The sequence below is a fragment of the Callospermophilus lateralis genome, chromosome 14 (genome assembly GCF_048772815.1).
Source record: "Callospermophilus lateralis isolate mCalLat2 chromosome 14, mCalLat2.hap1, whole genome shotgun sequence".
Lineage (NCBI taxonomy): Eukaryota > Metazoa > Chordata > Mammalia > Rodentia > Sciuridae > Callospermophilus > Callospermophilus lateralis.
Genome location: NC_135318.1, coordinates 93,385,666 through 93,456,679, shown reverse-complemented (window position 1 = coordinate 93,456,679; position 71,014 = coordinate 93,385,666). Strand labels below are relative to the sequence as shown.

Below are 71,014 nucleotides of genomic sequence, written 5' to 3'. Positions count from 1 at the left end.
ATGTCAGCAGTTTGTTCCATTGTGCACTCCTGACATGTTATGCTGCCTTTGCCAAAGCCCCTAAGTAGTGGGGGAGTCACAAGGTCTAGGGATGGATCCCCCAGAACCATGAGCCCAAATAAACCTTTTCTCTTTACAAGTTAATTGCATTGAGTATTTCTTTATAGTAAAATGAAGTTGAATAATGCAGACATCTCCAAACCTTGTAGAGGCAGAAAGCAAAACTTATTTGAGTGAGTTGTTGGGTAGAATAGTAATAGGGGCCACTTTTCCCACCACCCAAGACCTAAAAAACATCCATAAATGGGGGAGTTGGCATCACATATGGAGTGTTTGCTGGCTCAAGGTGTCCCATCTGCTGCAGGGCATGACCACCCTCCCAGCGAGCGCAGCACCTCAGCTTTCACTAGGACAGCCATTGTTCTCAAGCCACCCACTTCTCCGATAAAAACTGGAGGATTCCATGAGTTTCAATCCTCACTGCCAAACACCTGTGGCTAAACTGGGTGTCACCTCCATATTGTGCATCCCTGGAGAAGGCACAGTGTCAGGATGTGAATGGTGGTGCCCGCACCTGTTCTGTGGCAGGAGAGTTAAATCCATGCCTGGTGAGGACAAGGCATTGACCCCTTAGAGACAGGAATCACACAGTGTCATCACCCTGCCACTCCTCCTCTATAAACTAGCCACTCCTCCTCTATAAACGGGATGGTGGCAATCCCAGGGCTCAGTGGCTTTCAGCAGTGGTGGGGACTGAACAAGCCTGGTGAAGGGAGACCATGTTACCTTCTATCCCCAGCTAAACTACCACCTTGCACATGAACCTATTTTGAGCAAGTGCCAGGGAGGCGGGGAATGGACGTCTGGCACCCACAGGAAGGGTCATCTTGCTACCTGGCTTGTTGAGCACCTTCTATGTGTCAGGTGTCCCCTGGTGGTCATCCAAAGCAGGTCCACTCATGAACCAGGAATGGGATGTTTCCAGAAAATTCTCCCGGTCCTCCTGAGCATGCAAGTGCAGGTTGAGAGAGAGGCAGGGAGCTGGAGGAGAGGCTGAGGGAAGTTTGAGCAGGGAGCTCACACAGTCTCCCTGGGCCCTTGAACAGGCCCAGGCCCAGTCTCCCACTTATTATTCTCTCTTAAAAATGGGGCACTGCTGTATATATCCAGTTATCAGCCATCAGGTAATATTCCTTTCACAACAGTCCACTCAGGCTCCAGAGTCCTTGAGATCCCACAGGCAGGAGTGCAGCTTCTACCTGGGTTGACGAGCAACACAGGAAGTGCTGAACTAAGAGCATTTGCCACAGAGGAAGATGGGAGGTCTCCCTTGCAGTGCTCTACGGGGGGCTCAGCAGAAGCTCCACACCTCATCCTCGTAGCTGCCACAGGTACTCCCAGTGCCAGAGTTGGCTCCATGATAACAACAGCTCGCCAGTCAGTCTCACGAGCTGCCTGGCTGGAGCAGCACTCCAACCCCCAGACCCAAAGAGCCACTAGATGTATTGCCAAGCGCAGCTACTTCCCTATTCACTTTAGAAGGGATATCCTGACCTGCCCAGACCACTGGACACCTGGACACTCACCATGCAGCTTGACCCTGAACTTAGCTGTCTCTATGACCTTCCGGCTTGTACCTGTCCTACAAAGACACCCACAGTTCCTAGTATTTCCTGTTACCAGCCCATTGCCATGAACGGACCAGCATGCTATTTTGCAGGATTTCAAGATTGTCAAGGTTCCTCTGAACAAATGGACAGAACCCTGAAGCAAGATAGTGAAAATATAAGGCTGTCCCTGCAATAGAAATGCAAATTGCTTTTGACTTCTCCTCTGACGGGATTGGGAAAGAGAGCCTTTACCAGGTCAATCAAACACTATGGTGAATGCCAAAAATGCGCGTGCAGAGCTGCAAACTTCAGACTTCAAACTACAGTCTGACCACTCCAACATTACTGTAGCAGGGGTCTAACTTGAAGACACATATATTTTACTATATAAGTATATTTTGCCATTTGTCTATGCTTAGTAATAAATTTGCATTTTTTTATTTGATATAACAAAGGCTTTGATGTAATTTCTCTTAGATTTTGCATTTTTTCGTTATTATTATGCTTAACCTCAAACATTATTGATTCTTATATCATTGTATTAGTATTATGAATAATCACATGAAATGTTGTGAATATAATTATAGGGAGTTTTTTTTTCATTTAGTAGGAACCTTTCCATCAGTGTGGAAAACTAAGAAAATTTCTTCCCGCTGTATAATCTGGCGTTTGTAGCTTAAAGTATATTTTTCTGTGAATAAAATGTACTAAACAAATGCTTATATAATTATATCAAAATGGATTCTGCTGTCATGTATGACTAAAAAGAACCAATAAATTAAAAATATATCCAAAAATGCAAATAAAAAGATGAAAAAAACTATGGTGTTTAGAAATGAAATATTTGGGAGGTGATTAGGATTAAATAAATTCACCTCAGTGAAGTCCCCGTGATTGGATACAGGTGACTTTATAAAGGGAGGGGGAGGGGAGATCTCGGAGGACACCCATCCTTACAAGTGTGGTTCCCACCCCCTGATTCTCTGCCCTGGCTCAGGACTCTGCTGGCCATCCTCAGCTGCTGCCCTTGCCCCTGAAGTGGACCTGGGAAACAAACCTCTCCTCTTTACACTCCTCCACTCTGGTACTGTGTTATTAGCGACAGTGACTGGATTAATAGAAGGCGAATGCTCTGTTTTAATCAGATCACAGATTCATCTTTTATGGGCACATTCAAGTATAAAGTGACCACTTTATTGCTTAGGGCCTGGGAGTTGCAGAGGAACGTAACGTCATTTATATATTTTAAAGGAATTTACATAAGCAGCAAAGGTTCAGTATGGTACATGCTTGGTAAGTGCTTGGAACAGCAAACTCAACAGCAGCAATTAATGTATCCTTCAAAAGACACTCTGTAATCAATGAACTCATGACATTTGAGTATTTAGCCTATTATTTTTTTTTAAAGAGAGAGAGAGAGAGAGAGAGAGAGAGAGAGAATTTTTTTAATATTTATTTTTTAGTTTTCAGCAGACACAACATATTTGTTTGTATGTGGTGCTGAGGATCGAACCCGGGCCGCACGCATGCCAGGCGAGCGTGCTACCACTTGAGCCACATCCCCAGCCCCATATTTAGCCTATTATTAATCCAAATTTAATATTCACCTCAAAACTGGTTTACCATTATCAAATCCACTAAAATGTCCTACTGAAACAATTTTCCAAGGTGAAAAAAAAATACAAAGACTCAAGCTGGGGACATGTTGGCTTCTTAAGAGGGATTTTAAGAGTGTAGATCTTTGTCTCTTCCCAGCAGCTCTCTGAATATGACCCCAGTTTCCTCATGTTAAAATAAGGGCATTGCACAGTCTGGCTGGCTCCACTGGACTAAGGTTCCCATGTCCAGGATCTGCCTATTTTTAGCCCAAGGTATCTTAGGGATGAGGCCAGAATTCCAAATGAGGTCCAAATTTGCAACAACACTAGTGGCCCAGGTACACAGTCTCAGAAAAAGACTCCAAAATGACTTAAAATTAACACATCATACCAAACTTTTTGTTTTATAAGTGAGAAAACTTAATTAAGGAGAAATTTCATGTTTTCTCCTGATTAACCTACTTATCTTTCAAAATTCAGTTCTGAGGTGGAGGTACATAGCTCAGTGGCAGAATGCGTGCCTAGTAAGTGGGAGGTCCTGGGTTCCATGCCCAGCACTGCAGAGAGGAAGAAGAGGAAGAGGAAGAGGGAAGGAAGAGGAGGACAGGGGGGAAGAGAGAGAGGACCTGAGAGGAGAGACTGATTTAATTTAGCCATTCACCCAGAAGATACAGCTGACCACTCCCTACTGTCATCAACATCAAATATTCACTGTTGTCAGTTATCTGCCAGTCCCTGTTCTAAGCACTTAGGATTCATGGTACACAATGGAGACGAAAATCCTTGCTCTCAAGTGGCTTATATTCTAGGTGGGTGGGGGGAGGGCGGGAGGCACTGCACTGTAAATGTAATAAGTAAATCATGCTGTATGTGGAAGGGAGCCAGTACTAGAGGGAGACAGAACAGGATCATGGGGATCAGGAGCACCAAGAGTGGGGATGGCTGAGTTTGTGATTGACTTATTTAGTTAGTTAGTTAGTTAGTTAGTTTTGAGTTTGAGATTTTTACATAGTCTGATAGCCTCATAAAGAGGTGAAAGTTGATTTAAAAAAAAAAAACTTATAGGAGATGGGGAAACGAGCCAGGGAGTATCTGGAAGAGGAAGAACAGCAGTTCAGGTCACAATGAGCAGGCTCTTGAGAGATAAGGCTAGGGAAGCTGGTCACACAGAGCCCTCGGGGCCACCACAGATGCTTTTACACTCCAGGGTTTGAGTAGAGCAGTGATATGATCCAACTTCTTTCCTGCAGGCCCACTTGCTCTGGTTGCTATGTGGGGAATAGAACATGGTGGACAGGAAGAGAAGCTCCGAAAGATGGTGGGGGCTGTTGCAGCCCCTCAGGTAAGAGGCCACGACTGCTTGGACCCAGGGCGGTAGCAGAGGTCAGCTCTGTCCTGAAAACACTACAGGGTGAGCTAAGAGATGAGATGATGCTAATGGGTAAACATGAGTAAAGTGTTTCCTTGAGTTTTGTAACCAAACAAATCAAGCCAAGGACAGGGTTGTGGGAGCTCCTGATTTATACCTGTCAGGTGTATAAGCGACAAACTACCACTTGAAACTGGCAATTTGAAGGGGGCGGGGTGTGGTCAGAGTCTTGTGATTCTGAGCTCTCAACTTGTGGTATCTGACACTATTTCCAGATAGAATTGGAGGACATTCAACTGCTGGTGTTCACTGCAGAACTGGTTGGTGTGTGGGGCTTCTCCCACATCTGATGTCTGAAGTGTAGAGCGTCTGAATAAGAGGTAGTCGGTACTGAAAACCAGAGTGGGAAAGTGTTTTTCCCACACTGTGTAACACATTGCTGCAAACTTAGCAACTTAAAACAATACACCCTTATTCTCTCACACTTTCAATGGGCCAGGAGTCTTTAGCTAGGTCCTCTGTTAAAAGTTTCACAAGGCTGCAACTAAGGTGCCAGGCTGTGTTCTCATCTGGAGGCCCCAGTGAGGAAAATCTGCTTCCAAGCTCATTCAGGTTGCAGACAGTTGGTTTATTTGTGGTTGTAGGATAAGGGATCTAGCTGTTAGCTTGGAGCACCCCGCCATTCCCAGGGGTCACTCACAGTTCTTTGATGTCAACTCCTTCAACACTTCCACCCTCTTCATCAAGCTGTAAGGAAAGTCTTCAATGTAACATAAAGCAATCACAGGCTGACACCGTATCACCTTTGCTTTATTCTATTAGTTAGAAGCAAATCTCTGGACCTGCACACTCAAGTGCCTGAACACCAGGAAGTGGGACACACTCGGGATCACAGTGACCTGTATCATTAGAAGTGTGTGTGCCCCCCATCTCAACAATTCTGTCTCCTGTTAGCTCTGGCATCGCATGGCTAGTGTGACAAAAGAACTTCATTTTCTTTTTAATTTTTTTTTTTTTTTAGTTGTTGACAGACCTTTATTTTATTTATTTTTTATGCGGTGCTTAGAATCAAACCCAGTGCCTCACACATGCTGGGCAAGAGGGCTTCCACTGGGCCCCAGCCCCAGCCCTAAGAATTTCATTTTCAATTTAAAGAAATCTAATGATCAATTTAATTTAAAAACCCATAGTAAACTCAGTTTCAGGAAAAAAAAATTGTGTAAGTAAATGAGACTTCTTTTTCAACTGTAAATTTTATAAAACTAGACACAGATCAAATGTCTCCACTGAAAACTCAGTGTTTAAACAGTATGATTGATGTTAATTGTAAAGATATACACCAAGTTTCAAAGACAATACAAAAACCAGAAATCTCTTAAATAATTTCCAAACTGATGTTGAAATGATAAGATATATTATTAAAAACAATTTTATCTGCTTGTACTTATTTTTGAAAGAAACGAGTTACCAGAGGATTTTAAGTTACACACGTGGTTCAAATTCTATTGCTGAGCAAAAATAAAGAGGTGCTGAGCTTACACTTGGCAAGACACCAATGTCAGCTAATAGTGCAAGGAAACATCTGATTAATGATAGATAGGACACTGTGGAGGGCGCAGAGGGGTGCAGACGGGCTCTCCAAGCGCTGGGAAGGTCTCAGGAGAAGGCCGACCTGTTGCTGACACACCCAGCAGGACGCCCCGCGCCAGCAGCTGCTCCGCCGGCTCTTCGCCCCGTGCCCACTGTGAACGCGCGGCGCTGCTTGACCCTCGCGCAGCGCCGTAGGCCGCGCTGCACGCCGGGCGGCCGCGATGGCGGACGTGTCGGAGAGGACGCTGCAGGTGTCGGTGCTGGTGGCTTTCGCCTCCGGAGTGCTCGTCGGCTGTTAGGCGAACCTGCTACGGAGGCGCTACCTGGACTGGAGGAAGCGGAGGCTGCAGGACAAGCTGGCGACGACGCAGAAGAAGCTGGACCTGGCCTGAGTGGACGCCTCGCGATGCGCGCGCGCGCCCCCGGCTCCCTCGCCCTCCCGCCCGCGGGGCCGGCCCTTCCCCAGCGTCGGTGAGCAGACGGATCGTGGGGCCTGGGTCCGCGGTAGGGTGGGGCCGCCGGGAGGGAGTTGCTTCCCTCCCCAGAGACCAGAAGGAGGAACTTTGCTGAGTACTAGCGCTTGGGTGTAATAGTTGAGCTTCCTGCGGGGGTTTGGTGGCACTGACTTGCCACGTGCAGTGTCGCCGCACCCTGACATCGTTAAAAGTGAAAAATCCTGGAAAGAACGACAGGGAAAAAAGGAAAGGCCATGGGAACCACGAAGATACCTCTTGCACCTCCTCCCCCTCCGTCCATCCCCGTGGCTCCGGGGGACCTCTTTGCATTAACGTTTTGTAAACTCCAGGCAGAAAACTTATGTTGTGGGAAGTTGGTGAAGAGGAAAAAGCAGTGGTCTGGAAGTCAGAATCCTTGCATTTAGTCCAGACTTTCTCATCAGAGCTGTTTGTCATAGATTTTCAGGACCTCCGTTTCTTGTAACAGCAGATCTTAATAATTCCGGGTTTAAAGCTACAGCATAATTATTTGAAGTTAAAGAGTGTGTTACCAACCTTTTCTTTTTTTCTGTTTCCAACAGCTTGCTGAAGAAGGATGTAGAGTACCGGAAAGAAATAAGTTCTTCTTGCACTTTATGAATCTATTTTTAAAATAAAAAAACTTTAAAACATCTTTGAACCTTTTTTTCCTTTAAGGGACAGGGATCTTTTGCCTGCTGTTAAGTTTGCTGTGTGAAGAGATTCTGGATTCTTAAGCTTATGCATTAGCAGTTTTCAACAAGTAACTTCTTTCCTTATGGAATCTATGCCGGGTCGTTGGTACAGCCACAAGGCAGAGTTCACCAGGGAACCATTGTGGGTCCTTTTGTTGGACCAGGAAAGCAAGGGTCTGTGTACACATAACTGAGGTGAGGATGATGTATGTAAGACCTTTGCACTTCAGAGAGTGACAGTGTACCAAGTTCAGAGTAGACATTTCTATTGGCAGAAGTCTCCTGTATGTCTCATTACGGAATATACATGTGAACAAGAAATGTTATCGAAAAGAGCTTGGTGATAAATTCTGTAAATCAAGAGTGAGTGACTAGGTCCACGGTTACTTTTTATTTGCAAGTGATGCTTTCTAGCACACCACCCTTGCTCATTCTTATAAAGATGACTTTTGTGTCTCAGCTCCATAGCAACATAAGGAAATTTAGAAAAGGTGTTCCTACAGAAAGTCTATTAAAGTCACACTACTTCCAACTTAGTTCTTTTTCATTCTGTGAATGCAGTACATAAGGACCCAAAGGATGGTTCTTAGAGCTTCATCCTGTTGGCTCCAGTTAGCTGAAGCTTTCTAGTTACCATCTTTCATTGAGGCTCAGAGTTACAGGTCTTCGAGACACAGTAGGTTTCTTGAGGTACATGTTGCCCTTCAACTATTGGGATGTTCCTTGTTAAGTATCTGAGTTCTGACAAGTTCTGCTTCTGGACCTGTTCCTGTACCCTGTTCCTGGTGGACCTGGTCTTTCCAGGTTCTTTCCTCTTTGCTTGCATGCAGCGCCCTGGTGTACTCAGTCCCCATCTCCTGTCCCATATCTGGGCATCCCTGCCTATGGGCTTGTGCTGCTCATTCCCAAGTCGCTTTGTTTCCCATGGGTCTTCACCCATTCTGTGCCACTCCTAATCTCATTTTCTGTGCCTATTATCTCTTTATGCTCTATGCACATGTGTCCCCATCTCTATAGTGGGGAATCCCCCTTGATATTCTGTCACCTTTTTCTTACCTTTACTCAAATTAGTTTTTCTCCCCTGAAATGCTTTCTCACATACAGGCAGCACCCTTTGCTATGTTAACCAAAACTGGAAACAGGAGGTTGGGAGCCAGGAGTCACAACAGTAGATATCCTGGATATGACATACTGCTGACTTGAAATAAATACCCCACCCCCACTTGCCATGCCATTTAATCACAACATCTACTTGTCTTGGTTGTCTCACTCTTCTATCTTGTCTTCTTTCTGCCCCATATGGGCTTCTCAGACCACCTACTGCATTCCACATTGCTTTAGCTAAATCCTGGATCTTCTTTTCAACAGACTTGGACCTCATCTCATACTTGGCTTCTTTGATCTCAGCAGGTGAAACCCTCCTTGTTTAGGACAGCTGACATCAGTAAAAGTGCCAACTCAAGACCACTGATTATACTACCCTCCAGTTCACCTTGTCAGTTATCCTGGGCTTCCTGATCACATTAGACTCCATCCCCACTTACACATTTACCCCTCAACACTGTTGTTGCCACCAAACTTAGCAGAGGAAGATAACTTCACCTTTCTCATGTGGCCTACCATAAGTGGGTTCTAATGTGTATCCTTCTGGTGTCGCAGTAATGTTTCTTCCCAGTGTATATCTCATTCCTAGGAGATTGCTCTCCATCATATGAGAAGATAAAGGCCGTGAGGTGGGAATTCCCTTAGCTCTCAATGATCTGACTAGAGCAGTGGTTTTCAACAGGGCCGACCATTACGATCATCTAAAGAACCTTCACAATAGGAATCCCTGAAATTTTGCTGCATGTAGTTGGTTTGGGCGTTAGGATTTTAAAGCTCCCCAGGTAACTCTAATGCTCAGTAGAGGCTGAGACCCAGTGGTTCAGGCTCTGTTGCATGACCTTTCCTTTATTGTTGGGGACTGCAAATCAAGTCAAGATGGCGCCTGGCAGTTTGCCAGGAGGAGTGATTTGTGAGGCAACGCCACGGAGCCATTAAGATGATGGGAATTCCTTATTGGCTGATTGCTGTATCTGGATGATGCTAATTGAGTCAAGCTGTGTATAATCAGTTAGGTATATATACCACTGTTGTCCCGCAATAAAGCAGTTCCAGCTTCAACCTTCAAGTTGCTTGTCACCTCCCGGTTATTTTGCCCAGGCGGACTGCAGCACTTTACTTGGAAAGCAGATGTAGGGGCCCCTTCATAGGCTATCTCCTCTCTGGTCTCAGTTGTATCTGTATCTACCCTGGACCTTCAATCTTTCCCAGCTTTCCCTTAATCACAAGAACAGATCTTGACTTAAAATTCCTTTTAGTTGACCCACTTGAGAATGAACATACTACAACTAAGTACAGCATCTTACAAACACAAGGTTGACACAAGAATTCTGTACACAGCATAATTCCATTATATTGTCCAAAAGGAAGCAAAACAAGTTTGTAGTGTTTACTTTGGGTGGGGGGGGGATAAGGGTGAGTAAGAACTAGGAGAGGAAGAACTGTTAGGGTGCATGTAATGTTTCTTAATCTGGGTGCCATTACATGGGGCATACAGTGAAGATTCAGGAAGCTGCATGCTTTCATTCTGCACTTTTTTTTTTCCTGGGTACTGGGGATTGAACTCGGGTGCTTTACCACCAAGTATGTCTCCAGTTCTTTTAAATTTTTTATTTGAGATAGGGTCTTGCTAAGTTGCTGAAGCTGGCATCTAACCTGTGATCCTCCCAGTTCTGCCTCCCAAGTTGCAAGCAATACAGGCAGTACTTGGCTTTATGGACTTTTCTATCATTTTTGAAGAAAGAAGTATATAATAAAAATGTGACAGTTTGGCTTGACCTGTGGAATCAACTTATGTATAGTTCTGAAGAACACACACTTATATTAATGTGGTCCATCATTTGGGAGGTTAGCTGGGTCTATCATGCTTGCTCAAGTAAAATGTTGCCACAGTGGAATTTGGGGATTGAATTTACAGAATTCAGCCCCGCTTGGGGAATAATTATTACCAGCTTCCTAAGAGTGCATGTAAACTGGGGATCAAGGTGAAGATGCATTATTTGCTCGCAGACTTGCTTGGAACAGAATCACCATCCTCCCAGAATTCAGATGGACGACGTGCAAAATCAGAATGGAGAGAAACTACAGTTATATCCCAGAAGACAAAGACTTTGAAAGCAACAGTATGCGCCAAAATCATGCACCCCGTGAAGGCTACACTGGACAGTTCTTGTAGTTATGAAAGTGTTAAAACGCTCAAATCGCATCTTAAGATTTGCTCAGTGAGACTGGCATGAGTCAACAGCATAAAACAGCACCCCAACCCGAGGTAATAACGATACGCTGTGGCACGTGTAGTTTCGCACACCCGGGGCTTCGCGAGTAGGCCACCGCCACGGGCGTGCTACCGCCCTCACTTTCTTCCCGCCTGTCAGCGGGTGGGCGGGGCTAGAGGACGGGCGCGGCGTGGCGTCATCTTCCGGCGCCGCCTTAGTCTCCCTGGCAACCGGCGCGCGCCGGGCGCCGCGGCCTAGGAGATGCTGCCACGCCGGCCGCGGGATCCGCTGCAGGCGGTGCGGCGCCGCAGTCAGGAGCTGAAGCAGCAGGTACGGTGGGGCCGGGCGCACCCCGGGGTGGGCGGGGGGGCGCGGGGCGCCGCGGCGCTGCGGCGCTTTCCTCCCGGCGACCCCACGCCCTGGGAGCCGGCGTCTGAACCAAACGCTCCGCACCCGCGACCTCCCCGCGCCAAACCCCGCTCCAGCCCGCGCTGCGCCCGGCCCGGCCACCCACGGAACCTCCCGACAGTCCACGACAGACCGCGTTCCCCGCCCTGACGACCCCCAGCCGCCGGGTCTGCAGCCCAGGGCTGCGCAGGAGCTGCCCTACCCGCGCCCGCCCCGGGCTCTCTGGGTCCCTGTCCCTGGAACCACCGCTCCTGGGGCCCAAGCCCCAGGAAGAATCCTACTGTGTCAGGACTGCAGGACCTGGAGGGCGAGCAGGGACATTAACTAGAGGACACACAAGTGATGTCTGCATGAAAGTTAACTTCAAAGATAAACCAGTGGCAAAGGAGATGAACTCTCCCAAAGACTGTGAAAGTGGCCACACTCAGTCTTGGAGAAGGCGTGGCCGGCCTGGCACCTAGACTCTCTGCTCCAGGGTGTCAGGTTCGGCTTTCTGGAAAGCACTGTGACGAGGTGTAGCCGATGTGCATGCGCCCAGGCTGGGTAGTGGAGTTCCAGAAACCTGCCCTATGTAATAATGAAACGTTGGGACAGAGATTGATAGTAAAAGTACTGGTCTCATTGTTGCTTAATAGAAAAAATGATACACTTTAATGAGAAGTAATAGGGGAATGAATAACTTTCGATGGGATATAATAATACTATGACTAAACTTTTGTTAAATCTTAATGTGTTAGGGAAAATATTTGTGATCAAATGGCAAGTTAACAAAAACAAAACGGAATAAAAGGTATCTTAATGACGTTTTTCTATATATAGTACATGAAAAAGATATAAAAGAAAACATGCTGAAATGGTATCTCTGTGGTGGAATGCTGGGAGTAGTGTTTTTTCTCATTTTTAAGTACACCGAATGCCTATGCCTTTTTTTTTTTTTTTTTTCCAGTACTGAGATTGAACCCAGGTGTGCCCTATCACTGAGCCACATCCCAGCTCTTTTATTATTTATTTGTTTTTGTGGTACTCGGGATAAGTCTGGGGCCTTGTGCATGCTAGACATGTAAGTGCTCCACCGCTGAGCCACATCCCTAGCCCTTTTTATTTTTTATTGTGACACAGAGTCTGGCTAAATTGCTGAGGCTGGCCTTGAACTTGTGATTCTCCTGCTTTAGCCTCCATAGTAGCTGGGATTATAGGAGTGTGCCATTTCATCCCAGGTCTATTACCTTGCAAGAAAAAAAAAAGGTAAATAGCAATTAATAGGTTTATTTTTTTAGATTCTTTATCAGTTTGCTAAGTTTATTTTGTAAAAAGGGATCTATTGCCAAGATTTTTACTCTAAATAAAATTATTTTATAATATATCAGTTAAAAATAAGCCAGGCACGGTGAAGCAGGCCTGTAATCCCAGCAGCTCTGGAGGCTGAGGCAGGAGGATGGTGAATTCAAAGCCAGCCTCAGCAAAAATGAGGTGCTGTACAATTCAGTGAGACTGTCTCTAAATAAAATACAAAATAGGACTGGGGTCATGTGCCCCTGAGTTCAATCCCTGGTACCTAAAAAGAATTTTTAAAAATAAATTTTAAAATGTACCAAAGAATTTGGCACATAAATATTTAAGTGACTTTGTATTGGAATCACAGTGGTACAGCAAAAGCAAAATTGTCTCCTGGAAGAAATGAAAAATAAAACTTGATGGAGTATTGACTTACTTCCTGGTAACTTACTGTGGTTCTGTATTTAATTTTAAATTTAGTGGGACATTAAGAGAACCAGGAAATTTTTCAAAAGTAAACTATAAAAGCAGTTAGTAAAGCAAAAATAAAAGATGATTACAAAATTATTCAACTCGGAGACAAATTGATTCAGGAACCACTTGATACCTTGAATAACTGGAAAGGATATTTTAATAGTATTAGCTCGTTCTTTCTTGTATCCACAAAAGAGACCTGAAAAGAAAGTGGACGGGGCTGGGGATGTGGCTCAAGCGCTAATGTGCTCCCTGGCATTCCCGGAGGGGGTGGGGGTTGGGGGCTGGGTGGTTCAATCCTCAGCACCACATAAAAATAAAATAAAGATGTTGTGCCCACCGAAAACTAAAAAATAAATATTAAAAATTTCTCTCTCTTTAAAAAAAAAAAAAAAGAAGAAGAAGAAGAAGAAATTTCCAGAATGGTATCCATGGGACAAGGAATCAGCTTCCTATTTGGGTCACTGAGTGTATGACTTTTGTAAATAACTCAGGTGGATGCCAAATAATAAGGACAAAGAAGAAGCTAGTGGAATTTACTTCTTTTTTATCTACTTTATCTTTTCCACATAATCTGCAGAAAAGAAACCAAAGAAAGGTGTGCCTTTTTGGAGGGGTACATTGACAAAGATGCAAGTAGTCTTTAGTAACACGGGAAGTCAGGACAAAGTCATGGTACATTCGATGCAATGAATACTATTTGGTAATAAGGAATAAACTTATGATACAACAGTGTGGAAGCATAACATTACATGGTTCATGTAGACAAGAGTTCATACTGTACAGTTCATTTATATAAAAGTTCAAGAGCAGGCAAAATTTAGGGTGGGAAAAAAAATCAAGACAAGTTTGTCTCTGGAGGAATGGGATGGAATTTACTAGAAAGGACATTGGAGTTCTTTTATGAGGTTTCAGTTATAAACACACATGTTTGTCAAAATGCAGCAAATATACCTTTTAGGTTTGTGCATGTCTTTGTTTTACATCAAATATTCAGCTCTCTTAGTGGTAACTATAGCACATTATTTAGGGGGCAGTGTATTGGTGACTGCAGTTGACTTCAAAATGCATAAAAATAAAGTGGGTTGATGGATAGATAGACCAAATAAGTAGGGTAAAATGTGAACAGTAGAATCGAGGTAGTGGCATATAGGTAATATGATGTTTTAAACTGTCTCCGTTTGCCATAGGTTGATAGTCTGCTTTCTGAGAGCCGATTGAAAGAAGCTCTAGAACCTAATAAAAGTCGAGATATTTACCAAAGGTAAAGTATGCTCAATTATTGGGTTTTCTCGGGACTACATTTATATCTCAGTGAGTTGGATTTAAGGCACAGAAGTTGTTTGAGACTTTCTTGCCCTCTTTCCCTTTCTTTCTTGCTTTTTCTTTTTATTTATCTACTTTTCCCTCAAAAGACAAAATAATAATGATAGGTAAATTGAGGTAACAGTGAATAAGATTTTCTAAAATGTACTTTTAAATATTTCCTATCATTAATTGAGGTAACAGTGAATAAGATTTTCTAAAATGTACTTTAAAATATTTCCTATCATTATCTATATCTACCTGGTCTTAATTTGAAATGATAAGATCAAATAAAGAATAGTAAATATTAAAGAGAAGCACCTATCATTTATTTTATACTCTTTATGGGCCAGGCATTATAGTCTGTACTCCTCAAACTTTTTCTTAATTTTTTCAATAATACCATAAGGTACTTATTAACATAAATAAGAAAATCAAGGCTCACAGCAGTTAGTTAATGCATCTAGCATTACTTGGCTTTAAGACACTAAAGTTGGGAGCCTATGAAAATGTTTTAAGGTGGCTAAGAAATGCAGAATTCCTTGAAGCAAGGGAGGGCACTTGACGAGAATCTCAGAGGTGCAGGGTTTAGTCCATTACAACCAAATGGAAGGACTGCATGGTGATGTCATGAAGGTCTAGAAGGAACCAGCTACACCTAGTGGTTGTGGGCTTGTTGTTATTGTGCAGCAACTAAAATCTGCTCAGAGTGTACTGTGGTGGCTCACGCAGAATTACCCTAGGCCCTTGGCTTGTGTAGCCCAGAAATGATCAGAAATCTTGCTAGAAGCAATTTGTCTTTGCTTGGGATAATGACCTTTAATTTTCTTGAAAAGATATGGTGTTCTCTATATAAGTAAGTAGTTTCTGGTTTTAATCCCTGGGAAATTTTAATATTAAATAGACATAACAAACTAAACTGAACTAGACTGCTAACACTTTTGCATAAAGTTCAGAACATCATTAAGTTAATCTACATATTTTGGGGTATTTAAAGAGTTTATAGCATTCAGAAGAACATGAGAAGGGGCACCAGGAGATAAATAGTAAATACTTAAGTAATAAGACCATGGGGAAGAAAAGAAAAAGAGCATGAGATCCATTCTATCAACTTAAATTATTTATTAGAAGTATTTGGAAAAGTTTTACTTAAGCCAGGAATTCAAAGTGCCTAAAGGCAAAGTAAAATATAAATAATTTTTAAAATGTCAAATGGAATTTAATTTACCATTATTGGCAGGATTGATTGTTTAAGGAATTATTTCAAATTAAGTTAATTAATAATAGTGAAGAAAATAATGAAGGTAATTGTGCTTGCTTTGCTAGATTTAAAAACAAAATATACAGACTATATTTGAAGCCTTAGGGAAAGCTAAGTTTTGAATTTTCTTTTAAATAATATTAAGTGTTGGGGCTGGGAATGTGGCTCAAGCCGTAGCGTGCTCGCCTGGCATGCATGGGGCGCTGGGTTCGATCCTCAGCACCACATAAAAAGAAAATAAAGATGTTGTGTCCACTGAAAACTAAAAAATAAATATTAAAAAATTCTCTTTCTCTCTCTCTCTCTCTCTCTCAAAATAAAAAATATTGTTTATGGGGGGAAGGGATTGAACCCAGGCCTCTTTGCCACATGGTTACATCCCTCGTCCTATTTATTTTTTTCTTCTGAGACAAGGTCTTGTTAAGTTGCCCTGGCTGGCCTCAGACTTTCAGTCCTCCTCCTCAGCCTCTAGAGTTGCTGGGACTGTAGATGTGTGACACCCCGCCTGGCAATAATAAGTATTTTTAAGCCATAGTTAGCTTGTGTAGAAAATGATCCCTTCACAGTCCCTTAAAAATTCACCCTGATGTTTGCAAGTCTGAAAATGTCATTTTGCCCTTATGTTTGATTAATAGTTAGCTGGTTATAGAATTTAAAATAATTGCTACTAAAACTTTTGAAGGCATTGTTCAGTTTTCTTTGCATGCAGTGATGCTGGTAAGTCTAATTATCGTTCCTTAATAATTAGCCTATTGACTTTTCAGCCTTGGTGTTTTGAAATTTTAGCACAATATATTTTGGCATTGTTTTTATCTGTTTAGCACCAAGTGGATAGTTTCACTTTGAAAACTCATATATTTCTCATGAGCTCTGGGAAATTTTATTTTACTAAAGATAATTTCTTTACTTCCATTTATCTATTTTTCCTGAAACATCTTTGTCGGGTGTTGAATATCTTGGATAGATTCTCTAGGTTTCTAAACCTCTCATGAATACCTTTTGTTGCTTGTTTTTTTGCTTACGCCTGGGAGATTCTCTTGACTTTTTTTTTCTCCTAAATGGAATTGTAATTGAGGATTGGGTAACAAATACTGACATTATTTTGTGTAGCAGCCACAATTAAGTCCATCAGACATTCCAAATAAAACACTAACAAAAATTTTTATAACTTCTATGAATGTTTTATTTTACTGATTATGTTGTTTATTTACTAGTGTTTTTTCTTGTTTTCAAATTGTTCTTTTTTTTTTTTTATAGTATCATATTCCTGCTTTCAGATTTTCTCCTTCCACGCTTAGGTTTGTTTTTAAGTTTTCTTCTGTTCTTTGAATTGTCTTTGCTTCCTTGGTGCTCAGATTCCTATTTATTTATTAATTTTACATTTTATCCTTATGTTGCTGGTTTTCTTTATTTAGTCTGGTGGCCCTTTGCTATTCATTTTTATTTGAGAATGTGAGCCTGGGTTGGCTCACATTCGGGTTCTTCCACTGTGGCATATCTTGGTGTCTTTCCTGTTAGCACCATATGCTGAATGCTAATCAAGTTTTTAGCAGGTGGACAGGGCTCATCATGGGGTCAGGAACCAGCCTTTAGTCTGAGGAGCCCTCAGTGCAGAAATAGGTGTGCTGGAAAGTTCTTTAGTAATTATGATTCTCCCAAAATCATTTTTTATTATTATTATTATTATTATTATTATATTTTAAGAAGAATCTTCTGGTTCAGTGGGAGAACAGAAGGTGAGGTAAGAGAAGAGAGCTAATAGGCTCAGGATTTCTGTAAATAAACTTTAAAAAATTACTACACTTATTACAAAAGAGCCTTAACTAAATGTAAACTTAATGAGAAACTTTGCTCTTTCCCTGAGAAATACAAAGACTCCTGATGGCTTTAAGATTGATTTCCCTAAACGTGCACCCATGTGCATCCTAGACAGACCTTCATAATCCTGGAGTCTTCTGCCGGGTGTCCCTCATGCCTGTGTGACACTTGATAAGAGTGTCACTTGATAAAAGAGCATGCTTCTGTTTTTTCCACGAAGCAGAAATTTGTTGCCCTCTCTTGCTGGCCCATGATCCTTTCCCATTCTTTGCTGTTTGGGGTTATTACCTTCGAAAACACTTTAGTCATTTTTTGTTTGGTTTCAGGAGGCAGAGAAGATGAGTGTGTGCTTAGTTTTTATCCTGAACCAGGAATCATAAATATCTGGGCTGTTTGAGGATTTGATAATTTTATAGATATGAAGGAGATAATTATAATTATTTTCTTGGATTGTGTATTATACAAAAATCATTTTGCACTCTGGCTCTCAAGTGAGATTTCTGAGTTCTTTCATTCGAGCAACAGGACATCTGTCAAAATAAGCAGCTTTACTAAGTCTCATCTGACAAAACTCTGCTGCTGGATTCTCCGGGGTGGGTCAGTGGCTCCTGATGTCCTAAGACCAGCTGTTGGTGACATTCTGTCTATTTTGCCAGCCTCAGCTTGTTGATGATGTCCTCAGAAGTGCAAAGTCCTTAGGGGGCAGTATTTAAGAGCAGGGAGGGGAGGGGGGTTCTTAATGCCTTGCTATAGAGGCTGGGGGCAGGGGCATCCTGAGCATGTTCTTTTATGTTCTGTTGGCCAGCCCAGGTGTCCCCCCACCAACTGCGGTGGAGGCTGAGAACAGAGGTGCCAACAGAGCGCAGGTCACAGGATAGAGGAAGCCAGAGGAGGGTTTGGGGCAGGCACCTGGCAGGGTCAACCAGTTTCATGTTGCCATTTCTCTTTTTCTGCCTATTTCACAAAGGACTTTTGACTCCTACCCCTTTTCCCTTTTATGTTACTTTATGTCATTTCACTCACATCTGTAAGAGAAAAACAGCTCCAGTAACACAGAAGTCACTTTTTAGAGAGTGAGAGAAAAGCCAGGGCTCTGAATACTGAAAAAAGATTTGATTTTTGAAAACTCCTCTAGGTGCCACGGCACACACCTGTGATCTCAGTGGCTTAGGAGGCTGAGGCAGGAGGATCAGGGGTTCAGAGGCAGCCTGAGCAACTTAGTGAGTCTCCAAGCAACTCAGGGACACCCTCTCTAAATAATGCAGAAAAGGGCTGGGGTTGTGGCTCTGTGGTTCAGTGCTCCTGGATTCAATCCTTAGTATCAAGAAAAAGAAAGAAAACTCCTCTATCATCAGTTGTACCCCATTCTTGGTCATTTTTTATATCTCTTCTCTGGGTGTCTGAGACTTAAACTGAGATATATGAGCTGTCTCTGTAGCCCAAAGCATTGTACCTGTCCCGAGAGCCTGTTCAAAAGGGGTGCGTGTGGCAGTGGCAGGAAGAGGCAACCAGAGTCCGAGTGCCTACCTGTCCTCCCTGCTGCCCTCCCAGGGACCCACTGTGGTTCTTTTTAGAACCTTATTTTCTCTGCCTGGAGTCAGGCTTGTTGGGAGACTTACACAGCTGTGGTGGGGGTCAGTTGTGTCTCATGTCCAGTTCCTTGGCCTTGGGAACTGTAGAGCTGGGGAGGTGTCTTAGAACCCAGAGCCCCTCCTCATTTTAGACTCAAGAGACTGAGGCCCCAGGTTCCTGACATTTCTGAGCCTGGTTTTCCTGCCCAGGGCCTTGGAGCGCCCCCTTGGATCATCTAAAGCAATGGGTACAAAAGTTTTTACATGTGGATTTTTAAACATTATTCTTAACAATAGCCAATGGCCTTGCCTGCTTAGTGATTGAATGATTTTTTTAAATAGCTTTCTAATTGTGACAACAGAAAAGTCATTATATTTTCTTTCTTTTTTTAAAATTTAGATGTATCCAGTTAAAACAGGCAATAGATGAGAATAAAAATGTTCTTCAAAAGTTAAGAAAAGTAAGTATTATGTGAATCATATTAGAAAAAAACTTTTTATATAAATATTTTCACTAAGAGGAATGAATTGGAGTCAGTAAGTTCCTGGGTTTGCATTAGAAATAAAGCCCAACCCAGAGGCGCTGAGTTGGGCCATGGGCTCCCAAGTGTGCTTCAGAGCAGAAGAGAACCTCTAGCCCTGCCGAGCTCTTCAGCATTAGGACCCAGAAACCCAGACACTGCCTTTCAAATGTGTGCATTATATAACTTAGATGAGGTGCAGTTTAGAGCTGTTTTGATTTTAATCCCACTGAGGGTAGAGTCTAGCCCCGGGTGAGTGGAAGGAACTCTGGTCTCAGTGTCGGCTTTCACAGCAATGACTGCCAGATTGGAGGAGCAAGCTTTACCCTTGGCTATCCCTTCAGGACTTTTTTTTTTTGTATGGGCCTGAGTTTCATCTATGTGTCTAGGGCTAGAGGCTCATGGAGCAAGTGGAAGTCACTGAAAGTGTCCCCTGCCTGTGTCTGAATCCTTGTTACTGCATCTGAGTGTCTCTTCTGCATTTCTGCAGTGACACAGAACTTTTCAACTCAGGAGGCAGGCTCGCCCTGAGTTTGAAAACCTAGTTAACCCATTTCACAGATGGGAAAACAGGCCTTCAAAGGTGAAGAAACAATGTCTCTGTCAGTAAGCGGCAGAACCTGGGACCAGCCCTCGCCTTTCTGACTCTGGAGCCAATATCCTGTCAGACCCTGTCCCCACTTGACTGCAGAGTGTCTGCAGTGCTCAGCAAGAAACAAAACGAAAACAAAACCATGTGGTTTTGTGTTTTCATTTGGCTTGCATTCCAACTCAATAACTTCCTTTCTTTTAACTTTGATGTATTTCCCTAAGAAATACATCACACTAGTCTTTATTTTGTCCTACAGCACTTACTGTGGTTTTTATTGTTTTTTTTTAAATGAATGTAATTAGGAAACTAAAATTTATTTTTCAATGAAATATTCTCTCCTAGGCGGATGAGTCTGCACCTGTCGGGAACTATAATCAGAGAAAGGAGGAGGAGCAGAATTTTCTGGACAAGCTCACTCAACAGCTGCAGGCGCTTGCTGTGACCACAATTAGAGAACATAGAACTGAGTATGCCATCTTCTTGCCTTCATTCCTTTCTTTCAGATATTATGTTGCTATCATTTTTACATTTGATTCTGAAATAAATATATGCTATGACAGCATAGATATGAAGAAATGACAACAATGGTCTGAATAATGAACAGTTATTGTGCATGATAGGACACGTCAAATCCCAAGAGAGATGTAAAGATGTGCCCGTCCTGGTCTCTGCCCTCAGATTACTCAAAATATAGTTGGGAAAGCAAAACAGAGGTGCGAGAAGCTACGTAAACAATGTTAAATAGCTGGGATGATGCCCTGAGTGTCAGTGTTGATGGTAAGGAAAATGACTTGCAGTGTCTACTGACAGGGTTCCCTTTCTTATCAATGTTTTTTAAAAATTTGAAGTAGACACATAATTGTTTTTCTGCTGGAGAGAATGTTAATAATATCTCTTACAAATTACAAAAGACTTGTAGGTATAAACAAACCCAATTTGTAGGGAGCAACAAAATATCAATTATTTAGACCCTTCAAATGCTGTTCCCCAGCTTTTTACACTGTACTCTGGGGAAAATGCTAAGAATATTGACTTGAAGGTTCTAGAATTTTCACTGAATTCTAGCATTAAGAATGACAGAATAGCTGATATTTTACTTAACTTTTCCACCACAAACAACTATAAAATCTGTGCAAATAAATAATATGCATTCTTTTCAAGTGAACATATAACATTAGCCAAAATGAGCCATATAGGATCAGAGATCAATTTTCAATAAATTTCAAAGAAGTGAAGTTGTATATATTTTTTGATCTCTTAGAATTATATTAAAGCTCAATGACAGAAAAATAACTAGATATCACTAAAACTCTGCAAAGTAAGTTACATACTTTATCTGTATGACCCATTAATTCAAGAAAGTGTTGCACTGGAAATTGGAAAATATTTCAAATGATAAAAATGTATGACTCTGGGGCTGGGTTGTGGCTCAGCGGTAGAGTGCTTGCCTAGCATGTGTGAGACGCTGGGTTTGAGCCTCAGCACTACATAAAAATAAATAAATAAATAAATAAAGGTATTATGTCCAACTACAACTAAAAAAATATTTTAAAAAGTATGTATGACTCATGGGTTGCAGTCAAAGTAGTGCTTAGAAAGGAATTCATAGCATCAATGAATAATTTTAAAAGATACCAAAAATCAATTACTGAAGCTGTTAACTTAAGAAGCCAGAAAAAGAACAAGGTAAGCCCAAGGGAAAGGAAAAAATACAGTGGGAACAGAAAACAGTGACATCAACAGATAAATAGTAGGTGCAATCAGCAAAGCCAAACATTGACTTTTCTGTAAATATTAATCAAATTGATAAATTCTTAGCCACACTGATTAAGAGGAAAGAAATAAAATAGTGATGAAGATAAATGGCTCCAGGTATATTCAGATACTCCAGTATATTCAAGAGCTCTACCACTGAGCCACCGCCTCAGCCCTCATCCTAATTGGCTCTGATGGGAAGCTCACTGCAGGCAGACATTGTTCTAAACACTTTACGGATTGTCACTCACCTGATCCTCATGACAGCCTTAGGAGTCAGGTTCTGTTGTTATCTCAACTTTACTTATGAGAAAGGGAGAGCTCACAAGAAGGTCACCTACGGAAGAGAGAGAGCCAGAATCAAAACCCCCACTTGTGTTTCAAGCACTGTGTGAGAGCGCTGAAGCAGCGTGTCCCAAACGGGGGACCCAGGCCGTGGGTGGGGTGCTCTTGTCGCACAGGCCTCGCTCAGATCAGCCGGCTCCTTATCCACCCTCAGTCCTTCAGGTCACGCGTGCTCAGCACGGTTGTGGGAACCATTAGTTGTACTTTCCTTTCATTGCTTTTTTTTTGGCCAGCTCCAAAAATGGAACAGTTCTTCAGGGTACAGAGGTTCTGCTCCCACTGGGTTTGTACTCAAATGTTTTGTCAAGAGGTCTCCTCATACAAATGCTTTTTGTAGAACTGATGTGCTTACTGACAAAGAGGAAGATGAGGATTCTTCTGAGGAAGATGAAGAAGATGAAGATGATGACGAAATGGAAGAAAGTGGTGGAGAGGAAGAAGAATCAGAAGAGGAAGAGGAACAAGAAAATGAATCTCCTAAACAAACAAGTAGAAAATACATTGCTCTTGGAGATTTTACTGCTCAGCAAGTTGGGGACCTTACATTTAAGGTAGGTAGAGAAGACGGGGACCTAGTGTAAGGGGAATGTTTCTAAAGGCTCAATCTGTTTAAATAAGGAATTTACAAGCAGTAGTTATGTGAGAGTCTATTATTAACGTTACCTGTTCTAAAGATTTTTTTAAAGTGGCTTTAGTGTTGATAAATCTTAACAAGGGGTAAAATTTTATAATTAGTTTCTGAATGTCATATGTACCAAGGTATTCAGGTGGGTTAGGCAGTGTCCTAGCTGAGGTAGGGGGAGCACTATCACACTTCTTCCTGTTGGCTTAGACTTGAAGGGGCGCACGTCCATTCTAGGCCTGTGCATAGATAAGTGGCAGGTGGGATAGAAAAATGAAGTTGTGGGGTCTTGTTTGTTTGTTTATGCAGAGCAGGGATCAGACCTGGCCTAGCCGGGCAGGTGATCTACCCCTGAGCTATAGCCTCAACTGTGCAGGTGTGGTTTGTAAAGGATTTGAGACAGTTTTCTGCTAGTGAAATGAGTCAAAGAAATTTTTATTGAATATATAAATCTTGATCTTTTGTTTAACTTCAAAGTGTGATACTCATTAATAGTAAAATATGCAAGAATATTGTACAACTAATATATTTATTGTTTTTTGTTTGGTTTGGTACCAGGGATTGAACTTGGGAGTGCTTTACCACTGAGCTACGTCCCCACCCCTTTTTTATTTTTACTTTGAGACAGGGCCCCTTGCTAAGTTGCTTAGAACCTCGCCAAGTTGCTGAGGCTGGCCCCAAACTTGCAGTCCTCCTGACTCAGACTCCCAAGTCACTGAAATTACAGGCATGTGCTACTGCACTCAGCTAATACATTTTAATTTATAGGTTTTTTTTTAACTTTATTGGAAAAATGCCACCAATACTAAATAATAATGTATGTTCTAAGAAAGTCTTTGCTTTTACGTATCTTCAGTATCTTCAGTAGTGGAAATTACTGTTTTTCAAGGATGGATTATATTTCGTACATGGACAAGTATTGTTTTCAATGGACAAGTATTGTTGAAAACATGGATTAGGTAGGTAGGAACATTGGGTAAACTATTTTTGTTTCAAAATAGGGCTTAACTTTAATAGAATCATTTTTCTTCAGGGATTTATATGATACTCCTGGAAGAAATTTTCCAAAGAGAGACTTACAAATTCAAAAATATTTTCTGCAATAATCAAATTGCTAGAATAAGTACAGGTCCTCATAAATGCTTGTGGAAATGGTCCCCATTTGCATGTAGAACTTGAATGTGTGTTGAGCAACCCAAAGGAATGATTCATTTATAGTCACAAAGGTATTGGGTTATGGCAGTAGGGAGGCATTTTATAAAAGTTAGGATAAATATTGAATTAAGGAAATATTTCCTTTTTTCAGTATATATTTTAAAGCATTAGTAATGAAATGCTACTCATGACTATTGAGCTTTATTTTTAAATTTGTACTTTGTTTTGCTTTAAGAAAGGGGAAATTCTTCTTGTAATTGAGAAGAAGCCTGATGGTTGGTGGATAGCTAAGGACAGCAAAGGAAACGAAGGTCTGATTCCCAGAACCTACCTGGAGGTGAGTCTTTGTTGTTTATGCTTTCTCCTTCAGATAGATCTCATTTTCAGTTAAACATTAAGCTATATTCTTGGATCAGTTGACTAGAGAATGACTTGAAATTTAAATTTACTTTAGTTTCACAGATACAGGGTGTGAGGAGGACATTGTATATTGAGGTCCTGGGGGCCTGTGAAGAGCTCGGGTAAAAGTAAGCCCAGGAGCATTCTCATCAGGAGGTGGCTCTGTGAGCTGGTGGTGTTTATAACAACTAAGAGGCATTTATTATCATAAAACATGGCCACTGTTCACTTGGTGTTTACTTCCACAAATACATGACCACCTTACCAAGATATCAGCATACTGTCCATGCCTGTTTGGTCCTGAGTCGCAGCACGTGCTGCATGGTACAGACACCTGTCTGGATGAGCTCTGTCTGATGGAAATAAGAAACACCCACACATGGGATTCCAAGTCTTCCAGTGACCACACTGAGTTCCTGACAGTGGGGGCAGGGTTATTCTCTGATACCAGGGTGTCATTTTCCATATCAGCTCCTTAGCACCAGCCAGTGTCCAGCAACTCAGTTGGATTCTGGCCTTAACTCCTGGATTTAGCACAGGTGTCACACAGTAAGGGCACAGTCCCACTAGGCTGCCCTCTTCAAATGCCGGTCACATGTCCCAGCAGCCACTTGTACTTCTGACTGATTGGCTAAAAATTCAGAAGTCTCCTCTCCTTCTGCAGGGGTCTGATGATTCCCTAGGGTGACTCACAGAACTCGGGAGAACACTTTCCAGTCTGTCCTCTGTATCTGAGGATACAGAGCAAAAATATCTTAAAACAGTTGCATCTATATTGAACATGTACAATTCTTTTTCTTGTTGTTATTTCCTAAACTATACAATATAATAATCATTTATATGGCATTTACGTTGTGTTAGAAATGATAGGTATTTTGTATATGATTTAAGGTATGTGGGAAGGTGTGTACAGGTCATATGCAAATACTGTATCATTTTATATAAGTGACTAGAGCATCCTTAGGTTTAGTATCCATGGGGATTCCTGGGACCAGTCCCCTGAGGATACTGCGGGACAACTATACTTGGGTGTACCAGTTTATTATAAAGGATGCAACTCAGGAACACAAGTGAAGAAGACACACAGGGCAAGATGTTGAGGTGGGGCGTGCAGGACCTAAGCGTGCTGTTCCCCAAAGCCTTTGTGTGTTCACCCACCTGGAAGATACCCAAGCCCCAACCTCCCGGGGTTTCTATGGAAGTTTGGTTAATCTCATTAACTAAATCACTGACCATTGGTGATGAATTTACTCTCCAGCTCCTCCATCCTCCCCAAAGTTTGGAAGGAAGAGCTGAAGGTTCCAACTTCTAATCCCTTCCTGAAGCTGTCTGGGGGTCCTCTAGAAGCACCTCACTAGCCTGCACACTAGAATGGTTGAACTTCTTAGGAATAAGAAAACTTCTTAAGAATAAGAATTCAGGAAATTCCAAGAGTTTTAGGAATTCTTTGCCAGCAAAAGACACAAATATATATTTTCATTATATACATTAAGAAGTAAACAAATAGGGGAATTATTTTTAATATTTTATATTGTCTAATATATCAAAAATATCGTTTCAACAGATGATCTATATTTGGACATTGAGTTACTTGTTTTATATTAGGTTCAAAATCCAGTGTGTGTTTATGTGGACAGCACATCTCAACCTATGCTAATGTGAAGAGCTCAGTAGCCACAGGTGGCGAAGGGCTATGCACCAGGCAGGACAGGTCTAGGTCGTCCTTTGGAAGGCAGCAAGCATTCCAGCTCTTGGTGACATTTATTCAGGGTGTTTGCAACCTATAATCACCATCAATTATGCCACAAAGAACCTAGAATTAGCTTCTATGAATTACCAAAAAATCTCCCCAAAGCAGCTCACCTGAGGTAGCAGCATCTTCTCCCACGCGTGGAAGGGGTGTGGAGATGACTTTCTGGCGCTGGTTCAGGCTCCACCTGGAATTCCATAGCGCCAGGTGAGGCAGCTCTTCCTGGGTTACCTCTTTAGTTAAGTCAGTGGCCAAATTCTTTAATGATTCTGAACAGCAAAAGGGAAAAGAGGAAAGAATCAAGAAATATGAGCTGCTATCTAAGGAGGTAAAAAGTTTTCTGGAAGTTTGAAAACTTCAGCCACGTCTCAACGACCAGCATATTTAGTCCCCAGGCCACACCTAGCTGCAAGGGAGGCTGTCTGGCCAGATGTAGTCTCAGCAGGCCCGATGAGTCAGGGGTTCTGCTAGAGAGGAAGAGGTGGAGGGTGGCCACCTGCAGCCTGTTTGGATCAGTCTGCATGTACCTCTTTGTAGACTCTTGGTTGTTCCTCTTGGGTGAATTCCTACATGCTTGTCAGTGCTTCAAAGGGTTTACACCTTTATATTTTGATTTATTTTGCCAATTTTGTCTTTGCAAAATTATGGCCTCCGATGTTAAGAGTGCTTATTTCTCCAGGCATCTGCCGAGGCTGGCCAATACCATTCTTTCTCAACCTTTGCCAATGTGAACAACAAAACAGCCTCATAGTTTTTATTTGCACTTGTGATACTCCGAATGAGGCTGAGCATCCTTTCATATGATTTACGACCATTTGCATTTCTTCTTTGTGGATAACCAGTTCAGTTTCTTTGACCATTTTTCAAATGGATTTTTTTCTTGATTTATAAGAGCTTTTTATAAAATTAACCCTTAGAATTTGATGTTAATGGTTTCTTTATTGACCTTCAGCTGCGTGTATTTTTTATTAGTGAAATCTGCTAGCATTTCCATTTATGATTTTTTTTTTTATTTTGGTATCAATTGCAAAGGGCTTTACCCCACATTTATTTTCTCCTATCAAAGGTAATTATTTTAATTTTTTTCATTTGAATAAATTCTACCTGGGATTTATTTTGGTGAAATTGCTGTTTACTTTAGTCTTTGTCATTGTTTCACATAGTGAAGTTATCAGTCATGGGTTGAAATTTTTTTCCCTGTCACATACTAAATTCCCCTCTGTGCCTGAAAGTTTCTGAAAGTCGTAGCATTTTTATTGGTTGGTTTTTGTGTTAGTTGGAAAGCACTTCCTGTTTCAACACTTTTCCAGCCCTGTGATAAAGAAGAGGAGCAGGCGACAAGTGAAGAGGGCAGTGAGGAGGACGCCAGGGGGACGACGAGTGAAGCCGGAGCTGATCAGAGGTATAGAGCGCCGGAGAGCGAGCAGCTTCTGCCGACTTTTTATTTATTTTTACTATTAAAATAATGCAAGATTTTCTTGAAATGGAGTCAACTTATACCTAGAGAGCTTTTCATATTATTGTTGACTTAAAGGTCATGGCTACTTTAGTTTTGTATTATTTTTAGTGCATTTAGTTCTAGCTTCAACTCGCCTAGAGATTGTTTGGTCTTCAGAATCTACTGAGTGTTTGTACTTGTTCTCTGGTTCATGTGGTGACGGGCAGAGGCTGCGCCTGCACTTACCTGCTCTTTCATCTCCCCAGAACTGATACCCACTGCAGTGCTGTTCAAAAAGCTATCTCAGAGGTTGGTATCTGCTGTCTTATTAATAATACCTTATATTGATGTCTTATAATATTTTTAGCAAATATTAGCAAACACTAAGACATTTGGGATGTCTTAGTGTGTTATTATCTATAGTTCCGGTTGAGTTCAGATTCAAACCAGGATGGAGACTCTTCGAGACTGCCTAGATCTACCTAGGCTCAGTTGTGGAAGGCGCAGGGCAGAAGGCTTCTCTTTCTGCCTTAGCAAACTTGAGCTGCCACCAGCATTTCTCATTAGGGCTTCTGTACAAGAAGAGTAGATCATCTCATTCGTGGTGTGATTTCAGAGCTCGGAATCTTTCTCATTGATCCTATCCAGATTATTTATTATTTTGGCAAAGGCTGGCATTAGATTTTAGTTATTATTTGAAAAGTCTGAAAAACCCAGAAAGGTAAGACACTGTCTGTAATCCTATCATTTTAAAAAAATGACATGACAAAATGAAAATTCTCCACCCTGTGAGTAATCACCATGAACGGTTCAGTTAGCATCTTCCTGACCTTTTACTGCTCTTCTAACTCCCAAGGAGATGCTCGAGGTGCGGGTGGGTGGGGGTGCACTTACGCAAAGCACCTGACAGCTCCTCGGGCGTCAGTAGCGGTATCATCTGCTGAGTGGCAGTGCAGTATGGGGTGGGGCTGGAGCAGGAGCATTACAGACAGAATGTACTTGAAGCAGCTGATCTAGAAACACAAAGCTCTGCACCCAGCACTGTGTGGGCCCCAAGTCTTTGTGAGAGTGCAGATCCAGTGATGGCCATGTCCTCTCAGGAATCGGGTCACGTTGCAGCACTTTCCCGACATGTGCACGTGGTGTTTTCCCGTTGGGTTGTGCTTGCTGTGGTGCTGAAGGGACATAGTGGGGAGGTGAGGAATCATGGATGGATCACTTTTGTTTGTCCTCTCCTCGGCAGATGAACACCGTGGATGTGTTAACCAGCATGGGGGCTATTCCCGCAGGCTTCAGGCCTTCCATGCTCTCCCAGCTGCTGGAGGAAGGTACGGTGGCGCTCGGCCTCTGCAGCCATGCTTGGAGGCTAATGTTTCTTTGGTAGCTAAAACAAGTTGAGGAAGGTGCGGAGTTTCACTTCTCTTTGGAGCATAAGCAAGGACCCCAGTTCTATGAGAGGCCCATCTGTTTACCTGTGTTGTGGGCTCCAGCCCTTCCCTAGTCTCTTTAATCGCCACCCCTTTCCTTTTCTCTAGCCTGCCTGCCCTGCCTTCCCCTGCCACCACTGTGAGCAGCGTACCACAGTGCCACCAGCCCATCCCGTCCCAGCGAGGAAGCCTCCCTTCCTCTCCTCCTCTTCACAGCAAGGGCTCTCCTAGAGCGTCTCCAGTGGGCTTTCTGATTCCTGTTCATCCCTAAATTTCCCGGTACTTGGCAACTTTTGTCTAGAAGCTCATTTTGGAGGGGAGTCATGAGGGACAGGCTGGCTCCTATGTGCCTGAGCCATTAACTGTGGGTGGAAGGGCTACTTCAAGGTTACTTCTGCTGGGAAGGTTCTTCCTGGACCTCCCCAAACAGCTGCCCCTTTCCATCCTGTAATCTCAGGGTCCCTTCTACCTTGGCAGCAATGCCCGCTCTAGCAGCGCAGCTTCCCTCCCACCCCCGTGAGCACACGCACTAGTCTCATGTGCCTACTTCTCTGTTTCCTTTACTTAGCTGTAGGTCAACAAGGACTCTCGGCTCCATTTCCAGCTCCTAGAACAACCCATGGCACAGGGCAGGGACTCAAATTATTTCTTAAACAAATAAGTGATTTTATAATAAATGTTCTTCATGATAAACTATGGAAGAGGAGTATAAAAATGCTTATGTATCTCCCATATCCCGCGTGGGCAAGGGAATGGCTTCCCTCCGAAGGGATGGGCTGGCTGGGAAGTAACAGCTAAAAAAAGTACCACGAGATGACCTCAGAACACAGGAAAGCAGTTTCAGAGCAGGGGCATCGATGGGCAAAGCTGACCAGATGGGTCTAGCTCCTAACAAAGAATGGAGCCCGCGCTTGCTTTATTTATATCAGAACACATCAAAGACTTTTAGTAGAAAATTCTTCACCAAAGCAGGATAGAGGTGGGGGCAGGTAGGCTGCTCCGTTCCTGACAGGTCATACCCATCTCCGGTGCTGTGTAGGACCTTTTGGCAGAGTGGAGGGGGAGTTCACTTGCATTGGGTGGTCTTGATAGCAGAAGTGCCACTATAAGTTCCCAAATACGAGACCTACCCCTCGCTGGCTTCAGTGCTGAAAAGGTCCTCGTGCATTTTGTGGATGTATTCCTGCACTTTTGTGTTAAGAAGTAAAACTAGGTTCTGGGGCCGGGCTCAGTGTAGACCACTTGCCTAGCACATGTGAGGCACTGGGTCCGATCCTTAGCACCACGGAAGAGTAAATAAATAAAATAAAGGTATTGTATGCCTCTACAACTAAAATCATGTATGTGAAGAAAGAAGCAGGGCTGGGGCTGAATGGCAGAGCACTTGCCTAGCATGTGTGAGGTACCGGGTTCGATCCTCAGCACCACATATAAATAAATAAAAATAAAGTTACATCAACAACTAAAAAAAATTTAAAAAGAAGCAAAACTAATGGTTATGTATTTTTTCTAAAATATATAAAAATGTTACAGATTTCTGCATTTTATAGAAATATTTGAATAAATCATCTTCATCATGAAGCATGTTGTTGGTCTAAACTCTTTAAGATCTTCCTTAAAACTATCTTAAGTTAGTCTTTTATCAGTTTTTATCTTAAAATTTGAACATGATTTTATCTTGGTTCGTCTGTCTTGGAAAGCAAGTTGCTAGTAAGCCCCTTGGCATTTTGGAAATATCTGTTTCCTAAATTTGTAGCATAATGTCTTAAGACTTTTGGTTTTGAATTTCATTCTTCTTTTCATAAGAAAATAAAGGAAAGCTGTTTTTTCAGGGAATCAGTTTCGAGCAAGTTACTTTCTACAACCTGAGCTCACAGCGTCACAGCTGGCCTTCAGAGATCTGATGTGGGACGCGAAGACAGGCACCGTGAGTACAGCGACAGCAGAGAAGCTGCAGCCTGGCTGCCGTTGTCCTGGGGCCAGCACATGAGTAACATGTGGTTTTAAACCAGTGGTGTTCACATAGCCAAGGCAGCACCTAGACTTGGTCCCCTGACTCTGGTTTCTCTTAGCGGTTGCGCCCTCCTCCCATCGCCACAAAGGACGTAATACTGAGTCTCCCTGTTCATCATGCTTTACCTCAGTGTCTTCATCTGGGAACAGGGATGACAGTCCTTCTAACATCGAGTGGTTGTGAGAATTTACGAAGGCTTTGGCAGAGCCTGGCAGAGTATGAGAACGCAGTCAGTGTTGGCCAGCACTGTGCTTTGGATAGATGCCCCACGGCCCGTGGGTCAAGGCTTGCTGCCAGCCTGAGGGCTATTGGGAGGTGGTAGGACCTGGAGCTGGGGCCTAGTGGGAGGAAGTTACATGGCTGGGCCACACCCATGAAGGGATTGTGGGACCCCAGCCCCTGCCTCTCTCCCATCTGCTTCCTGGCTGCTGCGAGGTGACACATCACGCCACCATGTGCTCCCCGCTCTGATTCCCTGCCTCGCCACTGGCCCCAAAACAGTGGAGCCAAGCGACCATGGACTGAGACCAAGAGCTGAGCAGACTTTGCTCTCTGCAAGCGGCTCATCTCAGATCTCTTGCAGTGGGAAGCTGCCAGCTCCATCAGGAGGAATAAGAGTGACATGATCTTAGTTGAGTGGGAATGAAGAAGTCGGCAGAACTTCATGATCACACTTTTTGGGTACCACCAAGAATAAAAGATTTTTGCTATCCCAGTATTTGAAGTAGAATATGCTCTTGATCTTTAATTCTACTTTATATCTGCCTGTAACAGATATAAACTGCATTAGAGTATGTCATTCCCTTCCCGTTTACCTTGACTTTACCCTTCAGTGGTGGCCAGGGTGGTAGGAAGTGGGGGTGCAGAACTTGGTGCCCCTATTCCTCTCACCCTGAGCATCAACTGGCGCCTTAGTAGGAGGTGCTGTATTGCAAGTGGGCAGAGAGGGGCTGCTTGGTGCACCAGTGCTTGAGCAGATCACAGTTAATGTCATGAACTTGTGCCCAGGAACTAAAAACCCAGCTCTCATTACTGAAATAAAAATGTGACAGATTATTGAAATTATCTTATCTTTTGCAACAATATAAATTATTTAAATGAAAAGGCTTGTGATCGTAAAGCAGAATGTAAAATTTAGCTAATTGAAGCTGTTCTTTAAAAATAAAAATACAGAATGTGAGTTTATTTATTCACAATCTGACCTTTATCTGTGAAATAGATTTGAACAATCAGACCAAACATTACATTCTATGTCAAAGCATCTAAGAAGCCAAAGAGGAGGTAGCTGGGTGACATTAATGCCAGGTGTCTTGGTTGTCATGCCAGGGCAACTGTCTACAATTTCACACATCGTATGGGAATGGACCTGGAGACTGGAATACAGTGATTCGAGGGTCAGGTCATATATTTTACCTGCTAGTACTAGTAGTCTTTTCATTGAAGTTTTTAAGTGATTAAGAAAAAATGCAAATATTTCAAATATAACTTTATGCAAAATTTACCTGAAATAACTGGGTTTGATTTTGAACAGACTATTGAAACTCTGTGTATGTATATCCATGTGAAAGTTTTCCTTTTTGTATTCTATGTATATCTTCTTAAGCTATATTTTACAAATGATGCTTTGGAAATGGATTTGTACTACTATTAATAGGTTTTTGTATTTTTCTTTCAGATTAAGTCAAGGCCAAGTCGTGTTTCTTTAATCCTCACCCTGTGGAGTTGTAAGATGATTCCTCTCCCAGGAACGAGCATCCAGGTGCTCAGCAGACATGTTCGCCTCTGTCTGTTTGATGGCAGTAAGGTAAGCTCACCGGGTTGAACCATCTCACACAGGATGACAGAGAAGCCCTTCTGTGATACCACATATTAAATGTGGAGTGCACTGTGTGTGTGAGTACGTGGTACTGCAGTGGGTTAACCCTGGCTCTTCAGTTGCTATGTGTCTGATGTTGGTACACACACAGTTAACCCATCTGGGCCTTAGATTTCTTCACTTATGAGAGGGACTGGTACCTGTCTTCTAGTATTGTGTACAGTTCAGGTCTAAGGATAGAGCAATGCATTTTTGAAAATGCAATGTATATCTAGCTCCCCAGTCAAGATATGGAGCATCGCCATCTCCCGTGAGGTCTCCTGGAATCCTTTTCTACTCAGCTCTTCCGTGATTCCTAAAAGACCATTTTTTACCTAATACCAAATGATAGTCTGAATGACTTCTAAAAAAATAATATATCTTTCATGAGATGTAGCTTAAGTGGTGCTTAGGTAGAAATTCGTAGCTTTAATTGCATATACTAGAAAGAGGGAAGGTTTAAAATCAGTGATCTAAGCTGGGAACTTAAGAGACTAGAAATTGAAGAGTGAGTTAAACCTAAGATTGTAGAAAAGAGGAAATAACAAAGAGTAGAAATTAATGAAATAGAAAACAGATGGACAGAAGAGAAAATCAATGGAGATTAAGGTTGATTCTTTGAATGAAGAGATTAATAAAATTGAAAGATGCCCAGAAAGACTGACCAAGATACTTTAAAAAGAGTGAAAGAAAGCTGGGTGAGATGGCACATGCACACCTGTAATCCCAGCAGCTCTGGAGGCTGAGATAGGAGAATCGTAAGTTCAAAGCCAGCCTCAGCAACAGTGAGGTACTAGGCAACACTCTAAATTTAAAAAAAAACAAAAACAAAAAAAAAACAAAAAACAGGGCTGGGGATGTAGCTCAGTGGTTGAGTTCAATCCCTGGTACAAAAAAAAAAAAAAAAGGAAGAAAACAAATTATCAATATCTCCCATTGAAATAGAAACATCGTTACTGATCCTGCAGACACTAAGGACAATAAGGGATATTATAAGGAATTATATGCCAGTAAATCTGACAACATTGATGAAATAGATAATTTTATAAAAAACCATAATTTACTGAAACTGACATAAGAAGAAATAGAAAATTTGAATTTCTCTTTTAAAGAAAATACAACTTCAATTAAAAAACTTCCTACAATGAAAACTCCAAGTCCTTATGGCTTCACTCTAGTGACTTCCTGCAAACATTTAAGGAAGAAATAATACCCATCTTATGCAAACTCTTCCAAAGAATAGAAAAGGAGAAAACATTCCCTAAAGTATTTCCTAAATCTAGGAAAAACATGACACCAAATGATGACATTATAAGACCAGTATCCTTCATGAATATAGAAACTAAAATCCTAAACAACATTCTCAAGTTGGATCTAGCAATTTATAGAAAGGACAGTAGGTCACAACCAGCTGGAATTTCTCCCCATGTTCAGATGTACATACCTGTGCAGCCAGCATTGGACATGCGAAATTGTGATGTTATTTCATCATATTAGTAGACAAGAAAAAATCATGTGAACATCTCAATAAACATAGAAAAAACATTGACAAATTCCAGTGTCCATTCACGAGTTTTAAAAAATTATCTACAAACTAGGAACAGATGAGAACTTCTTCAAATTTATAAAGAACAAGAAAAACCTAAATTACTATCATTGACAGTGAAATGTAGAATTTTTTTTTTTTTAGTCTAAGATTAAGAACAAGTCAAGGATGCTAAGAAATAAAAATATAACTCAGTTTTTTAAATGAGCAAAAACTTGAACAGGCCCTTCAAAAAAGAAAACATGAGAAACCAAGAGGCATATAAAAATATACCTAACATGTAGGGGAATGTAAGTCAGAATTTACAGTGAGAGACCCACTTAGATGCTCCATACAAAAAGCCCACCTTAAATAGAAAAGGTAAGTTAAAGGGACGAGGGTTCACTATTCAAGATATTAATGTCAGGCTGGGAATGTGGCTCTGTTGTTGAGCACTTGTCTGGCATCTGCAAGGCCCTGGGTTCAACCCCCAGTGCATTAAAAAAAAAAAAAAAAAAGGTCAAAGTAGATACATACCCAGTCACCCCATGTTAGAGCTTTAAAACACATGACCTAAAAATTGATGGAACTGAAAAAAGAAATGGGAAAAGCCACCATTATAATTGGAAACTTCACTACTGTTCTCTCAGGAATATAGAACAAGCAGACAGAAGATGAGAAAGGATATTAGGAATTGATTAACCTATTGACAAACTAGGTAGAATCAGTATTGAGCAGCACTTCACCTCTAAACAGTAAGAAGCACATTCTAAGTGCATGTGGAATATCCACCAGTCTACACAGGCGGACCTGGGTCAGAAAGTAAACCCAAACGAGTCTAAAAGAGTTGAGAGCCATGTACCGTATGGCCTTTGAGCACATGAGATTAAGCTAGATATCAGTAACAGAAAGATCCATGGGCAAAGTCTTCAAATGCTTGGAAATTAACAGATTTCTAAATAATCAATGAGTCAAAGGGAAATTAGAAAATATTTTGTACTAAACACAAAGTGGAAGTGAAACAGTCTGGTAGATGTCAGCTAAAGCCTAGTTAGAGGGGTTCCCAGAGTGGGTGGGAGCCACAGGACAGCTCCTCACGGCCTCACCCCCTGAGCTGAGGAGCCCCAGGCCTCCATGGACATGCAGGCAGAGGCCCTCTGGGGAGGGGACTCCAGGGGGAGCAGGGTGGCCGTCAGTGTGGAATCCTGACAGTGAGTGTCTGGAAGGCAGACAGTGTGAGGAGCAGTGTGCGTCTGTCCTAAAAACAGCAGAGGGCACTGAAGGAGGTAACATGATAAGATTCATGTTCTAGAAAGATCTCTGGCTCCTCTCCGAAGAATGGATTAGAGGGCAGCCAGAGGGGACTCAAGTGGACCACTGGGGGCAGGGCCGTGGCACAGCATGGCAGGCAGAGGACAACAGGCATCATCTTCAAGAAGCAAAATCTGGATCCAGCTTGCTTAGGATTGCCCCTGACGCTGGCATTTGCACAACATGGGACCTTGACCTTGCTCTCAGGCTCCTCCTCTTGTACCTCCTGGGATCAATGCGAGGAAACTGGGTTAATATAAGTAAAGCACGGAGAACAACACATGGAGCATAATAAGTGCAACCAAAAGAGTGATGACGATTACAGCTTGGGTGGAGATCAGATGGGGGGAGATGCAGGAGGCGGGAACCAACGGGATTGGTGGTGGGCTGAGTGTGGAGGGTGGAGGGAGAGCCGGTGTGGAGCAGGCAGTAGGTCTCAGACATCCACTCCTGGATAGACCGTGGTCACACGCACACAGGTAGGGAGGACTGGGTGTGGCGCTGCCCTGGTGGTTTTCTTCCACCTGAACTTGGAGTAAGGATGACCAGAGGGCTACTGTGCACAAAAGCACCACTGCAAACGCGCCAGGAGGTGTCAGCAGTGACCAAGAAGAGAGAACCTGCTGTACTCTCCTGTTCTCGCATGAGAACAGGAAACAAAAACTAGAATTTCACTTTAATAACATGAAAATATGGGATTCATTTTATATCCAGATCCTAGAAGTTCATTAATGAAATTAATTTTTATCAGAGTTGGAAATTGAGAAGTTTTACATCACATTTAATAGTTAGAAAAATGCATTATTTGCTTTTTGAAGGCTTCTTTAACAAATCTAGCCTATTACAAATGAAAAGCTCTGTTGTCAAGCCTGGGCAGCGCCACTCCAGGATGCCCTCCCAGCACCCACAGTCCTCACAGGGCAGGAGTACCCACACCTGCAGCGTTGGGGGGAGCCTCAAGCCTCTGGGTCTGTTGCCTGCTTTTTTTTTTTGTTGTTTTATTTTCTAGGGCTGGGAGGGAGTCCGGCTTTGTTCTCTCTCCCTGTTGTCCTCTGTTCTCTTTCCTCCTTCTTGCGTGTGGCTTGGACGTTTCTTAGAACTCCGTTCTGAATTATACGTGGTGTCGAGTGGTCTCTCTGGGTGGCTTCCTGGGTGCTTGCTGTTGGTGTCATTTTACACACCCAGCTGAACACACAGGCAGTGTTCTGGTTGGAGAGAGAGGCAGAGACTGTCCCTCTCTCTAATTCTCTTTGTCCTCATTCACTCACAACTGGCTTGCACATTTCCTGTACATACACTGAAACCACATCACCCAGTCTTACAATTTTTGCTTCAACCATCCACTGAGAAAATTTGTAGTATCTAGTCAGATCTTTACTGTTCCCATTGATCTCCTTCCCGATGTTCCAAGATTCCTTCTTTAGATTGTTGTCCCTTCTGTACAGAGAGTGTCCTTTAACCATCCTTTCAGGGTGACAGATTCTCTTAAACTAGCTTTATCTGAGTATCTGTCTCCCCTCCTCCCTAAAGGACCTTTCCATTAGATGTGGGACTCTGGGTTGACAGTTCTTTTCGTCTACCACTTAAACAACGTGGTGCTACCTCTTCCTGGCCTCTGGTTTCTGCTGAGACACTCACTGCCATCTGAGTCATTCCTCTGGCTTAACCTGGCTGTTTTTCTCTCTTGCTACCTTCAGTGGGTTTTTTTGTTTTTTTTTTTTTTTTCCTGTTTACTTTAGAAGTGTGGTGTACCTGGCACAAACCCTTTTGGGTCTCCCCTGTTTGGAATTTGCTCAGCTTCTTAAATCTGTAGGTTTCTGTCTGGCTGAAATTGGGGATTTTTCAGCCATTATTTCCTACAGTACCTTTTAAACTCCTCTCCTCTGGGACTCCGATGACACAAGGGTTAGATCTTCTATTTTAATCCTGTAGGCTTCTGAGTTTCTACCTGAAGTGTCACTTCCTCTTCTAGTAAGCATATCTCAGATATTGAGTATTCACTTGATATGGTTTATTACTGTCACAAGAGCACAAATCTGAATCTATTTTATCAGTTCCTTCATTGTTTTATTAAGAAGTATTGGGACTCTTGTTTTCACTGTTTGAAAAGTTAGATGCATACTATATTGGATGTAGAAAGAAACCCAGATCTTACAGAACTGCATGAAATAAAAAATGGAACCCCTTCCTCTCCCTCTGCCCTGACCAATATAGCCACTGGTAATTATCTGGGACTCGGAAGGGTGATGTTTCAAAGAACTTCCTACAGCCTGATCTGAAATCGGAAAATCTTTCAGGTCCTGAGCAACATTCACACTGTGAGGGCCACGTGGCAACCCAAAAAGCCCAAAACCTGGACCTTTTCTCCCCAGGTAAGAAATCTGCTGAGTAGCAGAACGGGAAACACCCTTCTTTCCTCCTGGGCGGTCAGCAGTTAAGACCTGAGACGAGGCTGTGGAGGCGTCACATTTAGCACAGAACACATGGAGCCTCATGTGAACCCTTAGATTCTTTACTGTTCTAGGAGGACTTTGATTAAAATTATTTGTGTTTCTGACCCACCAAGGTTATAATTCCAATGAATCATCCTATTCATTGGATTTAAATTTTAGGAAATGCCCATTTGATGAAAAATGCAGACAAGAAGATAAAATTTAGGAAGTGAAGTGTTTTTTCAGAAATGGAGTCTTACGACTGCACTAATGACAGTTGTGTTTTCCTCTGATGAATGAAAGGTGACGCCTAAAGAACCAGTACACTCCAGACTGTCAGAACTGGAATGAGGTTAAGGTTTATACCACTGAGTCAGGCTCGTAGGGATGGATGCTAGTGAATCCAAGATGTCTCTCTGTTCTTTTTATAATACGAATTGTCTGTAGTTCACCTACTTCCACCCCCAGGTTTCATTACTTGAGTGTTTACTTCCCTCCCACAACTAACTCCCTTTATTACTGCACCCTAATTACCCTTCTCCTAATAAAGATCTTAACACAAATGGGGGTTCATCGAGAGGGCACTGGCTGTGAGTAAGGCCCGCTGCTCTCTGGGTGCTGCAGGCATCCTTGCTTGACTACAGCACAATGCCTGAAAGTGAGCGTGGCCTCCTGACCTCCTGACCTCCCTGCCTCCAGGGAGACACACCACATATCTTTGGGCCTGTCATTTTACAGTTCTGTGACGCACAGCTGTGTGTCATGCTTTCTCAGGATATAAAGGTGAGCTTTGGGAGGAATAACTAAGTGCTTGTCACCTTCCTGAATGAACGGAGGCATCCGTTACGTGCCCACATTGTTCCTAGGTGCATGAGGGTTTACTTGTATGTCAGTGGGGAAGAAACACAGCTGCAAATAATAAGAATGCTCTCTACTTAGGATGCTCTAGCCACGCACAGGCCCTTGGGTCCCCGCTTTATTCAATCCTTAGAGTTGCCCTGTGGGGCGGGCACTATGGATTACTCCGGCTCAGGCAGGCTGTGAGGATATGGGGCTCCAAGTGCTTTGGGAAACACAGAGGAGGGGGAAGTTAATTCTAGCCCTTGAGCCTCAGGAGGTTTTGTAAAAGAAAACTAGACCTTAAAGACTGGGTAGGGTTTTATAGGCAAGAAAGGGAGGATGTGCTGTGTACGGAGAGGGGTAGGAGGAGCCCAAGGGGAGGGGGCCTGTTCCAGGAAGGCATCAGGAAAGCCCAGCAGACGTGTGTGCCCAGCCACTCAATTCTGTTTAAAATGAACAGTGATTGGCATAAAAACCTTATAACATATGCCAAGTGGGCCTCGAACACCTCGGGGGCGGTTTGCCGCACACGTTGTATGTTAGCCCTGCTCGGAGAAAAGTAAGTGAAGAGAAAGATGTTTCCCTCAACAAGGGAGCTGAGTGTGTTTACCAAGTCAGTGGTGTGGATGGGTCAGTCCGTCTGCTCTTAACTTTCCTTAAGAGACCTTTGTGGTAATGCAGAGGCACAAGCCTTGTGCCTTGGACGGGGCAGACCGCCCCTTCCCACTGTGCACTGTGGTCAGTAACCCACGTTTCTTTATTGTTCCAGGTCACTGGCATCTTGCCATGCTTGCTCCATGGCGACTGTTTTATCAGGTCCAATTCTTCATCTCCAGACCTGGGAATATTATTTGAACTTGGAATTTCTTATATTCGCAATGTATGTCAGACGCAATATAAATGTCACTTTATAATATACCAGTTAAAAGGGAATTGGCAGGCCAGGTGCCGTGGTGCAGGCCTGTGATTTCACCGACTCAGGAGGCTGAGCAGGAAGATGGCAAGTTCAAAGCCAGCCTCAGCAACTTTGAGAGGACCTAAGCAACTTAGTGAGACCCTGTCTCTAAATAAAAAAGTAAAAGGGATGGGGATGTGGCTCAGTGGTGAAGCACCCCTGGGATCAGTTCCCAATACAAGGAAAAAAAAAAAATGAGTGCCGGAGTGTGGGTCTCCCTGGGTGGGATTTTCATCTCTGGCAGAGCGAGCTGGCAGTGCTCATGATTCTTAGGCAGTGCTGCTTTCTCAGTGGCATTTAAGATGAACAGGACCTGCTTACATGTTGTAGCACCAGTGAACGCCAGAGCTCCTAAAGAACGGAAATTCAGAACAGAAGGGGTTTTCAGAAAGTGATCAGAAGCACCGTGGCACTCCAACCCCAGGACCCAGTGCACCTGGCCCTACAGTCAGCAATTCTTATTGTGAGACCTGGCCAAGTGGCGGTTCTGTGCAGAGAACACCAGAAGCATGGTGTCATGTGAACTGCTGGAGCTGAGGTGTGGCTGTGCTAGCAGCCCCCCATCTCCCACCCCCTAGCAGCATCTGAATGCAGTATAGGAACCCGGCCCCTCGTAGCCCAGAGCCACCACAGGTACCCTGTGTACTGCATCATCCCGCGTTTCTTTAGGACAAGTACACCCAGGGGAGTCGCAGATGAGTCAGAGCGAGGAGAGGAGCAGCCTGGAGCCAGGCCCAGTGGCCTCTGGCAGTGAACAGTGGGGCAGACTTCCAGGTGTCAAGGCCTTTGCATGCTGAATCCCCACAGTCCACTGCAGGGGGACAGAGCTTGCTGATCCAGGAGCACCCATGTGCCTCTGGGTGATGCCACAGGAAGTGCTCAGCTCCTGAGGCACCTGTTGGCACATCATCAGTTTCAGGGATTTTCAAGGGAAATTTTGACAAAATGTGAGCATCACTTAAAGTGCCACCTCTGCTCTACCGTGGGACCCACCACGTTTCATTTTATTTTCTGGGGCAGAACTGCTTAGCCCTAAGGGGGGATACTGGCCTTGTTCCTTTCAGGGGCTTGCATGTGCTTATAATTTGACTCGTTCAGATGTTGTTTCTCAGACTTGTTTTATTTCCTAGTCAACGGGTGAGAGAGGAGAGTTAAGTTGCGGCTGGGTGTTTCTCAGGCTCTTCGATGCCAGTGGCGTTCCAATACCAGCAAAGTAAGTGCGCTGTGTATTCCTAGCAGTTGTGTGATTTTGTAGAAGTTCTTTTTTTAGGATCAAGGAACTCAGATTTGTTCTGTTGGCATGTCAACAGCTTTTGGGGCGAGGGCTTTTAATGTTGATTTTAGTGTTGTATAAAGTAAAATATGAAAGCAACACACGCACTCTCACCCAGAGAGGAAGAAGGACACATAGGACGTGTTCTAGAATATGCTTGCACTGTCTGTCTGCTGGGACTGTTCCCTGAAGTACTGGCACATTCCACCATGATGAAAACAGTGCGAAAGCTAAGTCCAGGGTCCCCAGGTCCTCTGCGAATCTGTGTAGGACATTGAAATTATAGCAATTTTTTTAATATTTATTTTTTAGTTGTAGTTGGACACAATACCTTTATTTATTTATTTTTATGTGGTACTGAGGACTGAACGCAGGGCCCCACACTTGCTAGGCAAGTGTTCTATCTCAGCCTCAGCCCTCCTATAAGCAAATTTTAACTTTAAAAGCATAATGCAAGCTAGAAGCAAATATCATCATGCATACCACAAAGTTGGAATGTTGTTAGCCCTAATGTAAAAAGAGCCCTTGAAAATTAATAAGTAAAAGATCATCTGAATATTTATTTATTTATTTATTGGTTCCAGTGATTGAACCCAGGGGTGCTTAACCACTGAGCTACATCTCCAGCCCTTTTTATTTTTTTATTTTGAGACAGAGTCTCGCTGAGTTGCTTAGGACCTCACTAAGTTGCTGAGGCTGGCTTTGAACTTGTGATCTATCTGCCTCAGCCTCCCAAGTCACTGGGATCATAGGCATGTGCCTCCTCACCCAGCTCATATGAATATTTAAATGGGGAAAATAAAGATCTAAGTCTAGGATATAAACAAGACATTCACAGAGGGCTACAGATGGACAAGCAGTAGGGAGGATGGGGATCAAGATCCTAAATTTGTCATTACAGAAACTCAGGGTGCTGGGTCCCACACTGCCTGTATAACAGGAGGTATGCGCCATAGTATCCAAATTCCCCCCACCTTTAATCTAGGGGAATAATTCCTACCCCACAAGCTCCTGGTGAGGATTAACTTGGATAACATGCCCTGCACAGCCTCCTTACCACTGGGCAGACGTGAAAGTTCTGAACCCTAGTTTCTAGCCTCATCCTAGCCGGAGCAGGAGGGCGCCCTGTTATCAGGAGTTAATACAGAAACCCAAGTTTCTTATGATTCTTTAAAAAATATGTTCAGGATTTTCATTTATACTTAGAAGAAAAAAAAATAAGGAAACATCCAAAATTCCACCTTGGCAAAGTGAGGTCCCAGTTATTTCCTAGGAGGTGGAGCTCGGTCGATAGGGAAGCATTCTGATGTGTATTATGAGGCACAGGGAGTCACAGGGTGGGTGACAGGGCAGGAGACTTACTGAACTAGGGGGAAGGACAGAGGAATTTTTCACTTTTTACGTGTCCTGTCTATGCCATTCCAACATTTTTCTTAAATATTTATTTGTTAGTTATAAGTAAACACAATATCTTTATTTTTTATTTTATGTGGTGCTGAGGATCGAACCCAGTGCCTCACGCATGCTAGGCAAGCGCTCTACCTCCAAGCCACAACCCCAGCCCCCATTACAACATTTTACAACGATCTGTATTACTGTTTTATTTTAAAAATCATATAAATTCATAATGGCTTAATTTCAAATATTGATTCAACACATTTAAAAACAGTAATTACTTGCTATTAACAAGTCATTCAAGTCAAAACATCTTTATTTTTATTTGTTTATTTTTATGTGGTGCTGAGGACCGAACCCAGTGCCTCACGTGTGCAAGGCAAGTGCTCTACCACTGAGCTACAGCCTCAGGCCCATCTTAATAACAAAAAGTAATCTTTCTCATTTTCGTATAAATACATTTCCTGGGTTGAGCTTGGGACAGAGTCTCTTGGCTGAGATGACACCCCATGGAAGGGTCGACACTGTCATTCTCATTCATCAATGAGACATAAATAGAATGAATACATTTGTGCTAAAAATGTTTCACTTCTGGTTCGGGTGTCTACGGAATGCCCGCCATGCGCAGCCATCATAGTATGTTATTCTTTCACAGAACTTACGAGCTCTTCTTGAATGGTGGCACTCCTTATGAAAAAGGTGTTGAAGTGGACCCTTCAGTGTCCAGAAGAGGTACGCAGTGGGGCGCTGCCTTCTGTCAGTCAGCTTTCCGTCACTGTGACAACGTACCTGAGATAATCAACTTCAGAAGAAAGAGGTTTATTTTGCTTCACGGGTTTCCGTCCATGATTGCTTGGCCGGTTCTTTGAGCCTGTGACGTCATGGTGGGAGCACATGGCAGAGGAGGCCTGTTCATCTCATGGTTGCCAGGACTCAGAGGAAGGGTTGGGGCCCAGTATCTTCAACTGACCAGTGTCCTAGCCTCCTCCCATAAGGCCCCATCTCTTATAGGTCCCACACCTTCTCCCTCGGTGCCACAGGCTGGTGACCAAGCCTTTAATTTGTGGGCCTTTGGGGAACACCTCAGATCCACACCGTGGCACCTCCTCTTCCTTAAAGATGAAACAAATGCCAGAGGCTTCAGAGAAGGCAGCCATATTCCAGTAAGCATGACAGTTTCTACTTGGATTCACATGTTTTAAGCTGTGCCATTTGGTGATGTGATCTTAGTCATTTTTATCTAAGTGATTATTATTTTGGCAGCACATGTAAGACTATAATGTTGAAAATCATGAGAAATGGGGCCCTGCGTTAGTTCTGTCGCTGAACGCTGAGCTGATGCTGTGGCAGGTACAGAGTGAGTGAAGCCGGCTGCCTCAGAGATGGCCCATTTCAGGGTCAGGGCGTGTAGGCATTGAAATCGTGACATGCATGCCACCTCACCCTCCAGCCACCCTCCAGGAAGATGGAGCACCCATCAGTATGTCTGTTGGCCAGGGGACACTAGGGAAGGGAGTGGAGGGCAGCACAGATGGGCCCTCCCTCGGGGAGCTACGGGCTGACGGCTGGAGCCCCCTCGCACGCCTCAGCCCTCCCGTCCTTGTGTGGTCCAGGACACCAACCCTGGCTGCTGCCCCGGTGCCAGGCTCTCTCCTCCTGGAAACAGGAAGGAGTTGGGGTTTGGGGTGCAGGTGCTTCTTCCTGGGGCCGCATGTGCCCTTCCCCCTTTCTCTGTGTGCTGCTGCGGCTATCTGCCCTAGTGGCCAGGGGGTGCTGTAGGGAGGCCCCAGGTTGCTGTCACCGCCCGATCTCTTCTGACAGCCGGAGGGGTGTGGGCGCCTCCTGCCTGCTGTAACCACCAGTTTGCTGACCTCTCACTTAATAGTCTTACCAAACGCCCGTTCCGAGCGCTGACAGCTGTGGGTCTGTTTCTGTTTTGACAGCGCAAGGCAGTGTTTTCCAGCAGATGATGACCATGCGGAGGCAGCCTCAACTCCTGGTGAAACTGAGGTCTCTCACCCAAAGGTCGCGGAGCATGCTCAGGTGCGTCCTGCTTCCCAGGCAGTGCCCGCGGGCACTCGGCCCCAGGTCGCATCTGCCTTGGGTCCCCCCTGCTTGGCTGTCTCTTGTCAGTTACTTTTTCCCCCATTAATTATTTTTTGCCAAAGAACAGAAGAGAAATAGAAAAATAATAAAGCTTAGCATCATTTACTCTTCTTTACCACTTAGCTCAAGTGACAGACTTGGTAATAAATCCTTCAGCAACTTTTGAACAAATGAGACTGACCAATGCCTGGGCCTATCTTCAGGGAAATCTTTTTTCACTTGTTCTTTTTGGTTTTATAGGACAGGAGAATGTATTTTGACATATCCTACATACATGGTGTACGACTTCCCATTCTTGTGGTTGTACATAGTGTGGAGTTCCACTGGTCGTGGGTTCATATATGAACACAGGAAAGTGACGTCCCACTCATTCTGCTGTCTTTCCTATTTCCAGCCCCTCTCCCTCCCCCTCATTCCTCTTTGTCTAATCCAATGAACTTTTCTTCTTCCCTCCCCTCCCCTTATTGTGTGTTAGCATCTGCTTATCAGAGAGAACATTTGGCCTTTTGTTTTTTGGGGACTGACTAGCATATTTCACTTAGCATGATAGTCTCCAGTTCCATCCATTTATTGGCAAATGCCATAGTTTCATTCTTCTTTAGGCTGAGTAATGCTCTGTTGTGTGTATAGATACCACATTTTCTTCATCCATTCATCTGTTGGTTCCATAGCTTGGCTACTGTGAATTGAGCTGCCATAAACACTGATGTGGCCAAGTCACTACAGTATGAATTTTTTTTTTTAATGTTAGTTTTATTTAGGTTTGACTTGCATGCAGTAAAATTTATGATTTGGGGGTTGCAGTTCCTGGAGTTTTGACAAATGTACCGATCACGTGACAATCACCACAATCCAAAGAGCACTCCCTTTGCTCTCAGAGGTTCTCTTTTGTCCCTCTGTGGTCAGCTCCCAGCCCCGGCCTCGGGGAAGCATTCCTCAGTTTTCTTCCCCAGCACTTTGGCCTTTCCCAGATGCCGTAGGTGGATTCATGCGGCCTGCGAGTCTGGCGTCTTTGACCATCATACATCTGAGGCTCGTCCACACTGTTGCCTGTGTTAAGTGATTTGTTCCTGTTCATTCTAAATGGTAACTGCTGCATTTGATGGACATGCCACCATGTGTTTATCATCCTCTAGTTGGTGGTCATTTGGGTTTTTCTAGGTTTGGGTAACTATAAATAAACCTGCTCTAAATATTTGCATATACGTTTCTGCATGCGTGGACGTGAGGCTACCTACATCTCAAGTAGGACTGCCTAGCAGAGGGTTTGCCGGGACATCTGGTGTTGGTCTGGCTGCTTCCCTGAACGCCTGTGCCATTGACCGTCTCACCCTCACTGTGCACGGGTTTCAGTGACTCTGTGTTCTTGGCAGCATATGGTATGGTTTTCTGTTTAGACCAGTTTAAAAAGTAAACAGCAGTTTCTCACCGTGGTTTCATTTGCCTTTTCCTGGGGAGATCCCAGAGCTTCCAGTTCTCACTCGATGCCCTATAGTCACGTAACCTTCTCTTGGGATTTCAGTGGCTGCCTCTTTAAAATGGGGATAATAGCAATATCAGTTCCCTCCAGCTGTAATGAGGTTTAATTGAAAGCAAGTATATAAAACACTTAGTGCATATTTATAGTCCCTGGCTATAGGGAAACACAATGGTGTTGGCTATAATTATCTATATCATAATTATTTTATATCCAAATAAATGTCAGTGCACACCAGGTAGATACATGGTGCCGTATCCTGAAATTTGTTCAATGAAGAGGTACAACACAGCTGGTAGGATTGAGGAATTTAAAACAGGTGTTAACTGATTGGAGGGATGAGAGGGCCTTCCCGCTCCTCCGGGAACCCAGGGCACCCATGCAGCCCTGTCAGTGCAGCGCTTCCGGCAGTTTCTGTGGCTCCAGATACTAGCTTTTAGGTCCTTTCACCATCTCAAGGTCAGGTTTGACCGTGGTGCCAGGGGTGGATGAGACTAGGAGCACTCTTCTGTGTGTTGGGTTACTAAGAAGGCCCTGGGTCCTTGTCCCCAACCTCAGGGACTGAGGCTCTCGCTTGAATGTAGTGTACACGGGCACCCAGACCTTTGGTGTCAGAGCACGCCTCTCAGGAGCCCTGCTGCTGCCGCCCCTGCCACTTACCCAGACTTGAGGGCTGTCCTGCCATTGCCTCTGCACATGGCGGGATCCTGCCATGTGCGCCCTGGTGATGCTGAGGGTGGGTTTGGGCACCCTGCTGGTGTGACCCAGGGACAGTCTGGCTCACCGACAGCAGGCCATGCAGTGAAGCCAGAGGCCCTAGACCTTTCCACAGCCGTGGACCATGGGCTGCGGTGTACGTAGGTCAAGGTCAGAGGCTGGATGTGAGCTTTAGGATGTGGCTGCCCTGCCTGAGCACCTGGAGGGGCAAAGGCAGGACTGACCCAACTGGGCATCCTCGCCACCCATACTGCTACCTGCAGAGAGAAGGGAACGAGTGTGGCACCTGCAGCCCCCTCCTCTCTTTCCAAGGTGCATCCACCTCCAGCCCCACCTGCCCTGCCTACTAGCTCCACCTTGGCTCAGCCAAGTCTCTGCTCACAGGAGACAGGAGGGGTCTTTCCAGGACGCCAGCGAGCACAGAACAGTGGAGCAGCAGCGCCAAGAGCAGGAAGCCCAGTGTCTGTCTCAGAGCCCATCGTCCCCTAGGGCCCTAGCTGCCCAGCCCACAGCCTTACATGAGTGTAGCCTGTGGGTGTCAGGAGACCTTGAAAATGCAGGTGAAGCCGGGCAGACCCGTGCTTCTTGGAGAGAGCTCCAGGGTCCTGCGCAGGGGCCCAGCAGACTGTTCAGCGAGCTAGCTGGGCTGGGACAGGCTGGGGGGAGCTGTCAGTGTGGCAGGGAGCACACAGGTGTCTCAGGTTCCCCAAGGCTTGGCTTTCTGACTCTGCAACTGTTCCAGATCTAACTTAGTGCTCTATATTGTTTAGCCTTGATCTCAGGGTTAAATAGGAATTACCCTTCTCGTTCTGGAGCTCTTATACAAAGGGTTCAATTTGCAGAGATCAGGTTCTCAGCCCCTTAGGGGAGGGGAAGCTCCGAGTTTGAACTCTTGAGTTCTGAGCACCAAGAAGCGCTGGCCTATAGAAGCAAGCTATGTGCACGTGTGTGTGGCGGTGCTGGAAATGGACTTCCCTTTGCCTTTTTGATGCATTCTTTTCCTCTCTTTTAATGCTGTTATATTACTGCTAAAAATAAATAGGATATGGCCTATCTGAGGCCCATTCACCCCAATCACAGCACCTCTGCCACCAGAGACTGCTGGTCCCCGTGCGAGGTCAAGAGGATATGTTCTTACTTCTTCAACTCAGCTAACCTTTGGTGACACAGAACTTTCTGGCCATCTTAGGTTTGGAAAAATCAGGAGGTTTCTCTAAAGGAATTAAAAAAAAAAAAAAAAGTTAAGCAGCATTGCCTCATGGAGTGGGAAGGTGCCAGAAGGAAAGGCGTGCCCGCTGTGGGAGTGCCGTGCCTGCCAGACAGATGAACAGAGAGGTGGGCAGCAAACGAGGGGGTGAGAAGGAAGGAAGGAAGGAGGGTTCCACCCTTCCCCTGTGCAGCACAGCGACCACTGTTACTCAGCAGCAGCTGGAACACGGGCCACAGGGGCCGGAGGCAGAGCAGCCCCTGGAGTCACAGCACGACTGCTGGGTGCACATGGGGCACTGAGGCTGCCAGTCTGCGACTCGTACGTAGGTCAGGAGTAGACGTGGGAACCTGAGTGGCTTCGAAGAGGGCAGCGGCTGCTCCTGCCTGGAGTGGGGGGAGGGAGAGCTGGCCTGCACCATGCCTCGATGCCTCTGGACAGTGGGCAAGGTGCTGCTCCAGTTCCCAGGAAGCTTAGGAACGGGGATCCCCTCGCTCAGGCCAGCTCAGGGTCACGATCACCATTTCCTTCCAGCCAGCTGGGAGCCTGAATGTGGCCCCGAGGATAATTGTTCAAAAACTCTGGAGTTAAGATAGAGGATTAATTTATAAAATTAAGATCTCTTTTATAACTTCTGAGTGTAAAAGTGAGTCTCTTATAGGAAAGCATATAGTTGGATCTCGTTTTGTATCCATTCTGACAACCTGTGGCTTTGAATTTTGGGGGGTTTAATCTATTACACTTAAGGTCATTGCTGGTCGGGGCTGGGGATGGCCTCAGTGGCAGAGCCCATTCCCAGTGTGCCCAGGCCCTGGGTTCCAGCCCCAGCAGCACCAGATAAATAAATAAAGTGGTCGCTGGCGGGCAGGCCTTGCCCTGGGCGGTTGTTCTCTGAGTGTCCTGGAGCTTCTGTCCTGATTTCCCGCTCCTGCTTCCCCTGGTGTTGAAGTGATTTTTATAGTGACACAGTTGGTTCCCTTTCAGTTTCCTTGGTGTCTGTTCTGGAGGTGGTGTCTTTGTGGTCACCATAGGAGTGGTGGGTCATATCCTAAAGTCACAACCGTCTATTCTAAACCGATACCAACTGAACTTCAGTACTGAGTCTTCTGTCCACCCCGAGTCCCTGCCCCATCTCGGGCCCTGTACCAGGCCTTCCACACAGGCCACCTTTAACCACCCAGTTCCTTGAAATGCAGGTAGCAGCTCATTCCACAAACGAGGAAACGAAAGCACAAGGAGAAAAGTTGATTAATCCACAATCAGGAAGTGGCCAAGTCAGGATGCCACAGGCCTGTCCCACCCCCGTGTCCCACCCTGCCCTGTCTGATCTGGCATTTCCTCTGCACTCCCAGCTAGGCGTGGCAGCACATACCCTGTTACAACCTGTAGCTCCCTAATCCCCTGCTCTCCTGAACATGTAATTGATGACTTTTTACTTGACCTTTGATGTGGGCGTGTAGGCCAGCATGGCGACTCAGAGCTGAGACTCCAAAGTGTCACCTAAAATACAAGTTGTGTGGAGTTTAATGTGGCCAGCTGGAGTGGAAGTTTCACCTTTAGGTTGTTAAAATGTTTCCAGTAATGAAGCAAAACTTGCAGCCTCTCCTTAGAGTAATTACAGTAAAAAGCCCTGTCGGCTGGCCAGCCTAGGGGCTGTTTAGTGACTGCCTCTTTGTCCTTCCGTAACAGCCTGCTGCCAGAAACACTGATCGGAGGGATGTGCTACGTCCACCTGCTGATATTTTATCGACAAATTCTTGGAGATGTGCTCCTCAGGGACAGGATGAGCCTGCAGAGTACTGGTAAGGGGCCTGCGTGGTTTCCTGTGTGTCCATGCTCTGTGCTCCTGAGTGTGTTTGACCCGTGCCACCCTCTGTCTTCTGCCTGTAAATGTGACATTGGGAACACCATATTAGAAGTGCACCTGGCCCTTCCTTTGTGGGACTCCTTCAGAACACTGAACTTCGTGAGCTCAAGTGCATGTAAATTCTTTCACATATTCTCATTTTAAATTCCGGAGGTTGGAGATCCTAAAACACAGATATAATCATATTTTCTCTGTCTCTGAATCATTTGTTTTTGTTCCATAAGTTCTCCCTGCATCTTTGGGGGATGAAACCAGAATCACCCCAAATAGCTGGTTCTTAATGCATGAAGTGGAAGTGCCAGTGGAATAAAACCAGCGTATCCAGTAAGGAGTGTTCCGGGTTCTGGGCGCTAGTTTTACTTACAGCTTCTTTAAGTTTGAAGTTTTTCCAAGTCCAATAATTTTAGGAAATCAAGTTTCTTACATGAATGAATTGACAATGAGAGAGAAATGTGTTACCAGAATTGCCTCTAAAAAGAAAAATAGTTTAAATTTATTGGATCGCCTTTGAACTCATTAATAAACGAGTAAGCAGATGTGTCCTGTCTCATGTGCCAGACGTGGTGCTGGCCCTGGTGAGTGACAGAGGCATGGCTGCCCCTCAACCCAGCAGTGCAGGGTTTCCGCCTCCACAGGAAGTGCTCTGGAGGAAGGAAGCGTGGAGAGGAGATTAACAGGGTCCCTTCTCGGGAGAGGGATGGCGTACTTGAAGGCCCAGGCAGGAAAGCTGCAGGAGCTGAAGGGACACCAGGGAAGGCAGGCCAGAGGGGACAGGAGAGTGAGTGAAAGAGCAGCCCAACTCCTGTTAGACAGAGTCCACACCCAGGAAATTACCACCTGGTACCTGGCAGCTCAAAGTCAGCAGCCATTTTTTTTAAAATATTTATTTATTTATTTTAGGTGTAGATGGACACAACACAATGCCTTTATTTTTGTGTAGTGCTAAGGATCAAACCCGGGTCCCGCCTGAACGAGGCGAGCACTTAACCCCTGAGCCACAATCCTAGCCCTAGCAGCCATTTTTTAGCAAGGCCATACGCTAAGGGAGGATCATTAAGCCTGTTGAGTTTATTTTAATGACTCTAGAAAAACTTCACAAGTGACACAACTTCTTTTTGTTTTTGTTTTTTGATACTACCACTGAGCCACATCCCCAGCCCTTCTTATTTTTTATTTACAGACAGGGTCTTGCTAAATTGCTTAGGGCCTTGCTAAGTTGCTGAGGGTGGCTTTGAACTTGTGGTCCTCCTGCCTTGGCCTCCCTGGTTGCTGGGATTACAGGCGTGGGCCACCACACCCAGTGTGACATGACTTATTGAAGAGAATGAGGTTTATTAGTCAGTCCCTCCTGTGGGTGAGAAGATCACTCAAGATGGCTGACTGCATTTGATCATCAGAATAAGCATAATAAGATCAAGAGGAGGGGTTTTTCTTTAGTGAGGACACAAAATTATAGAATAGATCTGCCCTTTCAGAAGACCCTCTGTGTATCAAGTGTTGCTGCAGCAGTGGTGTTAAGAGGTGGGACCTGGAGAAGTGACTGGGGATAGGTGCCTCCCATATGAAGGGCCTAGGTGCCCTTAGAGGAGCTTGGTGCAGGGAACGTGCCTTCCCGACCTTCCCCGCCTTCCTCACGTGGGCCCCAGCATTCCTCTTCTTCAGGGGAGCCACACAGTAAGAAGCCAGATACCAGCTGCTGGTGCCTTGGCAGTGGACCCCAAGGATTCCTCCTCCAGAATTGTCAGAGGTGACCTGCTGCTGCTGCAGGAGTCGCCGGGCTCAGGCACTGGACAACAGCACAGTGCATGGGGCCTGGGCCAGCTGCCTCCTGTGCCGCCCTCCTGTGGGCCATCAGTGCTGTCCTATGTGTCTGTAGCCGTGGGGCCAGGCCCTCCAGTTCTGGATCCTTCCATTTTCACCCACCAACACCCACTGGCACCTGTCCAAGGCTGGGGTCCTTCCCAAGGGCTGGAGCCACCCTGAGCAGCAGCTCCCTCTCCTTCCCCTGGCATTTCCTGGCTCCTGCCCACCCTCCGGGAGCAAGGCTACCTAACTGGAAGTTCCTCTTGCCAGGCCACCCTCATAGGAGGAAGGGGTGGAAATGTGAAAGAAACCCCAGGAGAAGAAATAAACTTCCCAGCCTCCCTGTTGAGAGCCTAGTGACCCGCACCCTAGCAGGAATCGCTTTAAACTCCCTGAAACAGGACAACGGGGTCGGGGTAGGGGGTGTCGGGGGCACTGTGTTGAGCCTCCTGGAGGTCAAGGTGTGTGGCGGGTGTTAACAAATCATTTGGCCCAATCATTTAATGTGAGTGTTTTTAGACGCAGGGCAAAGAGGTGCATTGACTCTGTGGTGTGTCTTTCAGATCTGATTAGTCACCCCATGCTGGCCACCTTCCCCCAGCTCCTGGAGCAGCCCGACGTGATGGACGCCCTCAGGGTGGGTAGATGGTGCCCATGCACCTGCTGGCTTTGCTTTAGTGAGCTCTGTCACCTAGCTCTGTCACCTGTTCAGTAGATGGCGTCTCCCAGGACTGTTCTGCTGTCAGAGTAAAAGCTCTTGCCAGGCTGCCCCCCTGACCCAGCAGCACGAGGTACCTGTGGTCCCTATGGCATTTTTGTGCCTACTTCTTTCTGGGCTTAACATGACCACCAGTGACGTCCTAAAAGCGGAAATCCGCCAGCTGAGTTCTCAGAGGCGAGTCAGAGCACGCGGCGCTCCTGAGGGCCAGTTCACACGGGCTGCTGTGTCTAGAACAGCAGGGACGTTAGGCCAGAGCACGCGACATCTCCAGTGTCCAGTGGCTTTGGCTTTAAGAGATGGCGGGTCCCCGTGGCTCAAGCTAATACGTCAGGATTAACAAACATTAGAGGACCCATGTTCATGCCAGGTGCATGCCCAGAGCAGGACGGTGCCCTGGGCCATGGCGACTTAAAGAAGGCAGCAGTGCTTCATTAAGGAGCTCTGGGCTGGGCCAGCAGGGATTTCAACTCACTGAGGGCGGGTGAAGACGCTGAGCAGACATTCCAAGCAGGAAGGAATCAGTGGAGAGTATTCTAGAGGAGAGCTGTTTTCTGGTTTGGCACGCTGGGTGCAGGCCAGGGAGCGACGGAGGGTGGGCGAGGTTGCCCACCCAGTGTGGAGGGCACGGGCACTGGGAGTGGTTCCCGCCAGGCTTGTGCTGCAGGCGGGCTCCTCCTCAGCCCATGTGCAGGAAGGAGGTGGCCAGGCTCTGGGGACTCAGTGGCTAGGAGGGTGGTCAGAGGGCCTGACAGCAAACGTGGAAGGCCCCGGAGATCCCCGGCAGACCTGCAGCTGACTGCGTGCTGGCGGGACTGGGGTGGGGGAATAAGAAGATTCTCTTTAGACCTTTTTCAGCAAAAAGGTCATGGCCATGGCCACTTGCATGGTCCCCTGGGGCTGTACTGGACGGTGCAGTATTGGTCTTGCTTCCCTCTGAAGTCACTAGCGCAGGGCAGCTGTTCACTGAGGGCTGGGCCTTTTCGCCACAGGAACGTCTCTGTTATGGGGACCTCAGGGCCAGGCTAGCCGACGGTTGCGTGTCCTTGAGAAGCAGATGGCTTAGAAACGTGCAGTGACCTGACTGGCCCCGGAGTTCATCAGGGCCGAGCAGGGCTGTCACCGAGGGCCAGCTGGGTGCAGCCAGTTAGGCCACAGGCTGGGCCACGGAGCACACAAGGAGAAAGCCATGCAGTCTGTTGCAACATAAAGGAAAAATACCTCGTTTGGGACACACTGGGTACATGTGGGTGGTGTATCCACAGAGAGAGCTGCATGCGTGTGTGCACGTTCGTGTGCGCAGATGTGGGTACATGTGGTTACGTGTTACTTACATGGGCGGGGGATCTGTGAGAACATCTGGAAGATGATGCTCCAGGAAACTACCAGTGATGGCCTCTGGGTCATGGGTCATTTTAATCTGTATTGTCTTAATTTTTCCATAGTGAATTTTTGTCTGATAAATAATAGAAATGGCAGAGTGTTTGCACCACACTCTCCAGCCTTCTGCCCTGGCCTGTTGTGTGACAGGACAAGCAAGGCTTCACCAGCCGCCCACACGGGCCTGGGCTGGCTTCTCACTCATGGACCCTGCCCAGCTTGGGTCAGCGAAGACCCTGTTCCATGGTCCCCCAATAGTGCGAGCTGGCAGAGGCCCACCCTGAGGGCATCATCCAGAACTAGAACAAGCAGCCTCCTCTGCTGCCCATTGTCCCTGCAGGAACAGGGAGAGGACGGAGGGAGGTTTGTCCGTGAGATCTCCACAGCCTTCGCCCTGAGGGTACCTGGGCCAGCACTAGTTCTGTGGGCCTACCCGACTTGAAGGGAGCCAGGGGCAGGGACTTCTGTCTGCTGCAGAAAGGAAGAAGGGGCCTGGTGCAGAGCAGGGCTGTGGGAAAGAGCTGACCACTGGCTGCTGCTCAGTGAAAGATGGTGCAGGATGTCACCAACAATAGTCAGAGTTTACTGCAGAGTCGGTCTAAAGCTGTTCAGTGATATTCACATTAAGCCATATTGTCTTCAGATTTACATGATGAAGTGTGTGTACCTCTTGGTGTATTTAAATAAGTGCAGTTTTGTTAGGGTTTTTTTTTTTTTTTTTTTTTTTTTGAGGTGGGGTCTCACTAAATTGCTTAGGGCCTCACTAAATTGCTGAGGCTGGCCTCAAACTTGCAATCCTCTTGCCTCAGCCTCCTGAATCCTGGGATTACAGCTGTGCACCACTATGCTCAGCATGTGATTAGCTTTTAATAATAAGAATGGTGCCTGGCCTGATTAGTAAAGTATTCTGGCTCTTTAAGGGGCCTCTTCAGGCCTTTGAGGACCTTCAGGCAATGGTGAATAGTCAGTAGTGTGGGGAACCATGTCTGATGAGGCAGTGAAAATTGAACACTCCGGAACCTTCTCACAGTGGCTTCATCTGTGATCACTCCTGGAGCAGCCTCTCTGTCATAGAGACTCTCTTTCCTGGTACCCGTGTCCATGAGCACCCCAGAGTCTCCCTCCTAAGAATGGGGTGCGGCCTGCAGGTGTACCACAAATCAGGCCCCGGCAGGGGAAGCCTCCTGCACCCAGGCTGGGAGGCAGCCCTGAGGCTGGCCGCACTCCATCCAGGCTCACCGGCTGCCAGGACCGGGGCTGGGAACTCCAGTCCATACCCCATGGGATCAGTTACCCCAGGGTTTCTTATTTCTCTAAAGGAGCTTTTGTGAAGCCTGTGGGCAGGCTGGAATATTGCAAAACTGCTTCACTCTATCTCCCCCATCCATGGGCATCGCATGGCAGCAGGATTGTCGGGGACTGTGGCATCTGGCAGTGTTTTCTCGCTGATGTCTTACCTTGGAAGCTCAGTGCCAGCTCACAGCCCTAGCCTGTGGCACTGCAGACCGCATGGCTTGTGGCTGCCGCTGTCTCTTAAGTTGGTTCTGACTTATAAGAACTGAGCTCCTGGGGCACCTTGCACACCTCTGCCGTGTGGGTCTGGTACCTGGTGATTGGCAGCAGGTGTGTCATTTGGTCACTCTGTGCTGTTCCCAGCCCTGCCCGCAGGTTCCCTCAGAGACAAGCTGCAGAAGTGCTGCGGGGACACAGGACTGACCTCTTTCTGTGCTTTTCTAGAGTTCGTGGGCTGAGAGAGAGAGCATGTTGAAAAGATCGGAGAAGGTAATGTGGCTTTCACACACACTGACTTCGTATTTGCAGCGCTGTTGTTTGCATTCAAGTAATGCCGCCTCCTTTTTTTTCCTATATTTGGTTAGTTGTCACTAGACTCCATTTATTTGTATGTGCTGCTGAACATACATTTGTATGTTCCACTGGATGGAACCCAGTGCCTCAGCATGCCAGGCAAGCGCTCTGCCACTGAGCCCCGCCCAGCCCCATAATGGCTCTTCTCCAGCCAAGTGGCCACAGTGGTGCTTGCTGTCTGTCAGGGAAACTATGTCACTGTGGTCACAGTGCACATTCCAAGAAGGGTGTGCGTGATCGGGTCTGAATGTGCAAAGGCATCTCAGGTCACTGAGTCTCACTGAAATGAAGGAGTTTCTGAACCAGCCCTTCTGGCTGGCTCTCCAATGTTCCTTACTTTTAAAAATTCCTGTAGCTCTCAATACCCATAGCAGAGAATGAGAAGGAGAAACCAGCCTAAACTGCGTCACGTATCGGAAATAGTACTTGCTCTGCCTTCTGTTGAGAGGTAATCAGCACATGGAACTTGCAGTGGACAGTGGACCGTGGTGGGGTTTGACGTCTGTAATCCAGGATTTGGCAGCCTTTTTCTTTGGGGGATTGGATGGAATCCAGGGACTTAACCACTGAGCACATCCCCAGCCCTTTTTATTTAGAGACAGGATTTCACTTAAGTCCTAAGGGCCTCACCAAGTTGCTGAGGCTGGCCTTAAACTCGCAATCCTCCTGCCTCAGCCTCCCAAGCAACTGAGGTTACAGGTGTGCACCACTGCGCCTGGCAACAAACTTTGTGTAAATGGCCAGATAGTAAATATTTCTGGCTTTGTAGGTGTCATAGCCTCTGTCGGGACTGCTCAACTCCAGGTGGGGGTGAAGCTCATTTATAGAGCACTCACTTAGCACGTGTGAGGCCTTGGACTCAAAGCAGCTGCTCCACTGTGCTGCAAAAGTGGCCGCAGACAGGGCACATGTGGCTGAGCTCCCTGTGTCCCTGTGAAGAGCGAGAAGGCTGCTCGGACCTGCAGTCCGCGGCAGCCAGTTCCTGAATGGAGGCGGTGGTCACCTGCAAGGAACGAGGGATAAAGACATGCTAATGCCCCTAAACCCAGGGGTCAGGGTCGAGACACTGTCCTGAGTCCCATAGGACTACCCCAGTGCTCACATGGGCACAGCTGGGGACACATCATGGGCTCTGCTGCGTGTGACAGCTCTGCCCTGGGCCTGCTGGGCCCTCTGAGACCCACCGCAGCCGGTGCTGGTATGCATCACTCTTGTCACTGGGAGCTTTTGACACCCTCAGGACCGAGGGCCCCCACCCCACCCAGGTGTGGCTGCAAATCTTGTCCTGGGGTCTCCTTTGTCTGGACCCCATGCAGGACACAGCCGTCCCTGCCACCAGGATGTGACCATGGCTCTGATAGGCTGTGGTGGAGCCGAGTTGACAGCTTTGCTGTGTTTGCTTGTCTGGCCTGGACCATGCCCTGTCTCCCATCCTACCGCAGCACCCTGGTCTCCGGAGCCCTGGAGGCTCCGGCAGGGCCGAGCTCCCCTTCTTGCCCACCTTGCTCCTGCCCCGGGCGGCTGCACCCCCTGCCGGGCCCCAGGGCACCCTCCACCCCGCCCCCAGGTGGCTGTCGTGCCTCAGGTGCAGCGAGTGGGCCGTCCTGGTCACTTGTGGTTTTGGCATTTTCCCAGAGAGACCCCGAGTGCCTGAAGGCCACCTTCCTCCTGGTCTACCACGACTGCGCGTGGCCACTCCTGTGCTCCACGCTGCTGCCCCCGCTGCGCTGGGCAGAAGAGGAGAGCGAGGGGGCTCGCTGGAGGGCCGTCGCTGACTTCCTCAAGCAGAACCAGGAGCATGGGGGCGCCCTGCGTGCTCTTCTGTCCCCAGATGGGGCCCACCAGCCTTTCGACCTCTCAGAGCAGGCCTATGACTTCCTGGGGGAGGTAAGGAAGCTGTCGGCCTGACCCAGCGGCCCAGCCCCTGCTCCAGAGCCAAAGGCAGCTGCCCATGGGACTCTGGTCTCACCCCCTTTTTGGATACAGATTGTGTTTTTTAAGAAATAGTTATATAATTTGGGTAGGTTTTAAAACAATAAATTTTATAAGAAATACTGTCGCATCTAAATTTGAAGACTTTAAAAAAAAACTAAGTTGGCAATGTCAATTTCTATAAAAGCAAGATTTTATCAGAAACTAAATTTATGACCATTTAAAAAAGTGAAGAGACAGTGCACTGGATAGGAGAAGGTATTTCCAAGCCACCTATCTGATAAGAGTTTAGGATCCAGAATACATAAAATGTATGATCATTGCTACTAAAATTTTTGTTGTTTGAGAAATTAAGTGTATTTAAGCACTTAATTCTGTCTGATATTTGAATGTTATTTATTCCTAATTAGGTACAAAAGCAGAATCGTTTTTTCCTTTTCAAGTCAGCATAGTAAGTGCACTGTCAAAAAACAAGAAAAAACCCTCCCAGCCTGGTCCCTTTAGAGAACAGAGAGGAGTCCATCCCGTCTTGTTGCGTTTTGAGTGAAACTGTGACTGCTGGTGGAAGGTCCCGAGCCTTTGCTGTTAGAAGCAGGCAGTAGCAGCGGGCATTAGCTGAGTACCTACTGTGTGCCTAGCGCTTGGGTTAACCTGCCAGTTCTCCCCACTGCTACTGAAGTAACAAGCCAGGCGCGATAAACAGTTTGCTCAGGTCAGAGCTGGCAAGTGTCACAGCTGACACACAAGGGAAGACACCATGGTAAGTTTCTTCTGCCTACCATGTTCTGCCTCATCCATGCAAACCTTTAAGAAGCATTTGTGCAAATAAAATTTGAGAGAGCTATTTGAAGAAAAGTGTGAATGAATTAGAAAAAAATTAACTTAAACTCTTAAAAGTACCTATGAGGTACTTGTGTTTTGGCAGCATACCATCTTAAAAGAGGCTTTTTTAGAGGTTTATCATATTATGAAACTTCTGAACTACATCTTAGTTAACTTACTCAAAGCCCTTAACCTAAACTTGGTCCTTGTATGGGTTCATTTCTGTTACTATAACAAAATACCTGAGGCTAGGGACTTATGAAGAAAAGAGTTTTATTTAGCTCACAGCTCTGGAGACTCAAGAGCACGGCACTAGTACCAGCTGGGCTCTGGTGAGAGCCTCACAGCAGATGGCATCACAATGGCAGGAGCTAATGCACGAGAGAGGGTGCCGGGTGAGAAGTGAGCCCCCGGGGGTGGGGGGGGGGACCACGCACTCTCTCGAGAACTAACTCAGGCCCCACAAAAGCCACCTGCTGCCAGTAGGCCCCACCCGCTCTTCACATGGCCCCAGGGACCAGGCTTCCAACCCCTGAAATTTGGGAGACTCACATTCAAATCAGAGCAGCCTTTAACTTCAGAAGTTAGCCTGGCATGAAGGGACCCCAGCAGCAGCCTGCCAGGTGAGAACTTGGCCCACAGAGCTCCCACTTATCCCCAGGAGCTGGGTTCCAGGGTGCGCCCCTCTGTGTCCCCTCTGCCCTCGGTGACATGTGGATGACACGAAGAGGCAGGAAGACCCTCTCCTTGCCCATCATGAAGCAGCCTCCGTGGACCTTCCCAGTGGCACCTCTGCTCTGCAGAGGTGTGAGCCCCCGAGGGATTGGTTCCTGCCCTGTCACCAAGTTACCTTAGTCCCTGAAGGCCTGTTCTCAGAGGAACCCGAGACTTGCCCCTGCCCCACTGGGAACGCTGCTCACTGTGGGATCTACTTCCTAAGTCCCACCTTTTTATTTTTTAAGCATTGGCCTGTTCTTGGCCAGAAGCCAGGTGGGGCGTTGGGGTGGAGGCGCCGGCAGGAGCAGGAGCAGGACTGGTCCAGGGTCTCCCTACTGCCTCCCTGCTCATCTGAGGAGGTGTCAGGAGTCAGCTTCGAGTTTCTGAAGCACAGGGACAGGAGAGGGGCCGGAAAGTGAGGGGCACAGGAGTCAGCCTGGCTGGCGGGGACAGGCTCAGGGCCGGGCGGCTGCTGCTGAGGGCCACCTCCTCTTCAGGCAGCACGATATTTTTTTTTCCCAGTAAAACCTCTCTGAGCTTTTCAATGCCACTTTGAGCTTCCACAACAGGAAGGGGTTGTCAGGGCGTCAGAGACATCCTGGCCAGGAGCCCGGGGTCCTGTGGGGAGCGCTCCTTAGCAGCACACTGGCCACAGTGTGTGACTGCACGTCCTGCCTATCCTCCCAGTCCTCCAGTCCCTGAAGCCAGGGACCCCGCACCAGAACCACGTCCCTCTCCATCTCCTGACCTCCCAGCGTTGGTCGGGTCTGCTGGAGGTGAGAGTCACGGCTGTGCCCCTGTCTGGATGCCTGGGACAAATGCCAGGGCAGAGGCACATCCAAAACCACTCGATGGCACCCGCAGCTTGGCCTCGCCATCCAGTGCAATGGGAAGCCCCCTGCTCCCACAGGCTCCAGCAGTGTCCCCTGCCAGCAGCAGTGGGCGCGACCTCTGCTGGGACTGGCTCTGCTTCCTTTGCACAGAGCATCCCCGGCTGGCCAGAGGGTGTTCAGGGCAAGGAGTGGTCAGAGCTGGCGGGAACAGGACCGCCCTTGGCGCTGCGCTCTGGGGCTTCTAACTGTTCACGCCTCGACTCCACACGTGGCCACGTCACAGGCCCTGGGCTCCAGGCACAGCACAGGCACCAGGGGACAGCAGTTGCCCACGGCAACTGGAGGCAAGGGTACTCATGGCTGGGCGGTCCTGGCCTTGTGTTTTGTTGGTGTCCTATTTAAACCCACCAATCCTGTGGACTGGGAGGTTCCCTGCCTCATGGTGGCGAAGTCAGGGGCGAGGGCACAGGCGTCCTTCCCCTCCTACCCCCCGCACAGCTCCCTCACTGGCTCTCAGGGTCCAGGTGACTCAGCAGCTCTCGGAATCCAGTCGCGGGGCCCAGGTGATTTGCCACAGGAACCAGATGGGCATGGACAAGGGCTGGGCATGGACATAGGAAAGCGGAGGGTGGACCCAAGGGCCATGGAGGCCTGGGTGGCTGGGTCAGCACTGCTGGCTGACCCCTGGCCTGCAGGCCCGCGAGCAGCAGGAGAGCCCAGAGATCACCAATGGACTCCAGCGGCTCAGGTCCTGTCCTGTTTTGAGGACAGAGTGGACCTTAACCAGCCGCTCCTATCGGACCCTGCCAGCAGCCAGTGCTTCAGAACTTTGTCCTCACAGAGCCACACTGAGCTCCTCTGGTGGGGTGGGGGGGTATCTGGAAGACTCGTTTCCCGTGAGTCTGTTCTGCTAGCTGTCCTTTGACCCTGGAGTGCACCGGGCTTGCTCTGAATTGTTAGGGACACTGGGAGCCAGGTTCCCTGGACACAGCACTACCCCCAGCTCCCCAGCCCATCCTCCCTGCACCCTGCCACCCAGGGAGTGTTGAGGTGACTGAAGTAAAGACATTAGCTATGTCCAGTTGGGCCTGTGTCCTGTGACGTCAAGGGGACAGGCTGTGTCCTACAGCCTCCACTGCGGGGACTGTCAGTGGACAGAGTTCCCAGCCCAACATCCACGTCCCCCTTGCGTGGCTCCCCCCCACCTTGGGGCAAGGCCTGAGTCACTGGTGAAGTCACCTGAAGCCAGCTACCCTGCACTCGTCATTTTCCTGAGATAATGACTTCCCCTCCCTGGGAAGGAGGGAAATGGGTCCCCTAAGAACTGGGCCTCCTGGCGCTGGCTGTGGAAGGATCCTAGTGGACATGACGGTCTGTTCTTCTCCCAGCTCCCTCTGACTGTCCTGCGGCCTGACCCTGTGTGTTGGTGACTGACTGTAGGTCATTTCTGAAGAACATGCAGAGCACGTGTAGGCAGGAGAGGATCTAGGGAAGGAAAGAGAGAAACAGTTGTCCCCAAAGTCCTCATGACTAGGTTGGATCAGTCCTGCAGAAGCACTTACCGGGGTGCTCTGTGTGCCAGGAATTCAAGATGGTGCAGTGGCCATGGTCCTCCACAAGAACGAGGCTGTCGCTGCCCTGAAGCCCATATCCCAGGGAAGGGTGCGGAGGAGGGTGAAGAAAGAATAGGCGAATGGATAAGCGAGAGGGACTGGGACAGCGATGAGCAGGGGACAATGACGGCTGGGTCACTTCAGCTGTGATCAAGTAGAGAAAGCTGTCCCCCTTCTGCCACCAAGTGCAGCGAAGGGCCCTCGGCAGATTGCATGCAGCTGCTCTCTGGGGACCCCCAGAAGCAAATGGAGCAGGATGTGGGAGGAACCAGATTCAGGACACTACCCAGCTGGTGCTGAGCGTCCTGTTTTCCCAGCCTGGACTCAGAGGCCACCTGAATCCCAGAGCTGGACACAAGACACAAAGAAAGACATCTCCAGAAGAAGCCCTCTTATTTCTGGTCCCAGGAATTGGAAAGAGACCCCTGCAGGTCAAAGAGAGTGAACAACCTCTCTCACTGTTTCCTGTCCCAGGCCATGTAATGATAGTGGCAAGGCCTGGGGCAGCTGGGAAGGTACCTCTAACTGAGGAAGGGGACTGTCCCCCAGCAGAGGAGCCCTGGTCCCGAGAGCACAGGGGGATCCCCATTTCTTCCTCACCTCCAAACTGCTTGTCAGCCCCTGAGATGGACATGGTCACAGGAATGAAAACCCTGAGTTTTGTCTAGAGGACCAGGGTGAGAATGGAGGGGCAGGCTGCTGGGACTTGGGAGGTGTCTAGGGGACACAGCAAGGGAGCTCAAGAAAATGGTCCCATAAAATAGTACATGACTATCTGAGCTCACCCCAAAGCTGACCCCAAACAGAATCCCAAAGGCTTTCAGAACTGAGTCACAGGGACCCAGGCTGGTCTCAGGCCCAGGACTGTCACACTAACCAGATTCGAATGACCCTGCAGAGCTAAGAACATCTCACACCGAAACCACAGCCCAGAGCGGGCGAGGGACCCCGACAGGCTACCCGCCTGGACAAAGTCAGTATCAAGGGGCTGGGGACATAGCTCCGTGGTAGAGGGCTGGCCTCGCAGGCACAAGGCCTTGGGTACAATCCCTAACACCACCAAAACAAAACAAAAATCAGTTTCAAAACAGGATTTAAACACGACTCACAGCACAAGACACCATAGTCATGATGTCCAGGATACAGTCCAAAATGACAGGAAAATCTCAACATCTCTGAAGGGGAAAAAGGGAAAAGAAAATCAGAGACATCAAGAGCCCACTCCAAGATGGCCCAGTGTGGGACTGAGACCCAGAGGCAGCGGTTGTGACCATGCTCTAAGAAGGAAAGGCAGCCCATTTCACAGAGAAACAGGAGAGAACCGAACTGAAATTTGAGAAAAAAATATAAATAATAACCAAATGACAGAATTTAGTAACAGACTCAATGCACTGATGGAGCCAGTCCAGAGCGCAGGGGGCCCGAGTCAGAGGCTCTAAACACAGGTCAGTATGAGGAGTTGTCCAGACTTAACAACAAAAGGAAATCGATTAATAGATGGAAAAATAAACTCACAGGTCGTACAAAGCCAAGAGTCTAACATTCCTCAGGGTCTCAGGAGGAGGGAAGAAAGTGTAATGAGGAAAAAAAAAAAAAAAAACACAATTTTTTTCTTTGTGTGTGGTGCTGAGACTTGAACCCAGGGGTGCTTTACACCTGAGGTACATCCCCAGCCCCCCTTTTTTTTGAGTCAGGGACACTAAGTTGCGCGGGCTGGCCTCACACTTGTGATTCTGTCGGCCTCTCAGGTCACAGAACATACCCTGCTCAGAAAAAAAAATATTGAAAAAATAATGACTGAAAATGTCCCAAATTTGGTAAAAGCCATCAAGTTAAAGATTTAAGAAACTCAGTGAACACCAAGTGAGATAAGGCCCGGTGTTACAATCAAACTACTAAAACTGAAACCAAGTAGAAACACGGATGAACCCTGCAGCGTAGAGAGCCTTGAACCTTACAGACAGGACCAGCTTAGGAATGAGCTGCTGCTTGTCATTTGTGGGAGGAACCTAGATTTCAGCAGCAACTTGGAGTTCATCTACTGGGATTTCATCCCCACCCAGCAGGTGCTGGACCTGCTGTTCCCAAGGTAAGCACCAGACCACCAAGCCCAAGTGTGTAGCCCCCTCATGCCTGGGTCTTGGGGCTGCCATGTACCTCTCAGGGACCCAAAGGTTTGTGATCCCTAATGAGATACAGGACCACACTCATAGTGGAATGTCAGCCCCGAGTAGGATGAGTCCTGGAGGTGCCTACCACAGCCTTGCAAGGGGAGTGAACTCTCCCTCTCAGGCAGAGGAAACCATCCTGACACCAGCTGGTCACCAAAGTGTGTGGAGCAGTCCCCAAACCCTGGGCACCACAGCTCAAAGGTGTGTGCTGAGCTCATTCCCAGGTGGACTCAGAGAGGCCTGGGGTTTTGTCGGGTATAATATTTTCTTTTTGTATGAAAAAGCTCAGTGCCAGGGGCATCTCATAACTCAGGCATTGATCAAAGCGTTTAGTGTTAATAAGGGATGTGCCAGGTTCCATAGTGGATCAGAACTTCCTATCTGAGATATAGCTGGACAGGGCCTTTGGAGATGGTAGCTCCCAGGCCCAGAGAGATACGTGGGAAGCAGCAGGTTGGGCTCATTCACCAATGAGCATGGAGTAAACACTCACTGCCTGAAGACATGTTTCCAGGCATGTTGCATAATTCAGTGAACAATGGGGTCAAAATTTCTGCCATTGTGACCCTTTTCATGGGGGTCAGCCTGAAGCCGCAGGTGCCATGAGTACATATCCTACATGTGACAGCATCCCTGACTCCATGAGGCATAACTTCACGTTGTCCTCTTCAGTGAACATGGTGGACCCCTGGACCAACTTCAACATGGAATGGGCTTGGGGTCAAGAGGGTCGGCTCCTGTTTCCAGAGTAGGCACCTGCAAGATGATTTGACTGGGAAGGCTGAGCAAACACTGATTGCTCCAGTTCTGTTTCCTGCATGCAGCTTAAGGTCTAGAGCTTTAACTGAAGGAGGAATAAGGCAAAGAGCTATAGGTAGAGTCATGGTCCTCTGGGGAGCTGAAAGGAGATGTTGGCCTCAGAGAAAGCTCCTGTGACAATTGACCCCGCCATAGCCAATCCCAGTCCAACTACACTCCTCTGTCCTCCTCCAGGGCCACAGAGATGTTGGCTTCACTTGTTGAACAAGAGAGATCAGTTGCTTCTCCAAGGAACTCGGTGAGAGCTCAAGAGAATAAAGTAGCATGGCAGCCCAAGCCAGGAGAGGAGGCATCCCTGCATCCCTGATAATAGTGGGCATGAGAGCAGATAACTTCTGGAGGTTGAATTCCAGGTTGGAGAGCATGTAGCAAAGAGAAAAGTGTCAGGCATATGTCCCGAGGCGGGCAGAGCTGGTCATACCATGGATCTAATGTTCCTTTCAATGTAGTTTCTTTGCCTAGAGACCTGACCTGTCGCTGCCTGTACAGCCACTATGTCTTATCTGGGTGGACTGGTCTATGCAGAGACAGGGAAAGTTCAGAAGTCCAGGTTTACAGTTTTGTTACTGGAGGCTGCAGGGAAGGAGAGACCAGGCTTCTGCACACCTGCCTCCCCACAGTGCCACACCTTCCTTCGCAGGTATCTGGATGGACTTGTACACTGAGGCTTCCCATCAGCCTCCAGGATCTCTGATTCTCCAGCTGCTGCTGCCATACATGCGGCTCCTCCTGGGTGGCTTGAACCTGGAGCACCAAGCACACCACCCACTGGCCCAGATTGAAGATGGCAAGTCAACTGAGGCAGAGCCTGAGAGCCAGGAGGCCTGGGCGGGGTTGGGAGAGGTACATAGGGTAGATGAAGAAAGGTCCAGGTTTTTTCCCCACTGGGTGGGATGTGTATGGCTGGTGTTGGGCTGGGAACAAGGATAAGCCTTTATCCACTCAGGCAATGGCCCCTGTCTGCAAAGAGGCCCCTGTGGGCTCAGAGCTGAGGTCTTCCTGGCAGCAGGGGTATTGTCTGTCTGTGCCAAGGTCACGGCAAGGCAGTCATGTTGGCATCTTTCTCCTCTAGCTACAAGCTCAGTTCCAATGAAGGCTCCTAAGCCAACCCCAGAGCTAGAGCCTTCTCCAGGAATGGCTCTGGTGCCCTGGGAAGGGGCAGCAACAGCATGTCATCCAGAGCTAGAGTCCAGGAGATCAAGGGTCTCCACTAGGTACTCCTCACGGCCCCAGTACAACAAGCGGGTGGGAGGCAGCTGCCTCATTCACATCTACCTGGAAAACGAAAGGACAACACAGTAGAAGAGCATCCTGGTGAGTCTTCTAGCAGGGGAGTCTCCTGGGAGCCCACACTGGGGAAGACCGAGTCCACAGCAAACACCTTGGACTAGGCCTGTCTTCTTGAATTAGAGCTTCTGGAAGGTCAGGAAGGAGAGCAGGGAATAAAGGAGAGCGAGAGAGGTCATGCTAAGAGCTTGACTTGAGGGATGGGAGAGTACCAGGATACCCAGTTCCATGAGTGAGTGGGCCTGTGTGTTTTGGGGTGTGCAGGCCAGAGTTCAGATGAAAGTGCTGGGTTGAGAAGACTCAGAGAAATATGTAGGCTGCAGGCTGCACTCTATGGACCTTGGTATTGTTGACGAGTGTGCAGGGCCTTAGATGAACACTTGCTCCAGCAGGAGGATCCAGAAAACTTTGAGCTTCTGCATATTGTCTCAGACTATTAGAGTAAAAGTGGAACAATCAGATGGTGTGGAGCAATGAGTCACAGTGGGCTCAGAATAACTTGCAGCCCAAACACAGTGTGCGTTAGCCTGAAAAATAGGCAGAGTGTGGTGGGAGTGGTGCACAAAACAAACTGCAACGATGGGGGCATAAATCTACAGGTACTTAACTTTGCCCCCGTGGCTGCTGGACCTCTCTAACATGTGTCCTCCCATGGACCTGATCATGCATTGCAGAGCTAATATCCATGAGGGGAAAAGAAGATAGGAATCTATGTCTTCTATCAAATGATAGGCAACCACAGCGTATCTATTTAGTCAGCCTTTCATGACTGTGACAAGTACATGTTAAGAGCAGTTCAGTGAAGAATCATGTCTTTTAGACACCTGGTTTCCAATCTTTCTGTTCATTGCAAACTGACTCCATTTAGGACCAGAGGACATATCTAGGCAGAAGTGTGTGGTAGAATAGAACTCTTCACAGCTTGGTGAACTGGAGTGGAAGAGAAATAAAAAGAAGGAGGAGAAAAAGAAGAGGAAAATGAGTTGAAGGAGGAGACAATGAATAAGAACATGAAGAAGACTAGAAAAAGAATATTCAGAGAAGATGAAGAAGAAGAAACAGAACAAGAAGGAGAAACACAAGAAGAACAAGAAGTATAATGATAAATAGATTAAAAATGTGATCAGAATTATAATGATGAAAAGAAATGGAGAAGTAAGGAACTCAAAAAACATATTATGTTTGAGGGACAGCTCCTGTGGACATCCTCCATTCCAACAGACCTCCAATTTATACCCCCTCCCATTAGTGTATTCACCTATGGATGGATTAATCCACTGGCAAGGTCAAAGCACCCACCGTCAAGTCTTCCCCACAAACTCACATGTGATCATTGCTGCACCAGGGAGAAAATCTTTACCACATAAGTCTTTGAATCTGGATGCAAACTCTAGCACTGTCTCTTTGGAAGTTTCAACCTGACGTGAGAGGTTCTGAGGTGCAAAGGGCTTTTTTCCTGAAAGGTTAGATCCTGTGCATAGTGGGTCCTCAGGGAGGAATGAATCACTGAGGTAGTCTTGGGTGGAACAGTAGCTAGGTTAGAGGGCTCTCAGTTCTGTTTCTCAGGTCTGACCTGGCAGAAACTCTCAGTTATGGCAGGGATTTTCTGTTGTGTACTCTTTGAGTATCATTTACCACACCTGTGCCCCTCCCTCTCCAGAGCTGAGGATCCCTGTTGATGGAAATGTGTATTATGCTATGAATGGCAGAGTGAACTACCATTTTATCCTCAGGGAAAGACCCGCCAGCAAGTGATTCAAGGTTAAGCAAAAGGAGGTAAACACCCACCTTCTTCCTACTGCCACTCCACCTCCTCCAAGGTGACAAGCACCTCAGCTTCTGGATGGATGTTGTAGAACACCCACAGAGCCAACTGACAGGCTGGGGTGGGGTTTAGTTGCTGGGCTTTGCTGATGTTGTCATACCCTGCAGTTCTTGGAGTCTCCTAAGAATACATCCAGGATCCCACCAGCCTTGAGCAGCACCTCTTCTGCAGCAGCCAGACCATTGCCCCAGGCCACCCAAAGCAAGGAGTGCTGCAAGAGAAAAATCACCAGTAGCAGCTCCTCACTGCTTCACTCCAGTAAGCAGGTGGAAGATAGCCACTTTGTTCACATCCTCCTAGAGGGACAGAGCAGGAGGGAGACGAAGCGCATCCTGGTAAGCCCGACAGCAGGGCTGCCTTCTGGGTGTCCACACAGTGGAAGGCAGGAGACACAGCCAACCCCGGGGCTGTGGTGGGAAATAAAGAAGAGAGAGGTCCATCTTAAGGGCTTGACCTGAGGAGGGAGAGCTTCAGCATGCCCAGCTCCAGCGGTGAGTGGGCCTGTGTATTGTGGGTTTTGCAGGCCAGAAGTGCTGTGGGCAGATGAAGTCAGAGAAATGTCCAGGGTGCAGGCTGCAGTGCCTAGAACTTGGTATTCTCAATGAGTGAGGTTGGAGCAGAGGAGGTGGCAGTGACTTGTCACATGTGTAGAAGAAGATGTGTTGCTGGTGACAGAGAAGGGAACCTCCTTAGCATGACTAGGTGTGGGAATTTGGGGTTGGATCACCTGGGGGGTCATGCCAAAGCTTCGGAATGTCAGCCTTTGCATGTATGTGAATAGGGAGCTAAAGGGGTTCTTGGCAGTATTTCTATGGATGTGCAGTAGACACGCTAATGCTGCAGGTGTCCAGCTGCAGAGGAGACATGTCCAGTGCCTGCCAGTGCTGAGTCAAGTACATCATTACAACCAGACCCGCACCGAGCTTCCAGAGGCCAGGGCCTCTCCAGGCTGTCATGAAGCACTCAAGTGCACACTCTTGTATCTGAGTCTGTTTTGTGTAGTGGCAGTCAGGACCAAAATTTTCAGTGTATCTGCCTCTTCCACCCAGAAAGGCAGCCTGCATCCCAGAGCACACGAGGCACACAGGTCCCTGGCCCATTGCTCTCATCTCAGTGAGTTGAGAGTGTGTCTGTGCATAGGCAGTTTGGTCCTTTGACCTGAGTGGAATGTGGCTCCCCAGGGGGAGGGGGGATGGCAGGTACAGGCAGACATTTGTACCAGGATTGTTCTAGTAGCACATTGCAAAAACCCAGGGGGTATATGGAGGCCACACTCAGGTAGCAGGATAACAAGATTGTGCCCTTGTCTATATAGCTGAGGTTTCTCCCGAATGTCCTCGACTGCTGTCCTTTGTGTAGCTCCTCCAAAATCAGTTCTCTGATGAAATTTCTCTCATCCTGATCCAGGTGACCTGCCAGGAGAAGATTACGGGCATCATCCACAGGGCCTTGACCACTATTTTCTCAAGAACAAGAATCCAGAAGACTTTGAGCTGCTCAAAATGGTCTCTCAGCATGAGAATAAGTGTGACAATCAGATAATTGGGAGAAATGATGCACAGTGGGCTCAAGATAACTCACAGCCAAGAGAAAGTGGGCCTTGGCCCCCAAAACAGCCAGTGTGGTGGGCCTGGTGCAGGAAACCAACTGCAGTGATGCTCGAGTCAAATCTGCAGGTTCTCAAAGAGGCCCCAGGGGGCTGCTAGACCTCCCTAAATGTGTCCTGCGCTGAACCTGGGCAGGCATTGCAAAGCTAATATCCATGAGGGGCAAAGAAGAAGGGCTCAATCAATCAGCAGTTGGTTTATAGCTCACTGATAAGGATGCCTTCAAATGGGATCAGCACTGATGTGGACTGACGCAGCACATGTTAAAATCCATGGGCAGAACATGAGAAGTCCCGCCTAGTCACAGGAATGTCAGGATTGCAGCAACTGGGAAGAGGACTCAGTGAAGAGGAAGTCAAGGCCAGGAGATAGCGTGTTTGGGTTGTTTTTGGAGCAATTCCAAGTCCTCTGTGCCTGGGTGTCCATCTCCCAAAGATATCAGAATGACCAGGTAATTATTCCTTCCAGCATCAAAGAAGGGCATCTGAAGATCATAGGCCACAATGCTGAGCTGTCCACACTGCCAGTGCTCTTCCTTTCTTGTGAGCCAGACACTCCTAGCCTCCACCCTCCCAGCCTGTCCACAATAGAACCCACTATCTTTAGGGCATTTATGGTCAGTTTTCCCATTTTCACACACCAAGTCGGTTCGCTTAGCTCTGTCTTACACATGAGGAAGACTGAGGTCCAGATAGTCCAAGGAGCTGGGCAAGGTAACAGTGGCTAGGAATCTCAGTGCTTGGGAGGCTGTGCAGGAGGATCAGAAGTTCAAAAGAGCCTCGGAAACTTAGTGCCTGCCAGTGCTGAGTCAAGTACCTCATTACAACCAGGCCCACACTGAGCTTCCAGAGGCCAGGGCCTGGTTCGGGGGAGCCTGAATCAAAGTAAAAAGGCCTAGAAATGTGTCTTAGTGCAGGGACTCTGGGTTCAATCTCTGGTAAAAAAATTAAAAAATAAAAAAAAATAAGCCAGTCAATAAGGAATTACAAAACTGAGAGTCTATGAAGGTGATTTCAGAAACAGACACTTTCAACCCAAGCATCAGTTGAGAGCAGGCTCCAGACCAGGGGAGGTTTGTGTTTAACAGACGTCAAAAGGGAGGACTACCGGGGGCCGGGAACCCACTAGGTGTGATGGCATCTATGCCTTATGGCAGGAGGGTGGCAGTGATGCTGGCCCTTTCCTAGATCTTGGAAACCTTGTTTTCATTGGGGAAGCTTTTTGGAGGTGGAATCTATTTTAGCAATCCTGGTCCAGATGAGGTGCTGACTACCATGGGTAGAAGCCTATCCAGAATACGGTGTCTTTTAGGAAGTCTTTCCTGACTGTGACAATGACAAAGAAAGGAAGTTACTTGTCAAGTCTTGGTTTCACTCCTGGCCATTGATTGAGAACTGATTTCATCTTGGGGTTCTGAACAGAGGCTGCATCTGGGCAGAAGAGTGTGATAGATTTGAACTCTTCAGAGGACGCCCCACCATTGCCAGAGAAAGAAGGAGAAGGAGGAGGAGGAGAAAGAGGACACTCCTGAGTGGGGAGAGGATCAAAGATGAAGAGCAGGAGGAAGAAGAAGAAAAAGAAGGAGGCAAAACAGAAGGAAGGGTGGAGGGAGATACACAGAAGAGGAACAAGAAGAAATCATGTAAGAACAAGAAAAAGACCCAGAAAGAACTAAAAGATGATGCAGGACAGAAAGAAGATCCAGAAGTAGAACAAGAACCAGAATAAAAGTACCAAGCAGACAGCTCATGATGAGAAACAAGGGGGAGGAGAGCGAACCTATAGAGTTCTCAGGGCACCACCCTGCTGAAGTCCTCCATATCCATGCCCAACTACCTCTGATGGATACACCTCCCCTCTGCGTATTCATCCATGAGTG

At 46.4% G+C, this 71,014-nt stretch overlaps 1 protein-coding gene and 1 pseudogene across 3 annotated transcripts; both read left to right on the top strand.

Moving 5' to 3' along the window:
• Window positions 1–6,368: 6,368 nt before the first annotated feature.
• Window positions 6,369–7,293, top strand: LOC143380608 (mitoregulin-like; annotated as a pseudogene).
• Window positions 7,294–10,888: 3,595 nt separating this feature from the next.
• On the top strand, window positions 10,889–58,285 carry LOC143637920 (nephrocystin-1-like). 3 transcript variants are annotated; one of them, XM_077105255.1, is made up of 20 exons: window positions 10,889–10,982; window positions 14,000–14,073; window positions 19,165–19,225; window positions 20,220–20,344; window positions 22,315–22,528; window positions 23,990–24,091; window positions 27,214–27,305; window positions 27,608–27,650; window positions 28,585–28,669; window positions 30,601–30,695; window positions 32,458–32,586; window positions 37,771–37,845; window positions 39,515–39,625; window positions 40,831–40,913; window positions 43,024–43,100; window positions 44,312–44,411; window positions 49,565–49,677; window positions 52,109–52,182; window positions 55,381–55,425; window positions 57,145–58,285. In XM_077105255.1, exons 1-20 carry the CDS (start codon window positions 10,914–10,916, stop codon window positions 57,415–57,417), a joined length of 2,040 nt encoding a protein of 679 aa, XP_076961370.1. In that variant the 5' UTR covers window positions 10,889–10,913; the 3' UTR covers window positions 57,418–58,285. The 3 variants fall into 3 exon arrangements, with proteins under 3 accessions (XP_076961370.1, XP_076961371.1, XP_076961372.1); XM_077105256.1 differs by lacking the exon at window positions 39,515–39,625; XM_077105257.1 differs by lacking the exons at window positions 10,889–10,982; window positions 14,000–14,073; window positions 19,165–19,225; ... (9 more) ...; window positions 39,515–39,625; window positions 40,831–40,913 and having other exon boundaries at window positions 43,100–43,185.
• Window positions 58,286–71,014: the final 12,729 nt, after the last annotated feature.

Coding starts and splice junctions, on each gene's coding strand:
- LOC143637920 (XM_077105255.1), top strand. CDS start 10,914: ATGCTGCCACGCCGGCCGCGGGATCCGCTGCAGGCGGTGCGGCGCCGC. Junction 30,696..32,457: donor GGGACGCGAAGACAGGCACC/GTGAGTACAGCG, acceptor TTTTTCTTTCAG/ATTAAGTCAAGGCCAAGTCG. Junction 39,626..40,830: donor GAATTTCTTATATTCGCAAT/GTATGTCAGACG, acceptor TTTATTTCCTAG/TCAACGGGTGAGAGAGGAGA.